At 37.6% G+C, this 71,222-nt stretch overlaps 5 protein-coding genes and 2 long non-coding RNA genes across 16 annotated transcripts in view; 4 read left to right on the top strand and 3 right to left on the bottom strand.

Moving 5' to 3' along the window:
* The window catches only part of LOC124179939 (odorant receptor Or2-like), a 10,120-nt gene extending 2,627 nt beyond the window's left edge, over window positions 1-7,493 (top strand). The window contains exons 2-8 of one of the 4 annotated variants that reach the window (XM_046564823.1): window positions 363-729; window positions 2,050-2,224; window positions 2,315-2,456; window positions 3,909-4,008; window positions 4,116-4,220; window positions 6,800-6,958; window positions 7,042-7,493. In XM_046564823.1, the coding sequence (XP_046420779.1) occupies window positions 439-729; window positions 2,050-2,224; window positions 2,315-2,456; window positions 3,909-4,008; window positions 4,116-4,220; window positions 6,800-6,958; window positions 7,042-7,098 (1,029 nt within the window). In that variant the 5' untranslated portion in view covers window positions 363-438 and the 3' untranslated portion in view covers window positions 7,099-7,493. Of the gene's footprint in view, window positions 1-341; window positions 730-2,049; window positions 2,457-3,908; window positions 4,009-4,115; window positions 4,221-6,799; window positions 6,959-7,041 lie in introns of all 4 variants that reach the window. The other 3 variants (XM_046564820.1, XM_046564822.1, XM_046564824.1) reach the window with 3 other exon arrangements.
* Window positions 7,494-11,970: 4,477 nt separating this feature from the next.
* On the bottom strand, window positions 11,971-16,946 carry LOC124179764. Its single transcript, XM_046564480.1, has 6 exons — window positions 16,699-16,946; window positions 15,535-15,735; window positions 14,948-15,141; window positions 14,150-14,424; window positions 12,902-13,173; window positions 11,971-12,501 (listed from the first exon to the last, which is right to left on the bottom strand). The coding sequence occupies exons 1-6, from the start codon at window positions 16,944-16,946 to the stop codon at window positions 12,321-12,323; spliced, it is 1,371 nt and encodes a 456-aa protein (XP_046420436.1). The 3' UTR covers window positions 11,971-12,320.
* Window positions 16,947-29,010: 12,064 nt separating this feature from the next.
* LOC124179940 (NK1 transcription factor-related protein 1) lies at window positions 29,011-39,877 on the top strand. Its single transcript, XM_046564825.1, has 4 exons — window positions 29,011-29,533; window positions 32,473-32,631; window positions 38,292-38,395; window positions 39,290-39,877. The coding sequence occupies exons 1-4, from the start codon at window positions 29,248-29,250 to the stop codon at window positions 39,599-39,601; spliced, it is 861 nt and encodes a 286-aa protein (XP_046420781.1). The 5' UTR covers window positions 29,011-29,247; the 3' UTR covers window positions 39,602-39,877.
* A 1,397-nt stretch (window positions 39,878-41,274) lies between these two features.
* LOC124179475 (synaptic vesicle glycoprotein 2B-like) lies at window positions 41,275-53,582 on the bottom strand. Of its 2 annotated transcripts, XM_046563876.1 has the most exons (12): window positions 53,177-53,312; window positions 50,153-50,308; window positions 49,118-49,826; window positions 47,984-48,040; window positions 46,225-46,386; window positions 44,240-44,402; window positions 43,979-44,100; window positions 43,395-43,860; window positions 42,213-42,430; window positions 41,937-42,096; window positions 41,703-41,830; window positions 41,275-41,607 (listed from the first exon to the last, which is right to left on the bottom strand). In XM_046563876.1, the coding sequence occupies exons 3-12, from the start codon at window positions 49,119-49,121 to the stop codon at window positions 41,552-41,554; spliced, it is 1,536 nt and encodes a 511-aa protein (XP_046419832.1). In that variant the 5' UTR covers window positions 49,122-49,826; window positions 50,153-50,308; window positions 53,177-53,312; the 3' UTR covers window positions 41,275-41,551. The 2 variants fall into 2 exon arrangements, with proteins under 2 accessions (XP_046419832.1, XP_046419833.1); XM_046563877.1 differs by lacking the exon at window positions 50,153-50,308 and having other exon boundaries at window positions 53,177-53,582.
* LOC124179478 lies at window positions 53,244-63,365 on the top strand. Of its 3 annotated transcripts, none has more exons than XR_006870058.1 (5): window positions 53,244-53,382; window positions 55,157-55,394; window positions 60,606-60,876; window positions 61,222-61,364; window positions 63,239-63,365. It is a non-coding gene; the product is annotated as an uncharacterized LOC124179478 (long non-coding RNA). The 3 variants fall into 3 exon arrangements; XR_006870059.1 differs by lacking the exon at window positions 53,244-53,382 and adding an exon at window positions 54,099-54,624; XR_006870060.1 differs by lacking the exon at window positions 53,244-53,382 and adding an exon at window positions 54,921-54,987.
* On the bottom strand, window positions 57,854-66,767 carry LOC124179474 (synaptic vesicle glycoprotein 2C-like). 4 transcript variants are annotated; one of them, XM_046563874.1, is made up of 12 exons: window positions 66,066-66,767; window positions 65,151-65,201; window positions 64,794-64,955; window positions 64,008-64,170; window positions 63,789-63,910; window positions 63,258-63,496; window positions 62,677-63,021; window positions 61,200-61,347; window positions 60,700-60,859; window positions 60,114-60,241; window positions 58,795-58,898; window positions 57,854-58,238 (listed from the first exon to the last, which is right to left on the bottom strand). In XM_046563874.1, the coding sequence occupies exons 3-11, from the start codon at window positions 64,912-64,914 to the stop codon at window positions 58,822-58,824; spliced, it is 1,503 nt and encodes a 500-aa protein (XP_046419830.1). In that variant the 5' UTR covers window positions 64,915-64,955; window positions 65,151-65,201; window positions 66,066-66,767; the 3' UTR covers window positions 57,854-58,238; window positions 58,795-58,821. The 4 variants fall into 4 exon arrangements, with proteins under 4 accessions (XP_046419830.1, XP_046419828.1, XP_046419829.1 ...); XM_046563872.1 differs by lacking the exon at window positions 66,066-66,767 and adding an exon at window positions 65,584-65,721; XM_046563873.1 differs by lacking the exon at window positions 66,066-66,767 and adding an exon at window positions 65,584-65,721 and having other exon boundaries at window positions 61,200-61,344.
* LOC124179477 lies at window positions 64,165-65,701 on the top strand. Its single transcript, XR_006870057.1, has 3 exons — window positions 64,165-64,862; window positions 64,992-65,507; window positions 65,582-65,701. It is a non-coding gene; the product is annotated as an uncharacterized LOC124179477 (long non-coding RNA).
* Window positions 66,768-71,222: the final 4,455 nt, after the last annotated feature.

Raw genomic sequence — 71,222 nt, 5'->3', positions numbered from 1 at the left:
ATAGGTTGTCACAGATTAAAGAACCACAGGGGCGTTGAAAATTTACTCGAGCATTGACATAACAGTTGCAATGTTTCTGTCAAATTTTGTCACATCTTGTGCTGTGTGGACCACACGTACCGAAATTGGCTGATGACCCGTATCCTCGCAGTATTTTCGCGAAGGTAATTTTAATAAGGGTCCTCAACGTACGTCGGTGCCACTTTATCTCGATAATGATTTACGGTGGACGGCTCGGGTTTTCATACGATATTACCGATTAAGTATTCCCTGAGTTCTTACTTGTACCGACGCTTGGCGCCCATTGGTTACGGCACCGGTATCCATTAGCTCACGTCAAGTCTATTTGAAAATTGGAACAGAATAATCCATCGGTGGCTCCTCACCACCCTTAGAAGAATTTTAAATCCAGAGAAAGTTAGACAGAAAGAAGTAGTGATGAAGACCCTGTCGGTAGATACGTCGCTTCGCCTGGCAAGAGTTCTATCGACCTTGATATTGCTATGGCCGCTAGCTCCTGATGCGAAGCGTAGCGAAGTCATAAGACGTCGGAGTTTGACGCTCTTGTCGCTAGCTCATATAGTTGTAACGTTTCCAACAATGATACTTGGAACGCTCGAAAACATGGAAAGCCGCCTTGACATGTTCATCGGTAGCACAGACATGATAGCAGTCGGTAGTCTGATACTGTATACCGGTATCTGCTACATCGAGGAAACTCGCCTTCATGTTGAGTATAATCAAATCTTATGTATCTCACTAATTTATGTTGAAAGAAAATGAGTTACGGGCCGATGTTTGATTTTCTGACAATAGACGTGCATCTTGCATTCCAAGCGGAGGGAAATTCCGTGGTCATAATTGTAGTCGTTTTAAATTGTGAGAACGTTTGAAACCTTTTCTCCATGTAGTACAAAACGACTGGCAAGTTTTACCGTTACCAATTATACTGACACGGTGACCCCGAACACTTCCTCACTTTTCTTTGTAACACACTTCTCTTATTAATCTACAAGTTGTCAATAGTAGCTTGAATTAGGGAAAGAATTGCTTAATTTGAATGAGGTTACTTTCGTCATGTTACTGACTCCTCATATTTTGGTAATCAATTTCGCAACTTTTCACCACCAGAGACCAGTAGTTATGTTTTACATCGAAGTTATGCATCGTCGCCTGTAGATTGACTTCAGAAAATAATTAAGATGCAGAACCCGTTTCAGCGTCGAATATCATCGCCAAGTACGTGTAAACGTGTCGGCTTTTGCAAAAAAGTCTCTTATCATAAAGTTGCCCATCTGGCTGTGAAAGAATATGGTTAATTTCTTATGTTCATACGTTAACGGTAACCGAATTAGAAGAGGACGGTCATTGTGTGTAACGGTGTAAACGTATTACAAAACGAAAGTATGTCCGATCAACATTTATTAGCGACTCCGTGAAATTATCGTGATTATCTCATCATTCAATCGGAATGTCAGCTGCTTATCTAAATTGCGTGCTGCTCATATTTACCTTACACCTACTCGCTCTCACACGCATTCCCGTCTCCAGATATTTAGTGAATTTCTATCTTGCCTGTCTTTTTCATACCCCGGCAGTTTACAAATTTGTCACACCTATGATACGTTGAAATATTGACGTTTTATAGACACGTCAAAGTTCCACAAACACCGTACTGTAATTCATCTTCCCAAAGTAGCTATTGTGTAAAAGCTAAACTCAGTGAGTTCGATAAAGATGCATGATGTTTCGGATCATTCAATAGAACTAAGTAACCTATTCGTTGACATATCAGTAAGGTGTCTTGCGTGACGAATATACGTGAATGGCTATCCATAATTCAATTATTTCTAGCTCATACACTGAGTGATTCACGGCAGAAATTACCTATTTTCATGCTATATCGAATGAATCAGGAAGACGTCCGGTTCTAAAAATTATTTGTTGAAAACTGCACGCATCTCCACCAAACTTACCCTCGAAAGACTTGTTTCACATTCTTTGTCATGCTTCCAAAGAAGTGTTTTGATTCGTAAAATTTTTTGCCAGGGATTGATAACCGAAATGACGTCGTTCATGAAAGAAGCTAACGACGAAGAATTGGCTGCGCTTCAGTTCTACATGAAAAAGTGTTCATTGCTACATATGGGAACTATCGTGGTGGCCTTTTCCATACCAGTATCATATATTTTATCACCTCTTATTCAAGATCAGCCCTTGCCCGGTAGAACCGCATACCCGTTTTCAATAGAGCCACTTTGGATTTATATTATGCTATTCATATCACACTCTGTTATTATTATTCAAATTCAAGGCGCAATATGCATGACCATAACGTTTGTGGTTCTAACCTGGTTCGGCGCTGTAAAATTTGATATGGTGTGCATGTACATCAATAAGGCAACCACAGAAACTGAAGTGAAGAAATGTGCTGAAAGGCACCAGGAATCGATACAGTAAGGTTGATTCTGTACTTTTTCTTCAATATGCCGTATCTATCAATGATAAATCGGGCACGCAGCGGAATTAAAATAGTACTTTGTGTTACCAGAGCAAGAAAGCGAATCTTTGACGGAAGTAACGTAGTTTGCCGACTTGATGACTTTCGCTTTTTCGTACGAATATCACCTATCACTTCTTGTAGAGAGTGCAGAAAAAGTCCCTCTTGGAGTGCCTCTGAAGCGTCCAAAATAAAGTAACTATGATCTTCAAATGGCGTCCGCAAAAGTAACTTATGGGTATCAAAGAGGCTATAATCATGTCTGCGCATGCGCAGCCCATACCCTTGTAAAAAGCGCCACTTGTCACACGCTTCACAGGCACCGAAATCGGGACCTCAGATGCCCTTGTTACAAAAATATAGCGAAACACACACCTATACGGCATATGCCGATCCTAGTAGTGTCGCGCATAACGTGCAAGATTGCGAAACGGGAGGACTTGAGTTCAAGTCCCCAGCGCGGCAAAGCTTTTCGTTGACGCTCCGTCCGTAACCTCACGATCGAGTGCCGTGGGGGTCACGAACTGATCAACCTCATCCATTTTATATGTTCAAAGTTTTGGAAGAAACATTCGTAACAACGTATACATCTGTTGTCCTCTTGTCCCAAGGTACACTTGGTGACAATGAATCTGAGACGGCTAAGTTCTTACACTGGACAGTCATGTTGGCAACACAGAGAAACCTACAGCGCCGTAGTCGGCCAAGTGCGAAACTAACTCAATCTCAATGAACACAACATAACCCCTGACCGTCGAATCTAACCTTAGTTATTGAGATTGAGTTGGCGCTATGGCGTTGTAAGTTTCTCTGTGTTGCCAACATAACTGTCTAGTGTGAAAAATTAGCCGTCTCAGATTCGTCGTCCCCAAGTGTACTTGCCGAGTTTGTACCTCGCGAAAATGCGACATTGAGAAATATCGTCGTTCGGAAGTATCCAATTTACATTGAAATTTCCCTCTGAAATATTTTTGGCAGGTTGAACGAAATCTCGAGAAAAATTCTTTAGTAAATTTCATAATTTTTTCGCGGAGTATTAAAAAGTTACAGTTCTCCAGGCAAAACATGTTCCAAGGTAGACGAGCTTTCCTCACATTTTACAGAAGAACGTTAATGTAAGTAGATTCGTCATTGGAAGCCTGCTTCCCAACATTTCCTACTTCGCAGTTGCATTTTCACCAAACAAATGTATACTTTGGTTTTTGTGAAACGATCATACAGATTGTGCATTCAGTTCAGCCGTGTATCAGGTGGAATTAAGCATTACAGGTAATTTGGATGATCAATGTCGTGGCGAATAAATTGTATGAATTCTCTTCTTACTACGCGGCCAGCTTGTAAACGCTTGTTTCTTCCAATAGATATTGAAACTTTTCAGGAAATCAAATGGGGTTTTTACAATTTTCAGCTTTGCGAACAGACTGTCGACGAGTGTGGGCCGTATGGCTTTTGGGGTGGCCACAAGCAATTTGCTGGGCGTTATTTTTGGAGGAGTCGTGATGACTTACGTAAGATTGAACTGTTACGGATGAAAATTTATATATTTCCATACGGTTGATGTCCGTCGTCTGTACAATTCGTCAAAATTTTTTTTTTGCATTTCACGGCGATACAGAGGAAATTTGATTCCATCGATTTCTTCAAGTTGATGATCTTCATGATGATAGTCACGATTCACCTGTTTCTGTACGCTTGGCCAGCGGACTACTTGGCTCAGTCGGTAATTGACTTAAATTTTTCTTGTTGAGTCCTTTATATCAGGTGCGGCAAAACTCAAGTTTTGTAATGCTTGTCAACTTCGATCTGATCGTAATCGTACGTCAGCGATCCTCACTGGGATGACTTATGTTGTGACTTTGATTTTTACTGCACCTCGGCCACCCGGAGAAGTGACCCAGAAGTTACAGCGCGCACAATAATTTAGCGGCCCGCGATGTAAGCTGGAAAAAATTTTATCTTACAAACCATATCGCGAAATTCTGTTGGGCGCCTGGCGTGGTCAACACACTTCGAAACCTTCATCTTCGCTGAACCTCGGGTAATATACTCGGTATCTCAGTATCGCGGAGAGGGGAGGGATGATTTTGAAGAGACAGAGAGAGAGAGAGAGAGAGAGAGAGAGAGGGAGACACTCGAAAACAACACGCTGTTTAACAAAAATTAAATAAAATCATATATTTTACAACAGCGGCGATACAAAATAAACAAGCGGATTTGGGCTGACTGTGAGTCAGCCTTTGAACTCCCCGTTATTTGTGCTCGAAACTAGTATATTTCGATACAAGAGGCCAAACGAGCGTTTTGCGCACTGCGAGTCTGACGGCAGCACGAAGCCGAGGTTGAGCCTCGGCTTCATGCGGCCTTCAGACAAGTAGTACGCAAGAAGCAAGTTTGGCCTGGCGTATCAAACACTGTTTTTCTTCACGCTTGTATGGAAGTCCGGTTTGTGTAGTGTTTGGGGGCAACGAAAGCCGGGCAGGTAATAATTCGTGATCAGCGACCCAAAGAATATGAATTTTTCAATTTTCATCAAACTCCGGATGTTGTAATTTTTTTCGAGCATATTTACTACGTGAAATCTTTATTTTGCAAATGTGACTTCAGATATGTGATCAGCGACCCCAAACACCTTCGGATACCAATTTTCATGCAAATCCGTTCATCCGTTGCGAAGATGACACAATTTTTATTTTATTTTTGTGTATTTGGTTTTTCAAATTATTCAATAACCGCTAAACCAATCACAGTCAAAATCTAATCGAGTCTAAGTCTGAAAGAGGTGCGTCGATTAAGACCAAGTTCATCAAAATCTAACTACTCGTTCTCGAGATATCGTCGGACAAAAAATTGATCACGCTCGTACATCCATACATACATACATGCATAAATACATACACACACACAGACGTCCATTTGAAAATGATCGGAGGTGATTATCCGGACCTCAAAACGTGGAGATCTAGTGAGAACTCAACTTTTCACTTTCGGAGTGATTACAATAACTTCCTACTTTCTCTGAAATCAGAGAAACGGGAAGTTAAAAAATAAAAAAATTGATTCAAAATTCGTTCTTTGCGATACAAAATTAAACAACAGAAAATTATTCGCAACCTACGCTATTTTTAAATCTACCGAGCTTGCAGCTCCTTAACTAAAATCTAACTCAATATTTACGAGTCGCAAGTGCGCAACTCTCAATTCGAAACCTAAAAACTTTTCGCTATTCCATCATTTCGCAATTTCCTCGAATTCATTGCCGACTTACTGCTCGATGCCGTTGGAACTCGAAAAATAATAAAAAGACAAGATGCCTGAAATATTTTATTCGCTACTAGCTAAAGTGTCCCCTCTCGGAATTTCGGATGTCCAAGGGTTCCAGGGTACTTCATCAACAATTTATCCTGAATGTGACATAATTAGCATTAGAAATAAAATAATTAACTATCAGGTCGTTTGGTTCATTCATTACGTCTTTATTGGACGCAAGATTTCACCTGATTGTGGGCTATTGTTAGGCGAACCGGAGATCCGAATTCACCAATTAGCCCGTTTGGCTAATTTTTCATTATTCTGTTCAGTTTCTCTTCTAACTTGTCGGTACCCTGTGGCTGATAGTTTTTTCGGACATATTTCAACCGAATGCCGCGTACATGTGAGTCGATACGCATCGAAGAACGTACTGGATTACCAGTTTTTGGTTATTAAATATTAGGTAGCGCGTATAGGATTCGGGTAATCATCATAAGCATACAGGAATCACACGGAACAACCTTGGATTCCTTGGATTCATTTAAAGTCTACACTAATGCTACTGCTCAGCTGATTTGTGAAGTCCGGTGATCCCCGGATTACGATCGAAGAATCCAATCGCAAAGTTCAGCGAATGAAACCAATTCGCAATATTGGAAGAAATACTTGTACACGTTTGAACTGAAAAATTCCAAGGATCAGCCAATTGCGTTCTGCGGCAACGCCCCGTAAGCCAATGGCCAGACACCGCAGTACGTTTGGCACATATGTAGCAACGATAATAATAATGCTAACAACAACGATAACGAAAATGATCGTGATAATGATAATGATAATAAACAGGATAGCTCACCTTCGGTCATTTTATTGGGGCATGGACACCTTCGATACTTAGGGAATATCTTGTTTGAATTTTTCTACCGTACTTCAAAAATCATGAAAAAATTTTGCGTACCGTTTTCTTAGCTCACTCAAATGATCGATGTGTCGTTATCACCTGCACTTTCGCAAGTCATTAGAGTCATTGATAGCATTAAATTTCTCCCGTAGAGCCAACGCGTAGCGGAATCCATTTTAAATGGCAAGTGGGTAGGAAAATCGCCTAGGATGCATAGCTCGTTATTGCTTATGATGGAAAGGGCCAATAACCCAGCCATAATCAAGGTCGACGGCGTGCTTCCTCCCTTGAACCTGGAAATGTTTGGAAGTGTACGTATATGACGAGCCTGTAGTATAATTTTAACTTTTTCACAACCTAGCTTAACCTTCGGATTTTCGGTTTTTTATTTCAGGGGTTATCAACCAGTTTCTCGTACATCGCAACGCTGTTCGCTATTTTCGACGAGTGAATACGGAAGCAGATAATCCGTAAGGTCACAATGCTTTTGTCGCATCAAGATACGTACACCATCTTCTGCGTATGAGCCAGTCTGTCTAGTGATTTACACCCAGCAGCCAGGCGACGAAAATTTGATTCGTCTGTTATTCCCGTTTTCACGTTACGTGATAAAATCATTATACCTAGTACGAGCTATAATGCGAAAAGCAGACAAATCAAGTTTTTAACGAGGTATTGCTTAGTGAGACTTTGGAAGCTGGCAGGTGTATTGTGACGATCTTTTTCAGTAGAACATAATAGGTATATGAAAGATCGAATGAAACTTTGGTTCATGTGATTGCAATAGTTGGAACGTAGAATACACTGGAACCCATAGAATAAACGAACAATCGAAACCACTATAAAGAGCGTCAAGTGTAGTAGAAATCTTGATATATTTTTCAGCAAATTTCATCTAGACTTCACCCGCATCACACACGTTTGTGCACAAAGTCTTCGAATGCTTTTATAAAAGTGGCTGATCGGCCGAATCGTTGCAGATCGTGTAACCCGGATGAAACGGTTGCATCGGTCATACTCCTGTTCCGCGACGAATAAATGATCCAGTACGTGTAAGAAATGTCGTTGTGTAACAATCAGAGATTATATAATGTTTTGAAAGAGTCGAGAATATGAGAAATATTCTACAGTTTGCGTAATCATGTAATATAAAATGATAAGAAAGGCGACTCCAATTTTTCAGAATCATTCGAAAATCTCAAAGGTTTACAAGCTCGTCTACATTCTAATCGATGAAAATCACCAAAGCGCTTCAGAAACTTGGAAGAAAAACAGTCTAATTTATCAGAAAGTGAATTGCAATCGGAAATTTCCTCCTCTTTTAGGATCTTTTTTCAAAATTCATTTATCTTTTATATTTTTGAATTTATAGCTATAAAACGGAGACTCCCTTTTGTCTTTTCGTTTTTTGTTTATAACTATTGAAATTTTTAATGGCGGATTAATTAAAAAATACCGGTTTCATCATTTTAAATTCCGAATCCAATGCACCAATCGCCATATTTTTAAGACCATTCTAACGATTTTTCTCAGTGAACTCACTTCTCGACCAGACTAAACGGGGAGGTACCAGTAAAGCAAGGAGTGAAGTACAGTCGGTCGCAAGTCCAAGACATCGGTGACGCAATATTATCGCACACCTCAATATCGCAACACACGAGCGGCACGACCTCCCCTCTCACCAACGATACCGCACAGCTGGGGGTAAACATCTCCGACCACCTTCCGACGTCCCGATACCTCGATACCTGTCGTCGAGGAAGAAGAAAAACAAGCGACGAGCGATTATCGCCGCCTATCCGTAGACCAGACCTACGCGACCCGCTGGTCCAATTAGAATAACGCAAATTTGAGGAAGAATCACGTGACAGCAGCGCGACGAAAATCCGGATCATCGCTCGTCTCGACACTCTACGTTCAGTTTTCACTCTAAGAAGACGTGCTATCGCTATATCGTACCGCTATTACTATCTCTTGTATCTCTCGTATCGTAAATTCAGTTTCTCGCTTTTGTGACCGCATCTTCGGTGCCTCCTCTATCTTCTTTTTAACGTAAGTGAGGTTACTTTTCTATTTCGTGAAGCCACGAGATTACTTGCAATATATCGTATCTTTATCTCTCTCTTTCTCTCTATCTTGCAGTTGGTCTGCGTGAGCCACCTGGGCTCGTATCTTATTCTCTACTATTTCTCATCTTGTCCCTTTCTATCTCTTATTGCAAGTAACTTCGCGACTGGTTGACTATTACTTACGCATTGTTAGTGACTGTCGCTTTATTTTGTTATCTCTCTCTTCTAGAATACCTAAATGTCTAATATCGCTGTATAGCAGCGTGTTCCGTTAAATGGTCAATTCTTATCTTAGTTATTGAGCATTACCGTTTCGCTATACTTTCTCTGATTAATTCCTAACTGTCTCTTTACCTATCATCTTTGGTTAGCTTACCTTAGTGAGTGTACCGCGTGAGCGATCTTAGCGATCGTCGTTCATTTGTCGTTGGAGTATTGCGCCGTATCGCCTAACATCTTTTCATTATTTTCTTCGCTAATATCGCTGATCGTAGTTGTCCGTAGTCTCTTTGGTTTGTCCTACGTTGCGTGTTGATTCTTTTGAGTATTAATTGTCTTAATCCCGAAATTATCTTTCACCGTATCGAATATTACCTTTCTTCTCGCACTTACCGCAAACTAGAGACTACGTATTATCCGTTATTTTCTATATCTTATAATAATTCTCTACTTGACCTGTTTCCTTGAATTTACCTCGTAATTCATAATTCCCTGCCTCTGTATATTTCTGATAATTCTGGTAATGTGATAACTGTTACAATTTTTGTATCTCGCATGTGTCTTATAATAGCTTCTCATATTTTATGGTTTACACGATCGATGCTTAATTTAAGTACCGTATATCTTTTTCTGTTCTGCATATTCATTATGAAGCCGTATTAATCATTACCTTGAATCATAGTATCGCGAGCCTACGCATATCTCGTGCTTATTCGGAAAACGTTCTGTTGTTTGTTAAATCTCTCGCTTAACTTTTCTCTGGCTGTAAATTAATTATCGCATCTATCTTAATTGTATCTCAATCTCTTCAGTTATTTGCTTGTTATTAAAATTTATCGCTTCTTAATCAATATATTCGATACTATTCCTGCTTCGCCTGTTTCTTATTTTATCCATTGGATTCAACCCCTCCCCTCTACCATTATCTTGTCTATACTGAGCAAGCTGTGCAAAACCGTCGTAGAACCTGACCTTACCTTTATCTGTATCTTTTTCTCTAATTATCTATTTTCTGACGCATGTGCGTCTGGCGCCCAACAATCATATCTTTCTCTTTTCTTATCTCTCTCTGTCTAATTATTCAGGTTAGTGACTGCGCCGTGGGGTAACCGATCGTATTATTTTACAACCCTTGAAAATCGCGTTACAGTGAATTCTGGACCTTTGTTTACTCGTTATCGTATTTAGGATTTCACAGTAACTATGCACGTTGAAAAAAAAATGGTCATTTTGCAAGTTTAGAACCGTAGGAAATTCATTGAACCGTAACAAAGCGAAGCATACGCGTACCGCAAAAACTTGACTTCTTCACCCCATGTTCCGGTACGATAATGTTACCAGCTTCAACATCTATTACATGTGTTCTATATTCTAACGTGACGTAAGTACAAACGTTCGTCCGTAATGCAGTATAATGGATGTACATAATTATATTTTTGCTGCATTATTTAGTGCTGCAATCTACTTGTAATTATGACAAGTCACACTCGCACGTATGTCAGCCGATATGTGCAAAAAAATTAATTACCAACCCGGCAACAGTCAGGGCGTCGATGCCGGTAGAACAAAGACATAGAATGCTAACAACTTTCCAGCATCAGACAGAATGCGCAAAACACAACGCAGATATTCCTTACCGAAGAACGAAACGGTAACATTCATTGTCTGCTCATCGTCGGAGTAGTAAAGAACGTAGCAACAGACGTTGATTTTTATCTCTTTGAAATATCTACTGGGAACTGAAGTTACTTGTACGATCGATGGATCTTGGAGTATTCCGACAGGGTTTTGTAATCTCTTGATAGCGAGTGAATAGTAGCTGGTGAATACTTGAACAAAACACATTCTCGTTGATTTTCATATGCAATATCGAATGGGCGTCAATTTTGGTACAAGAAATTATTATAACGTCGAATAATGTGCACTGAGAGAAATTTTTAGTTCCGGTTATCGCTCAGTCCTTGACTATTTTCATTTTTTACCAAAATCGAAAAATATAGTTCTAGGTAAAGAATGAAAATTAGTTTTCTAGCCATAACCGGAAACTCTAGTATCCGTTACTATTCTTTCTCATTGCGATCACTGTTGCTATATTTTCTTGTAATTGTTGCGAAAATTTAATGCTACTGCAACGATAAATTGATGTTCAAGTCTTGTTTGGCTAAAAAAGTAGAATAAACCGAACAAACTGATTTTGAGTTGCAATAACCATAAAAGGATCGACGATAGCGCAAAAAGGTTAGGCGTAGCTCGTTTTTCGTAATTCCAACAATATTCAAACAGTTTTTTGAACGATACCTGTTTTACTGAACTTTTCTAGTTACTGTAACAAATTAAATTTTTCCTAGTGTATTGATTAATATTACCTACTCATGATATATACATTGTTTCATTCTACGATTATGATAACGGAGTTAGGTGCGTTTCTTAAGGGACTGCCTTGATCGATTTTGACGTTGACGTATATATCTCCAAATATCGAAGTCCACGTATCGCAAACGCGAAAAATGGGTAAACAGTCCTATTTTACACAGAATTCTGATAAAAAACCTTTCTGTCCATTTTTGTTTGACGCAGAAATAAAAAATGGCACAGATCCCACGAAATCACAATTGTAAATTCGTAGAATTCATGCCATCTCTTTATTTCTGCGTCAAATAAAAATTCTACCGTAGTACATTGTTTCCTGCCAGTGACGAGTATAATTTTCTTAAATTATGAACGGAAAACTTTGCCCGCCAGTATATGTATATATCTGTAAACTGTTATGGATCGAATATCTGCCAGACCCACTCGACATTCCCTCGGAACATGGGACACGTCATTCTAATTTCCAAGCAACGTGTTAAACATGCGTCACACGCACAGTATCGGCCGCAAACAAGGAACATGTGTGTGCGGTCATTCGTCAAAGGTGTAAACTACCTTTGAAGCCTCAAAAATACGCTATTTTTTAAGAATGCAATTTTTTATTTGGTCCAATCTTGGTTCGCTAATAGTCATGACTAAACAAGTATATCTCTAAAAGTGTTGAAATCGTGTAAAAATAGTTAAAGAGTATGCCGAAGAATAAGTGCCGAACTCTCTTGTGAGAAACTTCCAGAGTTGGGACTAAGCCTTCAAAATTTTGTTGAAACAATAGACAGAATTTTCCACCATACGTATCGACTCAAAGTGTAATTTATTGTCTTCCGCGACATTTTAATTCGGCAAAATTCCGATTATCGAAGTTAAAACTAGATTTAGAACTAAGTGTCGATAAATTATCGACCGGTGGTTGATTACCGGCAGCTGATAATAGGAATGGTAGAAGGGTAAGAAGTTCCGTCGATAAGTAAGAAATCCCGCATTCGTTTCCAGCGGCCAGTGCAGAACACGGTCGATTCTACTTCCGTCGACGCCTTCGCCGCCTCATTTTAGCAACTTCCTGCTCGAGGTGACAGTCGGAAAATAGAATGGCACAATCGGCTCCACCCAAACCTAGCACCGCCGCCTTGACAGAGCTCAACATTGCCGACCAAGGAGTTTTCCGCGTCATTCTGCCTGAAACCCAGCTCATCCCCAAACTATCAATCAAAAGTTAGTACCACGTGAGATTCTTAGCCGGAAAGTTCGCGGACCTGACGCTGAGTAACTCTCCAATCTCCGAGCTTTCGACGAGCAGCGTGCTTGAGAATCGGAAAGTTAGAGAGCGTCGTCATATCTTTGTGAGTACGAATGTTGGATGTACAATTTTTCGACTGTCTAGTTGATCGTTTTTTCGATTACTTGACAATTCCGATATTTCAAATATTCGCTTCTTCGATCAATTGATCGATCGGCTATATCGATTGACCGATTCTTTTTTCGATCGATCGATCAACCGCACATCCTTAATACGAACGAACATTTAGCGGAAGTGATCCGAGCGGGCAGTAACGCAAATTTTGTAGTTTCAACTTGTTTGAAAACCGGAAAAAATCCTACCTCCAGACCGGTGACCAGATTCTTCGTCCTCCCGTCGTTTCCCTCGAGTATCTATTGTCCTCGCACAATGCTCTCCTAAGGCAGTTGCCCCCGTCTTCTTCAGCGATCAGAACGGCCTCGATTGACCTCAGAACCCGATGCGACAGCTCGTTTAATTCGACGTTTCCGGCGTACAAAAGTGGCGGGGAAACTGGAGGCGAAGACTCTCGCTTAAATCGCGTACCGTCGATGTCTGCTTGCAGAAAAGTCGCCGCCGTCACGGTTGCGGAGTTCTGGAATATGAATGAAAAAAAGAGCTCGTTGTTACTGAGTAGAAAAATCCTACTCGTCAAATACTAAAATTGGCAAGCTACGAAGATCTCTTTGGATTTGAAAAAAAAAAAAAAATTAAAACTACTGGAATTGAAATCAATAATTTGGATATCGATGCTCCGTGACGATTCATTTGAAAATTATCGAATAATCTGATAGCATCGTTTGATTTCGTTTTGCGATAGCTAATTTTCTTTTAAAGAATATTTTCTGAAAATTCACTTCGGTACGATTGTTTTTTTTTTCCATCGTGTGGGAATTGTTGAATATTCAATCTTCACGACGTCGCACCGAGACTGATTGGTACCTACAAACGGCAATCTTGAATCGACAACGGAAAAAAAATGTCATCCGTTTCAGTGAACTTTGTAGAAAATAATCGTCTTATTGTAATAAAAATTTAACCACATAATATAATTCGGTTTCAGAGCAATTGAGCATTAGTGGCGAAAATAGACGTCTAACGCTACGTTGCCGTAACACGTAAGATTTTGGTTAAAAAACAATACAATGAAATTTAGAATGAAATTACAAGAGTTGAATGTATCAACGCATCTCTATTCACTGATTATTATTGAACGATGCTAATGAAGCTAGAATTTTGAAAAAGGTTAGAAAATTTCGTTTCATTTGTAAAAAATATCACCTGCATCCGTGCATTTTGTTGCATAAAATTAGTGTTGATTGAAATTTTCGAGTTTCAAAGAACGATATTTCCGGTGAAAACTTTTACTTTAAACCGTATTAGTCGTGAAATTTTTTTCCTCGATCAATTATCTTGAATTAGAGTTACGGGTCTCTTCGACAGGTTTGAATCTCAGGTGATTCAAAATTTTGTACCGTAGAAACCGACGCGATTTCGCGTGCTGGAATCCATTCGGAATATTACAATTCTCGAAAATCCGAAATCGAATAAAACAGAACCGTCTATTTTACCGTCACGTTCACCATAAGTTGAATGATGAAGAGGCCGAAGGCGAGGAAAGCCAGCGCCGTTAAAGCGATCTCGAAAAAGTCCTTGAGCGAAAGATCGTGACCCTTTCCTTTCCCGTGGTGATGATAACTCGGTCTGTGATGATCGTGATGATGATAACTCTCGTGGTGATTCGGGACGTAAATATGCTCCTCGTGTACTTGGGGGTAAGGATCAAAGTGATGGTCGATGTAGTCGGAGTGATGGAAGTGGTGGGTGGCCGCCGACGAATATTCATCTGCGAAGGGACAATCAAAAACATTGATTTTTGATTCGCGCATTCACTTGGAAATCGAGCGGATGGTTTTAATTCGTCGACATTGATTCTCGCTAATTTTTAACGATTTTCACTGATTTCCGAGCACTTTACGCGATTTTTGGTCATGCCGAGATCAGACGGAATCACTGGAAATAACGACAAGTCACTGGAAATCACCTGGAACTCTGAAAAATCGATGGAAATTACTCAGTAAATTGTAAATCGGTAGTTACTAGATTCGACTTCCAATTGTTAAATTATCACGACTCTTCCCGAATGAATTGTTCCTTGGATTTTTTGGACATCAAAATCGCAGGGATTGCGGTAAGAAGTTAATTGTCGCCATACGTTCAGATTATACATTTACGAACGCATAATTGTCCAATGCTAAGTTTGCTGTGTAACTTTTTCAACTACAATTCATTTACTTTCAGTTCGCAGAACGTTTTTGCCAAATTTTTCACGGTTTGACGGATTTGAAAATTGGTGACTATTTAATTACCCGGACCGGATGGATCAAAGCTCCCGATTTTTCCCGTCGATATTGGCGCCGGCATCGCGAATCCCGTAACCGCGCCATCGTATTCATCCTCTTCTTCGTTGTCGTACTGTCGATCGGCGAATTGTTTCTTCTTTATTTTTGGGTCCCTTGGCCGAGGCGAGTAGTGGCGATAAATATCATCGAGGGTCGTCGTTCTGTCGACAAAAATCGGTCTGTCATAATTTCTCTTCGATATCTATTCTCTTCGGAATTCATCCCAACTTTTAAAAATCCCCGAGTTCCTCAAAAATCAGGTCGAATTTATGTGGATCATAATCGTGAAGATTATTAATCTGAAAAAGCTCAGGCAACGTTCAAAGAGCTTTTTGGAAATCGTAATTTTTTCTCTGGATTTTCCGGGATTTTTATAAGATATTTGATCGATCGAAAAAACGAAGGAAAATAAATTTTCCGAACAACGGTAATATCCGAGATTTTTAGAGATTTTTTTCAGAGAAACGTCGATGAATTCTGAAGATATTTCCGAAAGTCAATGAGAAAACAGAGAGATAAGCAAAGATTCATCGGAAATATTTTCACGCGCTTACTTGGTCAGCCAGTCCTTGTACTTGGAGCTTCCTTCGTCAGAAAGCATTTTCTCGTGTATAGAAACGTTATTGTCATCAACGTAATCGACATAGGAATTTTCCGACGAAATGTCGAGACGTCGCTTGACACGAGAGCCACCGAAAGCGGTGAGAATTTTCTCCGCCAAAAACCCGTGGCACAGATACTCGTTCATTTTCTTTCTGTAATGTAATGGAAACTGTTCAAATCAATCACATTCACGGATTCAGTTTGAAAAATAGTGATATTTTGTATTGATGTGTGGCATTCGAGATATGAAGAATCGTGAAAATGGCTTCGTTTTTTGTATGCAAAGCACAAAATACACAGCATTGGACAATTGGGTTTCAAACGTGGATCATGAAATTAAATTTGAACTGGTTATTATTCTAAAAATTGTCAGCTACTCAAATTTTAATAAAAACTCGAAAGACGCGTGGAATTATTTTATTTTTCAAACTGCATAAAAAAAAACTCGTAAAGATTTTTCAAACGTCATATATTATACAATTTTCACAGTATATATTGCAGATGAATTTAATCCAAACACTAAGCGACTTAAAATGACTATTATTAGTAACAACAATTTTCTCAAACTTTCTTACGATGCTTCACGAAAAATCTGAAACTCGAAAAATAAATGTCCACTCGAAGAAAAGTTTGTTGGAATTCAACAAAATTGCTTAAAATCAAAAAGAGTTTTTGCATTTCGATACAGTTGAATTGATTCTGCTCTAATTTGTAACAACATCTTGCTGATCCGCGTTTATTTAACACGAACAAATCGGTTTCTAATTTTAGCAATTTTACCCACCAACGATATGCATCCGAGAAAATATTTATTAACAAGGAAAATCGGCTTTGTTGCATCTGGAAGAAAAAAAAACAAAAAAAAAAAAAAACTTTCCACCAAAAAAAAGGTGTTTATTTATGTTATTTTGTATAATTCGAAGAATAGAACAGAACGGTTGACTTTTAACAAATATTTTCTTCAACCTTAAGGACGGTTCTTTAAAAAGAATGACTGAATCGTGTGATAAGAAATGTTTTTCTCTGCGTGTATACCGTAAAGAATGATAATATCTATTAAGAAAAGAGTCGTGGAAGTGGGAGCTGAAGGAAATGAAATAATGAAAAATTCTGACCTGTGAAATCCCATGGCGTTGAAGGCCTCGCTTATGGTGCCGTTGTTGTAGGCTCGACGCGAGCCGGTGTAATTTTGAACATGCTGAGGCTTTTGATCGGCGAATAGGAAAGAATCCGGGAGTAAATCGGTGGCGAGAATGTCCTCGGAGTTGACGCAGAATTCGACACCGTCGTCGAAGCATTCCTGGATTGTTTTAACTGCGAAAATAGCGAGCCAGGCGAGGAAGAAAAGTCGACGAAGAGCCATTTTGCATATAATTTGCCGGGATAGAAAACAAGCCCGGACTGTCAGAGACGAGGAAATTTCGCTAACTGTTTCGAACCCGACACCGTCACGACGCTCTGCATCCCGGCGTCGAGTAATTTGTGCAGCCAGCTAACACTTGTGTAATTTCACGGCGATTCTCCGGGCGCCGTCACCTGGAAACTTGCGAGTTCAAGAACACGGAACTACCTCTTCGTCTCTTTTTAATTGGACGATTTTCACGACGTGATTTTAAAGTGACAGCGGTACGATTTTTTTTTTTTTTTTTTTCTTGCAACATTATAAATTCGTAATTTTTTATTTTTTTTTTTTTTTTGTTTTTCCTACGCCCGTTAAATTGATGCGGAGAAGATGGATGTAAGTTTGCTTTTTGCGAAGCAATGACAACGTCTAGGCGTTTGTCGACTAGCTCAAAGAGTTGAAATTTTTTAGCTACATATGGAGGGTAAGGAATTATTGCATCCGAGAAAATAGATTTCATTGGAATCCGTTCAATAAAATTTTTTAATCATTTCAATCACACATTTTCTTGACACAAAATTCACGTTATTGCAAAGAACTCACGCCGTGTTAGTATCTTGAATAAGTTGATAATCAGCATGATCAAAGGCTTGATTCAATTTTATATCAAGTTGTCACAAGTAATTCGTCCGACAAAAGTATTGCGTTGAAATAAGTAAGCATTGTGTTAGCCGCATTTGACTATAGCATCTAGTTGAATTCAACGAACAATACTTGACTCAAATAATCCTTTCCCTCCACGCAATAACAAGCGTCGATTTTATTTCGCGGTTTGTATTTTATTTTACACACCGATTGGAAATTCCCATTACCGCATTACTCGAATTGACAAACAGTTTCAGCTTCTGTCACTTGGACAACAAAACTAGTTGCTTTTGCTTCGGAGCGTAAGAACAATTCTGAAAATGAAATCTAAAATTCGAGGCAATTTCGTAGGTGTATTTTTTTCGATGCCATTGTACGATTCAGAATCGAAGTCATATCATGCGCGTATTTAAGCTGACCCTCCGTAACGTAAAGTACAAAATTCTCAAAACCGCGACATTATCTGATGCATATTTAGTATTCTATCCGTGCAGCTAACAAAATAGCGATAGTTGGTCGTTGATACACGGTTATACAGGGGAAAAAACAACTCTGTAGTCATTGCGGCATCAATTTTCTGACTGTGTTTATCGTACATACACAATCTATGCATGTATTCACTCCGGCAGTTTGAAACTCAAATACTGTTGATTTAATAATTTAATTAATAGTTAATTTGCCGACTTATAATACGTCGAATTTTACGTCACGGTCCGTCCAGATAATTTAGATAATTGGACGTTTTTTCAATTCTACTCTCGAAGGTGTGAGAAAAAGTATTTCTTTGCGTCACCGAATTTTCGTACGAACTGTAACAAGTATAACCAACGATCTCATATCTTTTATCGGTCTTCCATCATTTCGAAATTTTTTTATCGAAACCAAGTGAAATTCTTAAACAGTAAATAATCATAATCGCAATCATTTTCATCCAATTACAGAGGTTATAGTGCCGCTGAATCAAAAAACGTGCAGGTTTTCGCTGTAAAAAAACTGTATTGTTAATAAATTCTTGAAAAACAAAACGCATGCAAAAAAAAAAGTATTAGTAGGTACGTATAAGTTATATTATATTTTCATTAAACACTGAGAGAAATTTTTGGTTCCGGTTGGCGCTCAATACTTAACTATTTTCATTTTTTACCACAATCGAAAAATATAACTCCAGGTAGAGAATGAAAATTAGTTTTCTAGCTGTTACCGGAAAGTCTGGTATCCGTTGCTATTCTTTCTCATTACGATCACTGTTGCTATATTTTCTTGCGACTGTTGCGAAAATTTAACGCTCGCGCAACAATAAATCGACGTTAAAGTCTTGTTTGGCTAAAAAAGTAGAGTAAACTTCACAAACTGATTTTGCGTTGGAATTACCAAAAAAGGATCGACAATAGCGCAAAATGGTAACGCGTACCTAGTTTTTCGAAATTCCAGCAATATTCAAACAGTTTTTTTTAACGATACCTGTTTTACTCAATTTTTCCAGTTACTGTAACAAATAAAATTCTTCTCAGTATACAAAATGTAAGCACGTCGACGCAAGTATACAAAACCGACCCAATTCTCTACCACAAATCCGTTAATTATCTTTGTATAATATAATCAGGCTTCTGAATCGGATAATTCGATGAAAATATTTTGGTTTCCGCAAAAACCGGAAAAAAAAGGAATTAAGGTTTATATTCGTCGGAGCCCACGCATACCCACAGCCACCCGTCATAAGGTATAACCTATATTATTCTCACGTAACATTTACACCTTCGAAACGCGTGCTGGGTGATGTAATTGGGACGATCAATCACACGCGGTCCGTTAGAAGCACTGTGCCGAGCAGAACCTTGCCTGGACGATTAGGGGTGAGTTCCAAGGGATTGCGGGAAGAGGGGGTGGTCGGGGGGAGGGTCAACACGCACCTTCGCACCCTCGCGTTAGGTACAAGGGAAAATACACGAAATGGTCATAGAAAGCGATGCGCTATTCTGTAAGAGAGAGCCGTGAAGCATCGTGTATATATATATATATATATGTATATATATCCGCTCTTTCTTTCCTTCTCACTCTTCGTCGAATTTTCATTTTAATCGTATTTTCGCGAAACGTATAAGCAATGAAAAAGAACAATCCGAGACGAGAAAAAAAAAAAAAAAAGAAAAAAAAAGAGACTTGGAAAAACCGAACAAACTATGACAGACGAGTGAAATACGTGAGAATATAAAAGGTCTGACGAGTGAAATATTTTTTCAGGTATAAAGGAAACGGAATTATTAATGCAGAGAAATTATATCGATGAGGAATAATGGTTGTAACATTAGCGTTTTTAGAAAAATAAGCAATTATGGAAATTATACAGGTTTGGATTCTTCACTGAGGTAAAATTCGATTGATGTGAAAATTGTGATATACAATGGGTGTCGTTAATAAACGACGGTTTGAATGTAGTTCGAAATAAAAAAAAAAAAAAATTAAAGATAAAAATTAGGTACAAGTAACTGTTTCGTTTTATCGGTACTTGATTTTTCGATTGTAGCCACGAAACTCATTTTTATCTTCTGTGTGCCTAGAACTATATTTTTCGAGTATGGTGAAAAAAGAAAATAGTTAAGGAGTGTACACTAGATGTGGTTAGAAATATATTTCAGTGATCGGATGATTTTTCTACAATTGTTGTATACAATTGTTTGAAGACAGTTTTGAATTTTACCACCATACATGGAGGCGGTGCTAATTGTTGTCCAGTTTTATAGGAACTGATATACATGTAAATAATCGAGACAATTGTTGAACGAAATCGTTGGTCAATAATTAAACAATGTCAATTTGTCAAAATACAATATTACTTCAAGTCGTTCGGCTAAAATAGTAAAATTCCTCATATTGTATGGCTGTACAAAAACATTAATGGTCTTAAAATTGACCAAAATTGACCGAATTCCTCGGCTGTTGCGGTCTTTTATTGTTGGTTAGTTTTCTTTTTAATCAATTCAGGAATTCAACATCAACATCAAAAGTATTTTGCGTTGTTGAAAATACATTTTCTCGTGTTTTTCACATATACAGAGTGATTTCCTAACGATTGCACAGTCCGTCGTTTGCTAAAAATCAAGGCACACGCGCCGCAATTTGAAATATCAGGCTGTTCGCCAGGGCGACCAACTGTCTCTAACCTAAAAAATTTTGACAGTTATGAATCGACCACAACTGCCACCGATAACTGTTAAATTTTTTGAGGTTACATACATCGCGACGAAACGTTATCTAAATTTATTACGTTTGGTCGCCATAGTTACTCTCGGATTGTTGCGCGTGCGCATTAAATTTCAGCAGACGACGGACCATGCAGTCGTTAGGAATTCACTCTGTGTAAATTCGTATATTCGTTTGTAGCTCCGGAACTACTTGACCGATTTCAATTATTTTTCATTCATTGAATAACTACAATGTTTGGCCAGGACTGAGGCAATATTTCGTGACAATCGGATAAACAGTTTATAATATATGATGACATTTGGAAACCAAGTCGGAACGAACTCACACACTTATGCGAACGCCGAGTAAACTCCTGCATATCAGACAGAGAAAAATCATTATATTCAAAATAGTTATCAGTGTCGCGAAGTGGTCTCAAAAAAAAAAAAAAAAAAAAAGTTCGCCAAAGCATACATATCTATGTTCAATAATTTCATCGCAAGAAATTCTCACGAAGTGTCCTTGAAAGATTGTGCAAAAAAATAAAACAAATAAAAAATTACAACAACAGTTACGAATTAGATTTCGGTTTTCGGTGCACAGTTAGTTTTTGTTTGTTTCTTATTTTTATCGAAAAAAAAAAAAAAATTTGTCAAAAAAATAAATCTCCGCCACAGGTGTTATTGCAAAATAACGCGGTACAAGTCGTCGGATGTGTGTGTGTGCAAAATGCTTGTATAAATTTACGTGTTAGCGCGGTGTTTGCCGGTGGAGAGATAAAAGGATGAAGCGTGATCCCTGACGCGACCCATCGAGGATAAATAGGGAGAGTATGGGGTTCTCCGGGGTTCTTTGCGGTACCGAAACGCCGAGCATTTGTTGTGCCGGTCCATAGTTATTAATTTTCATCTCACGGGCTGTTCCGTAACTGGCAGCCTATAGGTACATAAATATAGCCACTCTGGGGAGATATTAGACAGGTGAGAGTGTTCCCAGGGGAACAAAGCTCCCATTACCCCCACTTACGTACAACGGGTTCAGGCTGCTGCTGCCGCCGCGCTCCTCATCCGGGAAGATTCCCCCCCTCGCCCCTTCACCGCCGCCACCCCCTCCCTCATCCCCGCTTTCCCGCCTCCCAGCCTCTTACCGGGACCCTAAAACATTCATAAGAGGTCCCGCAAGTGGTTTTTAATAAACGTGTTTAATCATCGGTGTCACGTTCCTAGCGGCGAAAATCCTTTCGGTACGGTGTCATCAGATGATAGGGGATTTATTCCGTTAACCAAATATTCTTACAACCCTTATACCGCAGAAACACACCTCCCAGTGTCTATATGTACGGACACTTACTTAACGTCGCGTTTTTACTCCCACCCCTCGACGGAGATTCGGTTACATAAGGGTTGCCTCGTCGTATTTTTATGACCGTCCAAGCTCGGAGAATATATATACGGTTGTAGGTTAGACGTTACGGGTTTAAAAAAAAACTTTTGTGATGATAAAGAAGAATCGGAATTTTCATTTTTAGCGTGTAATTTATAGTGAAATTTGTTTAATATCGTTACGATAATTATTGAAATAATCACAAGTGTATTTGGTACGAATTTTGATCGTTTATTCGATATCAGAAATTTCCGACACTGATGACGATTAGGTGCACGGTGTGAATGAAACGAGCAGACTTTGCTCAAAACTGCACACTGAGAAAAATTTCATTTTTTTATAGTAACTAGAAATATTCGGTAAAACAGGTATCGTTGAGAAAACTGTTTGAATATTGTTGGAATTACGAAAAACGAGGTACGCGTAAACGTTTTGCGCTATCGTCGATCCTTTTTTTGATAATTGCAACGCAAAATCAGTTTGCGAGGTTTGCTCTACTTTTTTAATTAAATAAGGGTGTAACGTCAATTCATTGTTGCACAAGCATTAAATTTTCGCAACAGTTAGAAAAAAATCTAGCAACGGTGATCGTAATGAGAAAGAACAGTAACGGATATTAGACTTTCCGGTAACAGCTAGAAGAGTAATTTTCATTTTCTACCTAGAATTTTATTTTTCGATTGTGGTAAAAAATGAAAACAGTTAACGACTGAGCGCTAGCCGAAACAAAAAATTTCTCTCAGTGCAGGAAATAATGGACACATCAAGGTTTTCGATAAACAATACCTTCGTCGACTGTAACTTTTACTATAAATTCAATAGATTTTAATCTGCATTGTCAGTAGTTTTTACTGTTTTTAGAGTAAATCTTGCATTTTAAGCACAGTTTAGTATACGAACAATCGCTGATCAAATACGCTTCCAATTTCTAATTTTTAATGATACAAGATTTGACGTATTCAGGCTTCAAAGTTGTTGCCTTTTATCCACCCTGAATTATTTCAATCACTCTATATCGTTGTTACATAATTACATTTTCACTTTCAGTGATATAACAATATTCAGCTTAATAATTCATCGCATAGGTATACAATATTTTTCGAAAAAAGTATACATGTCATCAAGCGGTCTCGATTTTAGTAAAGGATACAACGATCAGTGGTAAATAAAATGCAAACAAAAAAAAACCCGTAGACTAGTAATATTACAATAATTGAAATAATATCTATAAAGAGAAAAAAAAAAAAAAAACATTTCCAATAAAATATTATCAACCTACCATTACCACGAAATCACGATCGATCGGTCAAATTTTATGAGGTAAGAAAAGCGAGTTATCGAATACGCGGATATACATATAATATATCCTTATTCCTAACCTTTTTCATCCCTGAATCGGAATGGTAAACGCATTCGATATTGCTCGATAAACGAAACCATCACGCACCGCGATATAAACCGTAAGATTTACCGGGCACTCGGAGCGCTTTCCTTTCCCCATCCGGAATTGCTTTTCCCCAACGTTTCTCCGGGCTTCTGGTGTTGCGTTACTTTCCATCTTCCGACTGGCCAGAAATCACTTTGTGAATTCCTGTAGCGTCGTATTTTACAACCACCTTTGAGAACTTTTCACGGCCGGGGGTTGAAAAGTAAGAAGATGATCAAAGATTCAAAAATCTTGCATGCACAGTTAGAAATTCCGAAATTGAAATGGTGGCGGTACGATAATTCCGATAAATGTTTCAATTCTCGAAGCGCTGCGGTTGAATGTATTCTCATTCTTTCGCAAGTTGCATTATGATTTTTGTCGAGAATAACTTTTTCTAATTTTAACCCAACTTTGAGTTTTCGAAGCTCTGGAATTCGGAAAACAGCTTTTTAAAAAAATTAAATAATTTGAAACCTGCAGAATTTTACAAGTAAACGATGCGCATGAAAAATTGCCACCTTCCGGTTTATTTGAACTTCCTGTCCCACGGAAAATAAATCGATTTTCAAAGTTTTACCGACAAACCTATACTTTGTCGTCTTTGGTACTTTTTATCAATTAAAGATTATGTTTTTCCAAGTTTATAGGTTGATTTAGAATTTTTTTATAAATATCATTTTCATTTGGCTGCCAACTCCTATCATTTTCAGATTTTTCACTCAGCCATTTCCGAGATTATCGCAGAAGTTTGTCGCACAGATTGAGAGACTCTTTTCTGTGTTTCCTGGCGATAAAAGGTATCGCGAAAAAACAGATTTTCCGGTTTGTCTTTCAATTTTATTTTTCTTTCGTATTTTTACTGACGTAATATTTTCTATACGTTATCACAACGTGTTCAGGAAAAAATTGAAACGAATCACACAAAAAAAGGGATACGCATCTCATTCCTTTCTACAGTTTCACTTCCGAGACTTGTAATTTCGACATTTTCGTCTCTCAAATTATTTGAAACATCGCTAAGGGCAACAACCGCATGAAAAAAAAAACAAAAAAGTAATGCTAATTTGTCACAAACTATGAACAATATATTTACAATTAGTGAAAACGTGCCAATCTTGCCAGTGAAATATTTCGTGAAACATTCTAAACTGATGTTTGTGTCTTTCTTTTTTTCAAAACAGGCCCAAAAATTCTAATAAAATGAATCAAGAATACAATAACAAATTGCAACAAAATTTTAGCGAAAATAAAAAGATTTCTCGAAGCAACCGAATATTATCGTTGCAAAAATTAAAGTGATGGTTATACATAGATGGAGAGTAAACAAGAAATTATGCTGACGGTTAATTTCAATGCGAAAATGAAAATTCTTTAAACGATTTTAAAAAACAACGATTGTACTCTACCTAAACTGTAAGGCATGCTTCTTTGAAAAAAAATAACATACTTTTTATATTTGACTACATAAATTTGTTATTGATAAATTATCCGATTACGTCAGTGAAGATTTCATATAACATAGTTAAAACGAAATCTCAGAATTGAATGGAAATTTTTTTCTTTCGTAAAAGCCGTTTGATCCGCGATCGAAGAATTAGTATATTATCAATATAACGCGTGTTATATCAAAGTTTAAACAAACGAAAATAAAATCGAGGGTGGAAAGGAATGAGAACCGCTGTTTTCGCGGTGGTTTAACACCTACTGAAGCAGTGTTTCGAGGCTGTTTCGTAGCGTGTAGAGGCGTTAATCCTATCTTGCGAAGATTCGAAAATATGAAATGGGGATGGTGCCGAGGGAGAGGTAAGTGAGGTCTTGAGAGAAAGAGGGTTGGAGAAAGCGTAAAGAGAGAGAGAGAGAGAGAGATAGAGAGAGAAAGAGGGTTGGATAACCATTAGTTCGCGGACAGAAAAATCCGAGGGTGCCAAGTTAGGGGTGGCAAAAGGCGGGGGGAGGGGGCGGCGTTTGTGAAAAGCATGCGCTCTTCTCACCAATCACAGAGCGCATTACTCTGCAAATCGAGAAGAACTTCTCCCGCGAACAAAAAATTCTCCCCAACCTTGCCTAAGACGTCGCGTCGGTTATTTCCCTCGATTATAAAGAAGAAGAAAAAAATACGATAATTGTAAATTTGATGGAAAATGTAGACGAAAATTAACGCTTGTTCAATATATCATTTACAGTAAATGTGATAGCATCCATTTGATAAATTACATACATTATAAATATTACAATTTTATCACACGCAATTATGTAAGGGATTATTCAACAGCCGATTGATTGGGACTAATTTTAATTCTTTTACAAGTAAATCGAGAACGTTTGGAAGATATTCTTTTCCAAGTTATCGTCGGTACTATTAAATAAGCGGATCAAAATATTATCGACAGAGTTTTTTGAATTGTAGATTTTTCACGAACAAATGAAAGGGGAATAAAATATGCATGAGATTTGATAAATAGGGATGAAATACCGCAAGAACGAACGAAAAAGGAGCGGAAAAAACTGTTCGGGGATACGGAAGACGTTTAAAACGATATATTATTGAGTTTATTCGCTTTACAAAAATACCTATACATACCTTGGAATAACTTGAAAGCGGACGGTTGAGGAAGAGGGGGTGAGACAGACAGAGCGATAGAGAGAGAGAGAGAAAGAGAGAATAAGGGGGAGAAATACGTTGTGAAAAGCGCCCATTTTAGACTTGCAAACATATAAATCACGCCGCGAGAAAAAAGGGGTTGGGGATGCTTGAAGGGGGTTGAAGATCTTAGCCGGCACTCAAGGATCCGGCATAACACGGCCATATTCCGCGCATTCAGGGAGCGCAGAACGGGGGTCGGTCGGTTGAGTTGGAAGGAGGAGCCTTTCAATGCTGCTTGATAAAGGGGATAGTAGGCAGGATGGGGGGAGAGAAGCATACAAGAAGAAGAAAAAGAAGAAGAAGAAGAAGAAGGTGAAGAAAAGGAATAAGAAGACGTGAAACAGGACCCAGAGGGGTGCGTTAGTATGTGTATTGTGTATAGTAAGCCACGACTCGATTTTCCGAAAGCGTGTTAACCCGCACTTACACCCACGCAACACACTCTCGCCGACATTTCTCTACTCTGTAAATCTATCAGAAGTGTATTTATTTTTTATACGATTTTTGTTCACGCTGTTCTGTTTAAGAAAAATTTTTTTTTTTTTTTTTTTTTATCATCCCAAGACTTCTTTTATCGCGTCGAATAATCTTTGGCAGCGACATTTCTGGGACGAGGCTGAAGTTCCGAATTTGAAAGGGTCAGAAAGTGCCTAATTCCGGATTATTTTGCGGCGAAATTTGACGTGAAGATATCGAACTTTGAAGAAACGACAATGTTTCGAGTGGTCGAAAACCCGACGGCTCACGGTTACGAAACGACAGATTCCGAAAATGAAAATTATGGTAGAGCAAAGTTCCGGAAAGTAGAGTTACGATAGAGCAGAATTCTGAAAAATAAAGGTTCGATGATGGGAAATTCAGTTAATTAAAACATACTCGCACAGCGTAATTTATTCGAAGAGTGGGTTTAAAAAAATGAGAAAAAACGAAAATCAGAATTAACGAGATTCCGAATGTAAAAACGTCGAAAATAGAAAGATCAGTGGTGAAATTTTACCCAGACAGAAATTCACAGAACTAAAAATCTTGGATGATTTGGAATTTTGGTGTTTTTGATTTTTTAATTTTCTCATTTTCGCACTTTTGGAAATTTGACTTGTCAGAGTTACGCCCTTTCGGCATTTTGACCTTTCGAAATTTTGCCCTTTTAGAACTTCGAGTGTCAGGTTTTGGACCATTCGAAACTTTCATATTCACAATCAGTTATAATTTGGAAAATTGAAATTTCTGCTCTAGCTTGAATATCTTTTCATCCTTCAATCGGAGGAACGTAAAAATTTCAACCGCTCTGATTATTGCCGATTATAGAAGGGCGTGCATTTATTGAACTTTGGTGAACGATTATTTCTGGTACTGTAATTCGCAATGATTCTCAAAGGTTGTTGAGGATCATTTTTTAACTACGGTAAAGAATATTGTGGTTTTGTCGTAGACAAGCTTATAGAAATTAGCATTCGATAAATGTGACAAGAAAAGCTGGAGAGAAAGGCAAAAAAATAAAATCGTAAATTAAAATTAGTCAAACTATTGAAACCTTGTCAAAGGATTGCTAAAAAAAATTTTCAAGAAATCAAATGCAGGTTATCGTTTAATTTCCACTCATAAGGATTCTCTTCATTCGAAGTGACGTAATTGGTGAAAATTATCAGACAGAATTTCTACTACTACTCAGATCCCGAAAGATCAATCAACACATTAGTATCGAGATTTTTCAAATTTCTTCATAACTCAAATAAATGTATAAACGACAAGTGAAAAACATCGTTGAAATACACGGGCCCAAAATTTATTTGTTAAAAATCGAACCCTTTCTTCGTTGTACGTTTATAAAGCCAGAAAATTTATTACACACGATTTTGGTTGAAAACATTTTTGCTCCCAATAACCAAAAAATCCAATAAATCGGGTGTCCGTTATTTTGCTATCACGATCGCTTGTATCACATGCGATAATAATATATAATCATCGCAGAATAAACTAATGCCAAGATCTTATTCAGATGAAAAAAATGTAGTACCAACACCGATACGTATAATCAATGCAATCACTCTGACAAGTGCGACTTGGATCTATCAAACTTTCTTACGTGTAACTCTAACAATATATTTCATGCACATTTGTACTATCGACACAACGATACCTGCGGTTTCAAAATAAAGGAGAGGGAAATAATAGCACATTATGTAACAAGGGAATAAAGTCGAATTTTATTCCTGTGTTACATATACACTGAGATAAAATTTCATTTTTTACGATAACTAGAAAAACTAGAAAAACACGAGCATTAAATTTTCGCAACAGTTACAAGAAAATGTATTAACAGCCATCGTAATAAGAAAGAATAGTAACGGATACCAGACTTTCCGGTAACAGGTAGAAAACAAATTTTCATTTCCTACCTAGAACTATATTTTTCGATTATGGTAAAAAATGAAAATAGTCTAGGACTGAGCGGTAACCGGAACCAAAAATTTCTCTCATTGTCGGTGTAGGACTTTATTTCCGTCTCGACTCTGGCCGCGATATTCATTTGAAAATTGGGGCCTTTAAGTTGGCCTGATATTTCCCGCAGACGCGTTTTAGGAAAAAATATGTCACCTTCGTCCCGCTTTCGAGGTAAAAAAAAGTCAACTTTACGGTCGAGTCGGGAATAAAATGAAAATTTCGGATCGAAACGAACGACAAAATACCGGAACCAATACGGCGACGTCCCACTTTCGGCTTCGATGCCGCGCATAAGACGCGTTGTTAAGGGGCGGCGGGGGCCGTCCTAGAATATCCATGGTGGGGGCAGGGATGCTGGGCGGCGGGGGCGACACGTGCCACCTGTCACACGCCGGTGAGAACGGCGCCGAAGAGGGACCTGGTTGATTCCCGTTGGGATATCGGCAGTTTTCCGCACGCGGTGATCGGCGGTGGTGCAGAAGCGGATCGGGATCCGGGACCAAAATCGTTCTTGGAATACAACGGTGGATTGAAATTTCTGGGGATTATTCGGGAGGCGCCGCTCCCTCTGATGGTGAGAACCGGGCCCAAAAATGGAGCAGCTTCGAGGCGAAGGGCCGGAGCCATCCGGCTACGGAAGCGACTCCAGCAGCGGCGGTTCCGCCGATCAGTTTCTACGCGTTCGGAACGATGTCCGCACCGTTTCCGCTTCCGCACCGAACGCCTTCTCCATCGACAGCATCCTCGGACGGTCCCAGAGGAACCAAGACGTCACGTCTGCCACAACCGACGGGGAACGCGATGATGACGAACAGGAGGAGAGGGACGAGGATCGAGGAAACTTCGTCAGGCCGACGGCCGTATCCGCATCCCATTCCGGTGACGATTTAACATTTTCAAGTGAAGCATGAATATTATAATAACGGACCCTTTGTGCTCTCGCCTGATTTTTTGTTGAAATCAGTGTCACGATTAGTTGCATTATACGGTTGATACTTGGTTCGAAAATTAGCAAAGAAATGATTCACAGTGCCTGGGCATCTGGCGATTCGGCTTAGTCGTCGAGAAATTAACAATTTGTGACGTCGGTTTGGAATTATCTTTAAAATAAAAGGTTCGATAATCGGGTCTAACCCTGTGAAATGACTTGCTTGTATATTTTTTAAATATAAAAAAACTCGCGGCTTTTTATACTGTCAGAACAAAAAATTTTGGGATGATTGGATCTTGAACTAGAAGCCTCGATGAACTTGTCCAAGTTTTTTTTACAATTTTTCCACCGCTTTAAACGGCCGATATAAAGGCAAGACGCGAAAGACCCGACGTTTCACTTTACGTGTACTGAAAACCATGTTTCACCATAAAGATTAAGATGATCTCTTCAACCATCTCTTTCAAATATCTCGACGTGTTTTTTTTTTTTTGTATCAAGTCTGGACGATTATCTCTGACCGTTTTTGGATGGAAATCCATCTATATGTAAGCGCATGTGAATTTTCTTTTCTGTTTTGGTCTCCTTTTAAACCTACTGCTTCTGTTTTGTTGGGGAAAAAATTTACTTCTTTATAACCAATCCGAAAATGTAAGGTTTGCATGTCACTTGCGGATATCTCGATGTTTTTTTTTCTTTTTTTTTCTCTAATGATTATATGTGTCCGTGTGTGTGTGTGTGTGTGCAATCAGTTTTTAGTCCAACGATATTTCGAGAAAGAGTAAACGAATTTTAGTCCAGATCAAGGAGACTTTTATTATTAATTTCGAACTGATTTGAGCTTGGATATAATCGCTGCAGCAGTTTTCGAGACGTGTGAATAAAAACGTCAAGAAAGAAATAAAAATGTTGATGTCTTAAGAACGAATCCGAATGATTTTGATCCCAATTAACGCGGCTCGTTTTATAATTTTGAACTGGTCAAAATTTGTGTCACATTGGCCACCAAGGCTTTAGAATTATTGACGTAACAACAAAGTCAACAAATGTTCAGAGATTTTATACCTTACTGTGTTTTTCACCGATTCACAATTACTAACGTTTTGCAAGTGAACACGTTTTACTCGTTTCGTTATTCGAGTATTCGAAGAGGTTTTTTTTTTTTTCATAATCCAATAAAATTATAAATTTATTATGCAAAGAACCAACCAATATTGATGTTGGGTTGTTCAATTTTATGCTGAAAACGCACCCGAGTGAAAATTTCTTATGAAGGCCTATTAGGTTCACCCTAATTGATCGCACTTTTTTTTTTTTTTTGTTTTTTTACAATGGAGTGGATCCCTTTAATCGAATTTAACACGATAATCTTTTACGATTATTCCATCAAGAGAGTCGGCGTTAAATTTTAGTTTTTGACCGTGCGTATTTTGTCACTGATGACGAATCCGACGCTCGAATGATTTGCAGTTCATCGTACGGTGGAAAATACGTGACTAAACAAACGGTTTGAAAAACGATGACGTTGAAAAGAATCGAGTTGTATGTAATATGATGGAATTTAAAGAAAGTTTGATGGATGTTTTTATTGAATTGTTTTTTTATTTCTATTACGTATTTCGCAAGTAGTTTGGCAAAACGTAATTCTGTGACGTATATTTTACTTTTTCACTTGACACAAACTTGAAAGCAGATATCTATGCAATGTACATAAAACTGAATTGAAAGTAATTTACTCGGAGACGTTACCGATGATAAAGCACATTCTCGGTTTATATAAAAACACGGTTTTATTCAATTGAATGTTACTTTTTCAATTATCGTTCTTGGGTGTAATTGAAAAATTATACAATCTAATTATACATGTTTCAAAATACTTTACTTTATGCACACGTAAGAAACAGGATTCTTTTATCAATCCACGACGAAACTTGTCCGTTGTATAAAGTTCTACCCCATTATCTAATGAAAAATTTAACACCATAAAGAACAACTGTTTGTATCTTATTGGAACTAATAACATCGTGATAAATCAGGTTATTTCATTCTTTTCTATTGCCGAAAACTTCGTAAAAATCCTCCGAATCTAGTGAAGAATACAGAATTTTATTCGTAAATGAATTTACTACAAATCATCAGACTTAAGGCAGATTTTCTTTTCTTCAGTTTGCTAATTGGTAAGGAAAGGAAATTGGGAAATGGAAGATCATGCACTGCAATAGCCGTTCTAATTCCAAGATGATAAACTTGTGATTCAGACAGAAATTCATGTATATTTATTGTTATAAAAATCTAACTCGCCTTTGTCTTGCTGAGAATTCATTTACGAAGATAACAAATTGTTGGTCTTTTAGAATAGAACAAGCGGTACGTAGATTTTTTTGTGAAAATCTCGTAGTTTGAAACAATTTCTCTGGCGTTTTTGATATAAAGACTTTGAAATCCAACGTTTTCAATTACTTCCTGTATCACAAGAGCTTTTTTTACTCAGCCGTAACTTCGATAACCTTCAACGAGACTTTTCAAGCCTTCGGTTTATCAAGCTTTTGTTTCGATACTTTTTAACGATCCACCTATTCGCTCTAAAATGATGGAATAATAATATATTTTCACTGAAGACAAAGAATGAAGTTCGGCGTATTTGAGAAATTTTTATTAGCTTCGGTGTAGAATTTGAAACATTCCGTCTCCTGCCAATAATTTTATAATTTAATTTTCTGTTTCAGCGTTTTCAATTTCAACTTTTTTATTTACATTCTCGTGTAACCTGTGAAATAATACATGTGAAACTTTTCACCTACGGGTTCAAAGTGAATTCAAACGTATCCTGCAAAGGCGATGATTGCCCGAGTATTTTCCTGACTTATCATAATTTTCAAAATTCCAGGCTTCGGCACGGCGCTTTACTCAACCGCAGGTCTGACCTACCCTGAAACGGCCCTAACAGACCCCGCCGGATATTCGGCAGCATCCCTGGCATCCGCTTCTCTCCTCTACAGTGGTTGGTTCGCGCAATCCAAACCTGGACAACTTTTCGGTCTACAAGGTAAGAAATTCATGATCAATCAGGCAAGAGTAACAGCTTCGAAAACTTTTGAAATATTTTCCCAACGAGATTAAAATTTTTTTTTATCAAACCGAGGTAAATTTTCGTCTTTCGATGCAGCTGAGATTTCTTTGAACGTCTTTTCACCCTTTCCTTTCTCAATTGTTATTTTGCATACATTTTTGGAATTTACTTGACTGATTTCTGCGCAATTGAACAAAAGAAAAAAAAACATTCTATATTTATATCATTTGCTGAAGTTTAAATTTGTAAAAGTGAATGGATTAATTTTGTTAATTTTTTTTTTTTTTTAATTGAAGTCTATAACCTGGAATACATGTGTAAAGGGTAAGCGATTCGTATTCGGTTGGACTGAATGAAACATTATCTGTGGCTGTTTTCACACTGCGTACGCGAACGAACGATATTAATACAAGGGATTCAGATGTTATACCACGCAAATTGAGAGAAATGATAAATTAACATAAAGAAGCAACGGAAAGGGTCAAGAGAAGTTTAAGGATTTCCCAAAATCACCAGTACAAAATTTCGACAAATGACAGTTTAATAGAATTCTAAAGAAAAAAGTAACAATACTTTTAAAATCCAGAGAAATGCAGAAAAATTTACTTCGCGAAATCATCGATGGAAAATGAATCCAAAAAAGAGACGAAACTTGCAAAAAAAAAAATAAATAAATAAAATAAAATAGAAAATCTCGAATCACCGAACAAATTTTTTTTCACGAGTTCGTTAAAACGCGATTAGTTCTTCCGAAATATGGACTCGGGAAGAAATCTTTTCCCTGTGTTGAGCGATCGTCTATCAAAATGACGTTCCCCGAAACGAATCGAGGGTGATTTTGGCACCTCCGTTACGCAGCGTGTACGAGGCGTTAGAACCGAGGTGAGATCCGCGGGTGTTGATGAGCAGCTCGCGTGCCGGAAGCTGTTAGGAAAATAGTTAGTTGCTAACCGAGAACTGCTCTCTTCATATCCAATATTTCCTATTGAAGACCGGAAAAGGTGGAAAACGCAAGACGATTTTGCAATCTAGGGCAGATGCGAGATTCATTGGCAATTTTTCAGAGTTAATAGAATGTTTTTATGTACCAGAAACAGTCATACTTGCGGTTTTTTTTGTTTTTTTTTCTGCTGGACGGTTTTGTCACGGGTGTATATCGAGATTTTGAGATTGTAGCAGATCTTCATTAAATATGATCATTCATTCGGAGAAATTTTTTAAACGCTTGATATTCTGATAAAACTTGTGAGAAGTGAAAGAAGACCAAACGTATTTTGCTTTATACATTACATTATATTTATATTATATATATATATGTATATGCATATATTACGGTGGTCCTTAATTGGGTTTGGGAAAAATTTTGATGCATTCGCCCCCAGATTGTCTCCAAATATATAGAAAAAAAAAATCCGTGGAAAAGACGAGCTTTCTATCTTAATGGGAAGGGTTGCCCCTGAGGACTAACTTTTTCCCAGATTTTTTAAATACATTTGGAGCCAATCTTGGGGGCGAAAGCATAAAGATTTTTCCCAACCCCAAATAATGACCATTCTAATATATATATACATACATACATAGTTCTCGTTGTTTTAAGGGTGTATGTTCAAATTTGGATCTTTCCATTATCTACATTTTAGTGAAATTTTAAGTTTCCAGTAATTCGTTCGGACACGCAACTCGATTTAATAACGATCTAGTATCAACTCGATCGAAGTTTGATCCTCCAAGATATTCAACGATCCAAATTCAGCAACCTAGACTAAAATTTTGTTTCCTGAATCTGAAATTTCTAATCATAAGAAATTTGATAACCGCACGGATACGTCGAGATAAATCTTCAGCCCCTTACATCCACTCGGCGTCAGCCGCGTTTCCGCTTTATAATTTTTCGTACCAAAAAAATGACACCCAATGTCATAGATCACACAGATTTCGGTGCGGCGGTGAAAATCGTCGATTTAAACTCGTGTAAAATCATTCATTCGTCACTCGAGTCGGTGTATCGGCGAGCGAAAGCCACGCCCGGCAGCGACCACCACCACCATCACCACGACCATCACCATCGACCATCGCGACAAAACTCCGGATGGCTCGAAGCGTCCGCCATGTTGTCAGAGGGCCATTTATTGGCGTTCTCGCGCTAACTACCTTCGCGAGAGGTGCTAAATAGTTGAACACACTCGTAAATCTTCCGCCCATCTCCCAGCTCGGTTCATCTCGTCCTCTTCCTGCGCCTCCCGCGCAGCTTACACCTACCTTATACCTACCCACCTTACACTTACTTACCTACCTACCTGTTTCCTCGATTCTTTACACAGTATTTTCCTCCGCAGCTCGACCACACCGCTTGGCTCTTATACCGCGTAGGCAAAGACCGAGATGATCACCGTTCCGGGAAAGCTTCAATGTACAAATTCTCTCGCGGCGAATTGCCTCTAATTGTGTATCGGCAAACATCTCTGTGTGAACAACGCGATCGGTATACGCGCTGTCCGTTGAAACAGCGGTAATTGGTTAATGAACTATACATATATGTGTATATATACTGTTTCGGAGTCACGAATGTCATTTTACAAAAGCTCGTTTCGCCTGCTGGATTTGACTTATTATTTTTCATTTGAAAAGAGGAGAATATTATACCGTGTAACACTTTGATGTGAGAGCGAACTTCTATTGTTTACGGTAGAATATTCACTGTTGAAGTAATACGGTTTCGACTTTTGTAGAATACTTTTTTCTGCGTCAATCTAACACAGACTGACGTTTTTGACGTCGAGTTTCTTTAATCGACGAAGAAAATTGTTGGGTCAATTTTAACACCGTCAATTTTTTACAGTGTTTATTTACCTCCGCGCGCACTGAGAAAAATTTCATTTGTTACAGTAGCTAGAAAAATTGAGTGAAACAGGCATCGTTAAAAAAACTGTTTGAATATCGTTGGAATGACGAAAAACGAGGTACGCCTAACCATTTTGCGTTATTGTCGATCTTTTTTTGGTAATTGCAACGCAAAATCAGTTTGTGAGGTTTACTCTACTTTTTTTGTTACATAAGGCTTTAACGTCAATTTATTGTTGCACAAGCGTTAAATTTTCGCAACAGTTTAACAAGAAAATCTAGCAACAGTGATCGTAATGAGAAAGAATAGTAACGGATACAAGACTTTCCGGTAACGGCTATAAAACTAGTTTTCATTTTATACCTAGAAATATATTTTTCGATTGTGGTAAAAAATGAAAATAGTCGATGACTGAGCGATAGCCGAAACTAAAAATTTCTCTAAATGCATTTGCACAGCGTCGATGAACGGTCAGTACCGTAAATCAATCGAGTAAACCGAACTCATCACAAGTTATACAATTTAATAAGACAATAAATTTCTTCACATTCTTGCCTTTGGGCAATTAATAAATTTGAGAATGAATTGCCGTTTTCAAAATGCACTCACTAGCGTGTAATAGTGAAAGAGCGGTCCTGTACGAATCGGTACGGAAACTGTGACACCTGCAGCAGCATCGGTCGTATAGTGACGGTTTCTCACAGGATGTGACATCGCTCTACAGAGCCGTTGGAAAAATGTAGAGATCCTTCGTATATGCGGGTATAATAATAAAGGGTCTGAGAGTTCTTCGTATAACATTGTGGCGAGCGATACATTAGGCGGGTTGAAAAACCCTTGTAAAAACTCTAAACTGTTGTTCAAACACGTGACACTATATTGGTCAACTACAGAGAACGGAGGGAAACCTCGGAGTCCTTTTCTCTCTCACTCCCTCTCTCTCTCTCCCTCTCTCTTTCTACTTTTCTCTCTCGGCACGACTAATCATTTGGTAAATACCAGACGGGTACATTATGGGTATGGTAAAAGGGCAAAATACCTGGGCTCTTCCCTAAAGGCGATGCAATTTTTAGAAAAAATCTATTAGATAAACAAACAAGACGAAAACTTCTTCACCGTTTGTTATACTGCAGAGATCGACGTTGGAAACTTTCGTTGTGCCTGCCGAGGAGACTTGTGAAATCGTGAAGTAGAATTTTTTTACGAGCTTTTAATGGCCCTCCGTTTCCATGCACGTATATGGGTATATATTTATACCCATATATATATTATATATTCACACACCGAGTCCTTAGCAATTTTTTTTTTTTTTTGTTGTTACACGACGATTCTCATAATCGATACTCATCGTCGCGTATCCGGTGGTTTTAAACTGTGAAACAAAATACCTTGGATTGTCAAATTTCATTATTATACCCGCTTAATCCTACATCAGTTATTGTGTCGATTTAACACAATGCACAAAATAATTTTCCAGCAGAACGACTCTTGTTTACCCAATATACTTGGAATAATTTTTTGTTATTCGTAGTCCCCAGGATTTTTAGACTGATTTTGCTTATGACTGATCGAGTTTTTACAAGCTTTCTTTGTCGTAAAGTCGATTGAGCAATAAGAAACATGATAGCTGAAACGTTAGTCCAAGTAATAATTCAATCTTCAAATCATCGCATATGCTAATGATTCGTTTTAACAAGACACAAATCTTTGCTTCTACTATTAGTGTAATGAATTTTCAATCCGTTAAACTATCGAATTCGTAAAGAAACCAAAAAAAAAATAATCATTAGCCGTAGATGAAAAACATCGTACGAAGTAACCAGAGAGCAGTGATTTATTCCAATCGCATATTTTTCGGTGATAATGATTGAGCAAACTCTTGGTAAATAGCAGTAAATCTTTGACGTGTGTGTAATCGTTGTGTCGAATTGTAACCAAAGTTTCTAATCACTGGAAATTGGTACGCGTAAGTTACTTCAGCGAAACACAAGTTTTACACGTGATATATTTTTTGCCACAACGTGCAACGGCATATCCATACGCCATTGTTTCAAAAGTGACAATAATCATTTGATAATGTATGTATAAAATTCACTTACTAACGGAAATGTGTAAAACTTTTTTACACCTCGACGATAATCGCACCCAAACGTTCGAGAGGATAAATTGTTTGCCCATCTTGTTGCCACCACGCGGGTCCATTATTGACTCTAAGATGTCACACGTTACTCAAACAATCCCACATATTTTAGATATTTGGTAATTTCATTTTTCCCGTGTTTGCCAAGCGACGATTTTTAATACGGCCGTTCTAAGCGCGTGTCTGCAATTCGTATCGCGCTGTGTCCTCGTTTTCAAAACCATTGGAGTGAAAAGAAAACAAAAAAAAAAAAAATCATGAAAGAAACGCATCAATAGTGTAAGAGAATCCTCGGTTCACTCGCAACACTGAAATTTCATTACCGCTTTCGCAAATTACACTTTTAGATCGAATAGCGGAATGAAATACGTGACGGGTGAAAGATGGTCGAGAAATCGTCGAAATTTAAAACACTGTCATTATATCTGTCAAGTTTGTTGAAATGGTCATTTGTACATGCAGAAAATCTGACCATCGGTAACTTGACTTGTACAGTCTTATCGATTTCTTGTATAAAGTCAGTCAATTAAATCTATTAGAGTAAGACAAAGGGTAAAAGCTTGGAGAATAATATTATTTATTCAAAATGTTCGCAACGAAATCACGTTCGTTTCTTTTTTTTTCTTTTTTTTTTTCCTTCATCTTTATGCTCAGCTCCAAAACCAAGCGGTAGACGATCTCGGAAGCCTGGAATAGATAGGAAACCACGACAGGCGTACAGTGCTAAGCAGCTGGAACGACTGGAGGCTGAATTCAAAGTAAGTCAACGACATGTGTCTACCTACTTACTAGCAATAAGATTCTATGGAAGTGCAACCATTGTTCTTTTTTTTTTTTTTTAACCTTGTCTTCTCTTCCAAGTCATCGAAACATTTATCAGCGAAGTCATTCGCGATTAGAACGGTCACGGAGATCGAGAATTTTTTAGTTTCGATGAAGATTTTTACCGCCTCTCATAATTCTTTGGAAACGAAAACCTCCGTCCTTTGACTGACGAAATTTCAGACCTAGTTTAACGATGGTTACAAAACGAAAAACACAAATATCGCGGTTGTTCGAGAATAAAGAAAATCTGTCGAGACTGCAGTTGCGGCAAAGTGTCGACTTATCGCAGGGTAGAATTTGCTTACATTCCGAAGGTTTCGAGACGTTGAAAATTGGATTTTGAGGAACTTTGCTGCAGTAAAGTCGTCAGCTATTTATTTTTGTACGACTGGATCGAAGAGTGCATGTATGGGATGCAGAGGCGTGTAAAAGAATTGTCGAAACAAAAATTTATCATACGAAGGATTGAAGTATCTCTTTACAATTCTTCCTAAATAACTGCTTTTAATCATCTTTAAATTATACCCATTGTAATTATCCAATTTTTTCTTCCAACTGACAAATTGGAAAGAAAACAAAATAGTCTGAGATAATTTGTATGGATTTCATTTGTGAATAGAACAAGCTACCGCTGACTACAGAACCGGAAGAACCGTATCAATTTTTCGGTGTACCGAAATCTTTTTTCGAAAGCTTTCTTTGTCGTTCGTCGTTTTTTTTTTTCTTTCTTTCTCTTGTCGTCTTAGACTCGAAACGTGTCTCGAGCCGACTGTAAACTCGAACTATCCTCGGAAAGAAATGAGAAAAAAGAAAAATCTTGTCGACAGGTTGACAAATATCTGAGCGTGAGCAAGCGAATGGAGCTGTCAAAATCGTTGAATCTGACGGAAGTCCAGATAAAAACGTGGTTCCAAAATCGACGAACAAAGTGGAAAAAGCAGCTCACGTCGCGTATGAAGATCGCCCAACGCCAGGGACTTTTACCCCCGACGTATTTCCCGCCTGCGCAATATCCTCTGCTTCCGTACTACGCGGCGCCGCTGATGTTCGGCGCCCTGACACCAGATGACGCCACCGGTGTCGGTGTCGCAACGCTCTCGCCGTGTCCCGTCGTCTCCTCGGCCGGTAACTCGGTTTGAATCCGGAATGATGCCCGGTCGGTACTGCAGACAACTGGAATATCGTTGAAACGGTTGTTCGGTTCACTGTTTTATTAAATCTGTGCTGTCGGTTGCAGCAGCGTCGAAGATTTACTGGGGGAGTGCAATATTGAAAGAAACCTCAAACGTGGACGTTTTATACGACGTTTCGCGATCAAATTCACAGAGGGCGATGGACTCTCGAAATCAATTCTGTTCGACAGCGAGTGTATTTTTATTTTTCCCAGCGCGTTATCTACATTTTTGCAAAATATCAATGTTGGGTATGCAGTCTCAGTTTTATTTATTTATTTTTTTTTTTTTGTCTCAACGACCTGTCAAGAATCATTTATTATATTTGTAAGGTATATATTTTATAACTATAATGAGTAGAATTATATCATTCTGTATATATTATTATGTATATTGTAAATGTATATTATTATGTAAACGATTTAGATCATATAATATGGGAATCAATCCACCGCATTATCTTAGCATTCCCTTTATGAGTACCATTTGATTTTTCTGTCAGGTTATCGTAGACGTAAAATGTTTAGTAAAAAAAGCAGAGAAAAAGAATAACTCCAAAAATCAAGATATATATGCATGTATATAAAATGGAAAAAAAAACGTTTTTCACACATACCTGCTTTTGTTTCAAACGGGTTTCACAACGTCAACCTATTTCCACGTTTTCCCGCATAGAATTCTTGTTAACAAAATTTAACAAATAATAAACCATACACTGTGAATGTAAATAATATTACAAGTTATAACGGGTGATTCTGCAAAAAATCATGACCATTTATGAAATAATTATACAGTAAGGATATCATCCGTTCGTATAATTTTATATTGATTTCAACATGTTTCCTTCAATAACTTATGCACAGAGTGAAACTCTTCGAACCATTACATTGCACATATGTTTGTGTGTATGTATATATATATATATATATGCAGCTTAGTCGTATTTAAATTGATAAATATCACAATTACATATTAACATTATCATCATAATAATAATTACGGTAGTTGAATTTAATATTTACAGATCGTCGAATGTAGCTGACTTGCGACAGAATTCATCTCGTATGTTTGTAAAATATGTACACTATGGATGTATATTGTATATACATGTATGTATATAAGTATAGCTTATCAAGAAAATCATGTAATATTATTTAAGGATTGAGCCGTAATACTGTTTAGATAATTATCTCAACTATGATAACGGTTGGAACTGCGATATATTTTTTTTTTTTTACAGCGCTGTTCCCGTTTATTGAATATCGTACGTATATATGTATATATATATATATATATATATATATATATATATATATATACATACATACATACATACATACATATATATATATATATATATATATATATATATATATATATATATATATATATATATATATATATATATATATATACACATACATACATACATACATATATATATATATATATATATATATATATATATATATATGTATACTATTATATACGTATATGAATGTGGCGAGGTAGCTTATGTACTTTGGCATCGCAAATGAACTCACATACACTAATAACCTGCGAGTATTTGGATATATATATATATATATATATATATATATATATATATATATATACACACACACATATATATACATATATATATATACATATTCAGAGGCAGCTGAATTTTTTTCGTGTGAAAATGACTACGATGCTAGAAAAAATGGTTGAGAAGAAACGACGATGGAAATGAATCATAATTTAAAACGCATCGCGTGCGTGTTGTATGTATGCGATTTTGAAAATGAAAAATGAAGAGGAATCGCAGCTTCCAATTACTGGATCATGCATGTTTGACGAATGAAAGAAGTTACGATCGATCCTTTGGTTTTTGACTGATGAACTCATACGTCTTGTTTATAACCATTGGTTTCGTCATTCCAGAGTCTCTTTTCCGGTTTTTGGGAGCATGAACGACAGGAATCCGGTAACTGTAACACAAAAATACACATAAAAGTGGCCGAAGCTTAGGAATCAGCTGGGATTGATCGACCGGTCGGTTTTTCGCTTCTATCACTGAACTTACTGAACAGGAAGGCTGCGAAGAGGACGATCGGCACGACGCAGGCAAGATCGATCAGGTATCCGAAGACAAGATTACCTATCAATGCACCCAGTCGACCCATGGTCAGCGAAAGAGCTGCTGCCATCACCCTGAAAAATTGTATGGCGATAATCATGACGTGAGAAAAAAACAAAAAAAAATAATACGTTTATCCAGTTACGAATCGTCATTTCGTAGGGGAAAATTTCTTCTCACCTGAGATTTGTTGGAAACAGATCAACGATTATGCAATAGAGTAAGGAGATGCCGAGGGAAGTGAGAGCTTCGAAAATGCAGGAAAGTATCAGGTTCTGATCAGCGTTTATGACGAAGTAGAAGCCGATCGTAACGGCACCCGATATCAGTAGTGAAGCAACTGGAATTGAGAGACAGAGAGATTAAGATGATATCATTGAGGGATCTCACACCTCGTATGGCCTCATCTTATCAGCGATGATCGCACCTCTTACAACCCAATCAATTAACACTCACTCAGGAAGAACTTTGCTCCGAGCTTGTGAACGAAAAGCGGAAGGATTATGGAACCAGGGATGCAGGCTAGGCCGATGTAGACAGTGTGCAGGTACACCGAGCTCGCTATCTCCTCTTGGCAACCGTAAGGATCACTCGATGTCGAGTTGTCCTCCAATGATGAAACTATGCAGACCGAAGTCGTCTCTCCCGGATAATTCAGCTCGAACTCTTCGAACCTGGAAAGAGGAGTGAATAAAAGATCTAGATAATGGGTAAGGTTTGTCCGAGAAGAAAATGGAGCCGAGCAGATGGTCATTCATTTGGAAATCAGATGAATGATTCCAATTAATGGACAATGTATTCCAGTGATTTCTGTTAGTTTCTACCTGTGCGATTCTCATTAATTTCTGGATTTGATAGAATCACAGGAAATTGCAGTAAGGCATTGAAAATTAATGGAAATCACCTAGAATGTGAGGTAATCCTTGGAAATCAATGGTAATCATTTGGTAAACTGGATTGATGAATCAAAGCACATGATAAGATGAAAGTTACCGTAATGTTGACGAATCGTAACAATTTGCTACTCATCGCAGAATTTACAAGGATTTTCAAGGTTCGCATCATCAACGATGTCATGTGATTTTGAGTGATTCTCTACGATTTCGAATTATTTTATCAATAATCTATTCAGTTACAGATAAAGTGACGAACGATTCGAACGGTTTCAAGCGGTTCGGTAACGATTCCAGGCTGTTTCAATTTAATTTCAGAGAGTTTCAAACGATTCCAAAGTGGTTTTAAGCAGTTCCCAAATGATTCCAAACGGTTCCAAACTAATTGCAAGAAGTTTCAAACTGGTATGAAGCGATTTCCGACTGATTCAAAACGAATTCAATTTTATGCAACCGCTGACCGATCGTAATCGAAAGTGGTTTTACGATTTCAGTAAGTAAATGTATGACATCCTTGATTAAACGGACCCTCGGATGAGGCGGTAAAGGTTTGAAAACCTCTCTCTTGAAAACGAAGTTCGATCTAGTCAAGCATACAAATAAAATCAATTCAAAACTCGCGAGCCTTGACTAAAGAATCGGCTTTTCATCCTTTCGACGATATTCAACTTGACCTAGTTCAGTTTCAGTTTTCAAAAAATTAAACCCTCCTCGAACAACAACAACAACAACAACAACAGCGCACCTGGTGAACAGCTCTGGGAACCAGACCATCAGTGTGTAGTAGCTGCTGGTAAGACCGAACTGGATAACGCATGTGATCCAGGTGTTGCGAAGGTACGGAGGCTTGCAAAGAGCCTTGGTCATGTCCCAGACCTCGGCCATCAGCTGGGAGAGTTCCTTCCGTTTGTGAAGCTTCAGTTTCCGGGGACTCCTCTCTGGGGCGTTGGGCTTCTCGCGGAGACTCTTCACCGGATAGTCGGCTGGATCGTTTCCGGTGTTCTGGGCGTATATGTACCTGAGAACGTCCAGAGCCTTGTCGTATTCTCCGCACTCCAGCAGGAACTTCGGGCTCTCCGGGAAGGCGAAAAGCCAGAGACCAATCATCAACGATGGAAGCGCGCAAATGCTGACGAATAGGTTCCATGACTTGAAGTAGAACGTGTCCGACTCGTACGTTACGTTTAACGGGATGATCAGCCATGCGATAACTGCGGATTTTGAGAGTAGGTAATTCGCAACTAGTCATTTCTTTTCACTGATCTTACGTTCTTATGTACCAAACGCTTATACCGATTAGGCAACCAATATGTAACAATAATTGCTTACGAGGCAGGACTATCACTCCAACCGTCCAGAACATCTCCATCCAGCAAAGGATCTTCTCTCGGTATTTCGTTGGTTGAAATTCTCCAAGGTAAGGGAAGCAGATTCCCATGGCACCGGTAATGCTGAAAAATTTGTTTTACGTTTTCATGATTTTGTCTTTTGAATTGATGATGGATTTTTGAAATGTTGACAAATCGTTGAGATGTCGACGAAGTCTTTAAACTTCTCAGATGGCAGGCCAAAGATGAAAGTAACACTCACGCGAATCCGTTGAAGAATCGGAAAACCAGAAACACCCAATAGTACTGGACGAAGGACGAAATCACACCGACGATACCGTCCATCAGCAACGTTGCTATCAACACCACTTTCCGACCCTTAGTGTCAGCCAAGCAGCCCCAAATGTAGGAACCGATCACCATACCTGTTGAAAGGTTCAAGATTATGGTTGATTATTTCGATCCGTGTTGAACCTGGTATAAAAAATATTTAATTCGCCCCTATTCGAAAAAACTGTTTGAAAAAATTCGTTGAAATATCGAAATCGTTTTTGAATTTGACCGAAATTATACGGCAATCAATACGAAATATAGTAGATATTTTATTTTACAAATTACGACCTGTTCGTTTATATTCTTTATCGTACAGCTGTTGTCTAGAGTCGTTGTTGGTCAATGACCTAGAATTGGTTTGATGTCCGTCAGTAAAAATGATTACGCATTGGCATGAGCGAGTCCGTATTTTCCCAACTCATCAATATCAATACCGAGCGGTTTCCTCCACAGATAGAATCAATACAGCGTTGAATTACAGAAATACAATCCGACTGAGCGATTTGATCTTATCACTTTAGAATGTCCCGTATTGTCGAAGCCAGGGAATCCCGTAATAAGCGTGATCTAAGGCTTCGCTGCTCTCGGACGTTGCAAATCAATATCATTCTCTTCGCACATACCGAGTGTCAATGTGAAAATGCACTCGGTAAAAACTTCCGGTCTTTTGACGGCCAAAATTATGTCTGAGCAATCAAACAATACACTCGAATTAGTTTTCTGCACGAAGAAAACATTCCTCGTTCCGTTATACGAAAATCTTTGGTTTCACAATAGAAACGATTTTCAAAAATTAGATTTACTGCGCGGTAAAATTATTCTATAAAAATTCATTCTATAAAACAATTATTGTTCGGTTCAACTGCTGTTGAAAAAATTATCGTCTCGGTGTGATTTGTACTATTTATTCCACATAAATGATAATAGAATCTAGATTGTTTTGTTTTACTAAAATAAGAAATGTGAACATGGGAATTAATAACTTAAATTTAGATGTCACCTAAGATCACTTCTAATCGGATTGACTTCGTTACTTATTTACCATCAATAACAAATAAATTTCTTCTGACTCAAGCATTTTTCTGCATAAAATAGATCCGGCAGCAACGCATCCAACGGAGGATTTGCGTAGACAAAAAATATAAAATGGAAAAAAGTTTTTACATTTGACGTTTGAGTCGGATATGTAATTTATTTTTAAGTATGGCTGACTGATGTTTTCGTGAATTTTTGATCGTTTAGAATGAAATATTTACAAAACTGCTCGTCAGAATACGTTTTCGTAAAATCATTTTTGCATTTTTGTCTTTCTATCTCTAAGAGTTGTGGTTGAATTGTATAAAAAATGTGCGTTTTACACGAGATCCACTATTAACTACAAGTTAATTATCAAATTTTTGATAATTAATCACACGACAATTACACGTCAGATCTTTCTCAAAAAATTATTTTACACGCATTTATTAGCAATTAATAACATCTCAACAATTCAGTATTTTATCTTCAATTGCTCTAATATCTGAACATCGTTAATTAAATGCAACATCAAGATTAATTAACTGCGAGAGCAATTAATATCACTGATGATTTGATAAAATCAAGCTTCTACCTTATTCAAGAATTATTTCATTGATTTAACCATATAAAAATCGAGTTTTTTTGTTTACAAGTATATCGAATTGAATGGAATTTTCTAGTAACCATAAAGGAATTGTTCGATCGATTTTTTCATTTGCAACGAAACGTTGTGTCGCGTTAAATAAAATTTTAACAAAACATGTCTACAGATTGATGTTGTTAGAAAAAAAAAACGAGCGAAAGTTCGCGTCGAGCACTTTTTTCACTGCGCTTTCAAAATCCGTTTTCACCCGTATATTTCGAAGCCCCGTTTTTTAAACAATGAAAAATACTAACCCAGCATAGGAGCCGCGGTCAAATATCCCTTCGCCGTCGAATCCATCTCCAAGTCGCAACTTGCCGCCGGCAAAACGAAGGACAATATCGTTATGCCGATCGCAGTGTTCATGTAGATCAGCCCGCTGACGGCGAGCAGCGAGAAATGAAATTTTCCGAAACCTGGAAAAGAAGAAACAATATTTTTCGTAATGCGACCTCGGGTTGCGAGGATCCGAGAGGGCGGGATTCAAGTTCCAAATTTGAGAAGTTCCGAAAGCGCCTAATTCCGAATTATTTCGCGCCGAAACTTGAAATGAAGAAATGAAACTTTGAAGAAACGACAAAGTTTCGAATGGTTGAAGTTCCGACGGATCAACGTTCCGAAATGCAAGATTTCGAAAATTCAAGTTATGGTAGAGCAAAGTTCCGAAAAGTAGAGTTGCGATAGAGCGGAATTTCGAAAAATATCGAGTAATTTATTCGAAAACTGGGGCTTAAAAAATGAGAAAAACCGAAAATCAAAATTACTAGAATTCGGAACGTGAAAATATCGAAAATTCAAAACAACGAAAGATCAAAGTGGTGAAATTTCACCAAGCCAGAAATTCACAAAACCACAAATCTTCAATCATTCGGAATTTTGACGTTTCCGATTTTTTAAGTTTCTCATTTTTGTCCTTTCTAAACTTTGATGTTTCGTCAAAGTTTGATTTCCTTACTGTAAGTTTCGCCAGCAAAGAATTCGAAATTTGATGCATTCGTTCTCTTCAAATTCGGAATTTCAACCCCGCCACGATCGGGAGCTTTTAAAGGCCGGTCGTCTAGTCCGCTCGTATCCGCCTATAGATCGCGATCCGTTTTTAAATCGGCAATGAATCACTAGATCGCCGGTAAATCGAGCGATATATCAGACCAGTGCGTACGTTTAACGCTGTCGTTTTATTTTTTTCGGGGGAAGAGCTTAAAGTGAAGAGGCTGTATTAGATTACAGAGATAATCCGTCAACAAGCTACGATTATTCTAATCCGCTAAGTCAATTGATTACACCCGCTGACCGTCACACGTCGTAAATCATAACGTTAATAATCTGATACGTTAATTGTGGCGCCTTTGTGAACAATGTATAGATGCATAGTCGGTATCCGTTTCATCGCAGATTCGTATAACATTCACGTGTTATTTTTTATTGAGAAGGATAAATTCGATTGACCACCACGTTCATGTTTCACACGTGAGGGAAAGAGAGGAATGCGGATTTATGGTCGTTTCGTTGTAGGTTGCTCAATTTCTCGCAGTTATATCATATCACCGCAATAAATTTCAGTTCTTGAAAGAATTACGTGTTACGCAACGCTCCATTCCAGGCAAACACCGTGCGGTAAACTAACGTCAATATAACAGGATACGAATATTCGATTGCACCTTCTGGTATTTTACAACACCCTCAGGATATCGCTTATCTTTACGTAATTACCGCAGTAAAATTCACCATTTTAACAACGTTGAGTATATACTCGGTAAGTGCTTGTAAAAATTAAATCTGATAAGTATATTCGATTGAATTATAGTAGCGAAAATAGTGCCGATTCACAATTTGTTTAACGATAAGCATAAAAAGCTTCAGGCAAAGCGTATCTCTTTAATCAAACAATGTCGGAGTCTCGTTGAAACCCGAATACGGCGAAAGAATCACCGAACGTTAATTAAACGTTTAAAAGGTGCAAAAAATGGTTTGAGTGAACGATAAGTAACGAAAAAATCATGATCTCTCTCGTACCTGTGACGGTGATGGCATGTTCGAAGTCGGCGCCTCCATCTGCCAAGAAATCGAAGCCTAGAAAAACATAGAAAATCGTATATAATGAACAATATAAAAAGTGCAGAATAAAAATGTAGGTACAGTAGGGTGTCCCTTATTTAGGGTGTTGACGAATTTTTTTCCGGATCACTCCCAAAATCAACTTCAAATAATGCAAAACTAATTGCCTAACTTTTACAGATTATTACCTAAAATACACTTGTTTCGCTCACATTCTTAGTATATATTTTATCGCAAGAGTAATAACGTTTAAAAAAATCTAAAACCGCGAGGTTTTACTGGGCATTAGTGATACTATGTGTGAAAAAATCTACATCGTCGTACCAGGCAATTAAGACGAATTGCACACCTTCGAAAACTCATGTTTTTTTTTCTTTTTCTATTCTAAGGGAGTGCAATTCGTTTAGATTGCTTAGTATGGTGATATAAATTTTTTATCAGATAGTAGCACTAATGCCCACTAAAACCTCGCAGTTACAGATTTTTTTTTTTTTTTTTAACATTATTGCTCTCGTAATAAAATATATATGTTCATATATATACCGAGAATGTATGCGAAACACGCTCATTTTAAATGGAGCAATCCATCCTATTAGTGACACGGGTTAGAGTTGAAGTAAAAATCTGAAAAAGTATTGCAATTGTTTTCGTATTATTTGAAGCTGATTTTGAGGGTGAACTGGATAAAATTCGCTTCACCGTAAATAAGTGACACCATAAGGCACGGTAATATTCAATAATAAGTTCACTCACGTCATGTGGATTCGACGCGTAAAAAATTTCTGTACACATAAAACTCGTTTCAGTTGTGATTAAAAACGAAAAAAAAAAAAAAAATATACTCAGTCACTGCGAAACTGTAAATGAACAATACTGTACGTCTTGAGTGACTGTTGAAGTTGAATGTTGGAAAAAGCAAAAACAAAAAAAAAAAAAAAACAAAAACAATAAAAATATATGAAAACAACCTGCCAATTTTTTTTTTAAACACGTTTAACGGTGCAGCTTTTATATCCTCGGCAACTTAATTTCAGAGAAAAAATATGGTGAGATGATATCGACGAACGCGTTGTTACGAAAGTAAAAACGTACCCATGTTCAGTCTTGGCGATCTTTAACGTTGACGATGAAAATCGGTACTCCTCCGTGGAGAATCGGCCCTGGTTAAATCGCCGGCGAAGAATCCCCGCGTGTGAAATGAAAGAATGTCGAACTTTTCGTCGGGTCCGCGGGTTTTGTCTTTCTGAACCCCGGCTCCCCTCGCTCATTGGTTCGCACCCCGATATCTGCCGATCGCGGTTATCGCTCCGCAAAATTATTGTTTTTATTTATGAATTACGAAGCCAAGGAGCGCCGGCTAATCGCCTGTCAACCTGGTATCTCGCTCAGCAGATACGTAACAGGAATGATTTTTTTTTTATTTTTATTTTTTTTATTTTTTAGTTTCTGTTCAGTTTCTTCCTCTCTTTATAGTTTTTTGATCGTTGCCGTTTTTTTTTTTATTTTTTTTCTTATCTTCTGTTTTGGTTTTTCTGATTTCACTCCTTACTTCAAGATACCAAACATGATCCAGCTTTGTTTTCCATTTCGGAACGGTTCACAACTTTCGACACTGTCATTTTTATGTGAAAAATTTTTGCGTATACGTCTCATGTGTCGGAAACCGAAATTTTATTGCGAACAGAATTTTCACCGATTATTATTTGTTCCAATCAATCTATGTTGATTACCTTCTTCCGATTCTTTTGATTTCAATCGATTCTTCAACATCCGATGACGCCGAAGGTTATAGCTGGATTTTCTGCAAAAGGATTTGTGTCTATTTTTGGTCAACGGTGTATTTTATGCTTGATTTGACGATTGAAAATAAGTAATCTTTTATTCAGATAGAACAGCGACGAAAGTACAGAAGGAGAAATTGATCGTATCGAATGATTTTTATTCTCAATTGCCAATGTGAAGATATCGAGAAATTATCAGACGGACGGTTGAAATTTCTCAAACTGATAAATCCAAAGTTGGATAAAATTTTAAATATACATTTATCAGTTCCTGTAATAATTACCGTACAAAATTTAAGTTTCAATGGTAATAATTTGAAAATTATCGCCAACTTTTTGAACACACCTGCTGTTGTAAAAGGTGAAATTTGCTGCGGAAAAATCGTATCCTCAATCTCATCTCCACTGGATATATATTTTTATGGATACGTATGATTTTCAGTAACGTTAAAATTTATTTTAGAACATGTCGTGGTCATGCGTGTCACTTAGTGAATCATACCTGTTTACGACAAAATAATAAGAGTACGAAACGAAAGGTGAAAAATAAGCGATATTCATTTACCAACTAACGAAAAATGAATCAATATCTTTTGAAAACATGTGTATTGTTTGCGAAATTGCATTTAAGGCGTTGTCTTATCCGAATGAAAAGATCTGTATAAGAATACAGCTGTTTCTTACAATTTATGACAGCTCTAGAAGATTAAAATCACCGAATTTAAACGCGATAGCCTAAAACCGTCCGAACTAATTTGAACCAAAAATTTGGGTGAACAGTTAATTACGGATCACCTTTTAAGATCACCGTGAAATAAACCAAAATAAAGACGCTACGTGAAATTTTTTTTACGCTACCACATTGAATTTTACATTTGATATAATTTATGCCAGTGACATTGAGAATTTTATTCACGATTTTAGATACGAGACCGAATTCGTAAAGTTCGACTTATAATTCAACAATCAATTGAAAATTTCTTCAGCTAGGAAATCGCTGAAACTCAAACTGAAACAAATTTCGATAAAATATCTGATTGCAATTATTTCTCTTCATTCGAAGCTAAATATTGTTTATTTAACGTCACATACTTCAAAGGATTTTCATTATTATCGTGACGCTGAGGGAGATTTTGGCGAATTGAAAATCCTGCTACGAAAGGCAAAGGCGATTAAAAGATGAATCTTCGGGTCGTATTTGCTATTAGTGATTTTTTTATTCTTTTTCTTTTTTTGTTTTTATATATATTTTCAGGATAAGCAGCGTCACCTAATGACTTGTAAGTTGGATAAAATCAAAACATAAGCGGATGCCGTTGTCTGAGACACAGCTGTACACCAAATCACATCTGTGATCAAAAGTTCAAGCTAAGATAAAATCGTCGATGAAATATTGCTACCGTGTAACGATGATGTAATTTCGTCGATCACGATATCGCGAAAATTGTACAATCCTGGCATTTTGCAGGTAATTTTTACTCGTACGTGAAAGATGACACGAAAATTTTGAGGATAGACATCCTATTACGCAACGAGAGAAATGTTTGGTCGGAAATTTTGTGAAGGCGTCGTGTTATAATAAATTTTTGTTATAAATATGAATTTCAAATTTCAAACAAAGTTCACGGAATGGAACAGTTTTATTCGTCTGAAATTTGCTATGATATTCCGTACAGTTGAATATTGCATCGGTATGTAATATCATTTATGTTCGTCCTTCAAAACTAATTTAGATTTGAATTGCAATAGGCAACAGCGAGATTGAACTTGATTGAGAAAATTGAAGAAATCTCACTGTCAAGTTGAACGAAAGAACGTGAAGAAAATCAGACAGCGAGTCAAGGTTTTTTTATCTGTAAAATTTGACACGAACGAAGGAAGACGAAAAAAAAAAAAACAGACTTCGCTTTCGAATTTGATTGAAAGCTGCGCGATGTTCAACGAATTATGGACAGGAAATTTTCAAACATAGAAACACATGGATGAGTAAATAAAATCAGTGACGCGTAGGACAGCCGAATTGAAATCGATTCAAATTTTTACGAATTATTTCGAATTTCAGAGGCGAAATTTTTCAACCCGACAAGTTGAATAAAAAAAAAGTGAAATTTCCTACAATTCTTAGACGTGTTGTACAGTTTAACGATTAACATTGTCAGATTTTTTATTTTGGCTACTTGTAGGTTGAAGTGTTTCTCAACGGTGACGAGTGACACTGCATAACATGACACGATCGTACTATTTGACAGATAGATTGAACGCGTCAGAACAATCAGGAAACGAGACAGAAAAATTTACCAGTCAAACGTACTCGTGTAAGTAGCAGTTCGAGTGCGTGTATCATTCAAGAATATAAACGCGTTGTTTGATCCATCGGTGATCTTTGTCGGCAGCGTGAGTTATTGAAAGATACGGACAATCAATTCAATCGCCGATATCAATCGACACTTTCGAGTAGTAGCCTGACAGTCTACAATTGACAGCTCTCTCAATAAATATTATAACGGAGTCGTGATTTCCGACACTCGTACGCATGCATACCTTCAAATACGCTAAACTTGTATAATTTATAATATGGATGGATCGAATTAGTTATCACCGACGATTCGAACCATTCGATACACGAATGAACTCGCTGGTGGAAAAGTTCATCTTATCGATCTTAAAATCGAGACGGGCCAGCCAAAGAAAAAAAAAATCGTACATTGACAAAAATTTCATTTGTTACAGTATCTAGAAAAATTCGGTAAAACAGGTATCGTTAAAAAAACCGTTTCAATATTGTTGGAATTACGAAAAACCGGAATTAAAAATTTCGCTCAGTGCAGGCATTTTGTTTGGAATTATTAGAGGATTACAAACACGCTTTTGGATTACTTTGTACATTTCTGTAGCGTTTAATCACCGGAACTCTGTTTCTTCTTTTTTTATCCTCTCTGTTTTCTTCAGTTTGATTTTCAAACGTTTCGATGCCAATCCCTACGAGACGAAATAATCGAACAGTTATAAATTTTTATTCACGATGATTGCAAGGTAGAAGAATAAAAAGAAAACAAAAGTCAAGTAGACAAAAAAAAAAAAAAAAATTCACCGTAAACTTCTGAAAGGTTAAATATATTTGTAAGATTATACGATGAAAAGTTAAAAAATTTATCTATGAAAACAGGAAATTAACAGGCAATTAAAGATATCGGTGGTTATTTTTAAACTCGAATCGCATGTTCTCATAGATTACGATTTGAAAAAAAGTTCATGAAACGAACTATATTTGGAAAGAAAAAAATTTGTTACACGCGTGTGTTAATTAAATTATGTACTGTCTAACAACGAATCGGATAGATTCGTTGATCTTGTTCGAAAAATATCTTACCAAATTGATTTTTGCTATCGTTGAAGGGTGCAGATCATAGATCGCGGCGTGATGAGAACTTCGACAAAAGTTTCACCGAAATGCGAAACAACTTATGGACGAGTAGGAACGCATCCAACTTCCGTCGAAATCTCGTCTACGATGAATGGCTTCGCTCAATGCTGCAGTTAGTTTAACGATTGCGAAATCGGCGTGGAGACTCGCAGGTACGTTTTACATTTAATTATATATTCTTGGTCCGTTTAAGTATCTATAGTTTCAAGCAATCGAGATTGTTTTTAGAGCAGACACTTGCAGGGTTGACGGAAACCGTTTCGCGTACCTAACAATTGTGACGATTGTTTAAAACACGTCGCTGCCTCAAATAGCGTTACGTTATTCAATTGTTCCGTGGAATATCGTAAAAAAAAAAACAAAAAAAATACAAACTACTTATCGGAGATCTTTATCGTCGTAGATTTATTTCTATAAATATAACGTAGAGTGAAAAATAATGCGCGAAAAACGATCGAATTAAACGGTATAAAAATTGCGTGCGTGTGTGTGTGTGTGTGTATTTAAATTTACGCACCCGACCGGACGGTGAAATTAATTTCCGTACAACTGAACGAGTAGAAGGCAACTTTTAATAAGAAAAAAATAAATAAATAAAATAACAAAAATTGCACAACAAATCAAAGCGCACTTGACTTTCGGCCCCGTTCCGTGTATGTTTGAAAATCTGTAGAGCTTTATTGCCGTCCGTCTATCGGGAAGGGAATTTGGCTTTGAGAAAAATGGCTCAATGTCAGAAAAGGCGGTCGTTGATCAGCGGCGCATGCAGCTCGTTCGGCTTGGTATCCCTAATTAGAACTTAGCGGTGCACGGCTTAGAAGACTCGGTTTTGTCAGAGGGCTATAATTGCGCGAGGCGTATCGCGTCGGATGCGTTACGTGGCGAAATCTCGAAGATCATCGGCGAGCGAGCTTTCGCCGAGCTTGCAGCGCGTTACGCGCGTCTGATATATCGGCCGAACAACTTTATCTCTTCCCCGTTATATTTCCGAGATCGTTTCCAACTACCGTTGCAGTGAAAGAGCCGATCGACGTTTCAAGTCTCCGCGATTCGATACCGTCAAGTTCCGACAAACACTGACGACGATCGTTCCGCAGACACCCGCGCTGCTTCGATCTCTCCTCGATCAGCTTTGTATTAATCGACGTCTTCGCGTACGTATCAAACACGCATCGTCTCCGTCCGTGAGTCTCTCTATCTCTCTATCTCCCGATACGTGTGGTCGCCCAGCTTTCGTTTTACACCAGAAGAACTATCCGCGATTCGGATCGTCGATATATCCTCCTCGGACAGATCATTTCCCAGAATTCACAACCGATTGCAACCGACGACTTCACAACGACTGACACGTCTTACTCCACTTCGATGTATATCTCAATTATTCCGATACTCAGGTATTACTTCGTCCCAAATACTTGCCGCGGCAATTCACCTTCATTGTCTATCACTTCCGCCGATTTATTTTTATTTTACTTCTAGCTTCACCTCTTACACACGCATTTTTCTTAACAATTCAACCGTCGCGAATACTCGTCGCCGACACGACTCTGTGAGTCAACGGTTCTTCTTGTTTAACTTATATATATATATATATGTATATATATATATATATGTGCACATATGTGCATACACGCATGTATATATACGTCGTTCCATTGACGCTTTGTCATCGATGAACAGTACATGTTTTCGCTCTGTAGACATCACTAATTGCCGTAAACAATGTCGCAAAAATAATACACATATCTACATATACGGTATATATATATATACACATGACATATATATCGTAGGAGTATACACGTTTTTCTTTTATTTTTGATAATTTTGTTTTTTTCTTCTTCTTCTTCTTATTGTTTTTTTTTTATTTATTTATTTTTTTATTTTTTATTTTTTTTTTTTTTTACTTTTTTATTTTTGCCGTAGAGAACAAAGTGGAATAATTACAGTGTTTTTCGCTAATCGCGGAAATGATCGCGACGAGAATGCGACACTGAGACTGCGGCAAGGCTTCGGTTTCTTAGAAACAGAGAGAGAAGGAGAATTAGTTGTCAAAATAAGACCGGGATTGTTATTGCCGACGATGATAAGAATCGTCGATGAGCTTTTCTTCTTTTCAACGAAGACGTTTATACATCTGTGCGTGTTCCTTGAATTATTACGGGTATGTATTGTATATTGTTGAAATTGTATGTATATCAATGGTTAAATATTGTTTCAATTGATGCGGATGAATGAGGAATAAAATTTTCTTACTAACAAACTTCGTACTGTCGTCTGTCAGGTGTGTGTGTGTGTGTGTTATATACATGTAATAAGATGTATGTCAAGTTTAAAGTTGAACTCGTTAATCGAGATTTTTAGTGCTAAACAGGAACCGTAAGAATTAACAAATATTCTGGAAACTCATGCTCCTGAAGTTGAGAAACTTTTCTCAAACGAAAGTTACGAATTAGGTGTCAGTTTGAAATCGATAATGGTGAAATTGATCGACAATTAATGACAGCGAATTTTGACGAAAACAATATCTTTCACAAGTAATCGTAAGAAAAATTTATGCTGCAAATCTTGACCAACGGTGGTCGTTTATTGTAAAAATTTCACATTAGTCGCAGTATTTTTAACCTCGTAATGTATAATCCATTCATACATAGTAAATTGATACGATTTTTATAAAATTTTGACGTTGAAAAAAAATTAAAACTAATATTGATTTCAGTAATGATAAGAATGAAATTTCAGATCATTTGAGCTTTCATTCGCACGGCAGTTGTTCGGCTTGAAGCTTTGTGCGATAATTATTCGTTTAAATTATAGCTAATGAATTATTCATTTTTTAGAAATAGTTCTGGGATAAGATTGATCGATTTTTCAAATTTTTCTATCACGCGTCGAGGCTTCTCGCTCATTCAAATTTGCATAGCTAAAAAACCCGATTCGAAGCGACCAATTATATTAACATCTCATGTTTCCAAGCCTGCCATGATAATTGGCCAGCATAGTTGTACGTAATTTCCTTTTCAGGCAAAATCCTTAGCAGGCTAATAATTGTAAACTTGTTTACGCCGAAATGTCCCCGCGTGCTATCTGCAATTTTCGATCTATAATGTCTAATAAAAGACGTGTTGATTATAATATTGCAGATCTTAGTGGCTCCAATTTTCCTTCGATTATACTCGCATCTTGTTATTAGAAATCGTTTATTTACACAGTTGAAGACGTTTATATATGTGACTGTCATAGTTGGGTAAAAAACACGCGAGTATAATGGATCTTTAATAAAACGCGATCATTCGAGGGACAATTTTTACACGCAGGAAATTCGCAATGTGAAAAATTCGTCTTCACGAAAATTCTATGAAATATTCAAAGCTCAATAATTAAATATTATTTTTTATTGTAACTCAGGCATAATCTTCAAAAGTGTATGCATTTTCATGGTACCATAATAATTGACGGTGTAGTTTTTTTTTTGTTATTATCACCAGCTCAAACACGATCTTAACCAAGATTCTAAAACGCGAGCTGTTCATTCATACACGTGACACTGTTTTCATTGATTCAAATAATAACGGTGTTCAATTCATAAAATTGATTACGACGATCGAGTGACCGACCTCTATATATATATATATATGTATATATATATGTTATTTTATCCCCTTTCGTTGTAGTAGCAGGTTTTTGATATCGCGATATCGAATCTTATTAAAGCGCTTCCTGAAGTACCGCGTTATATTATAGCTGTAGATAACGCCGCGTCGCGGTAAGATCTGATAACGTTTTTTATTTGTTAATTTTTATTTTATTTTTTTTTTTTATTTTTTTTTTTTTTTTCTAATCCATTTTCTACGAATGGTGATGAACGTCACGATCTTATCTCCCGCGTGGCTTCGATAGACTACTGAAACAGTGACGAGAAATCGGTGTGAAGTAAACAAAAATTTATACCTAGAGCAAAAGAATAAGAAGAAAAAAAAAAAAGATAGAAAATCAGAGAGAGAGAGAGAGAGAGAGAAGAGATCAACGTGAAAACAAGGTGACACATTTTTAACACTTGGGAATAGTTGACAACAAGTCTTTTAGACGCATACGCGATTATATCAGGTATTTTCCGATACAGGTGTGATTCAGTAGCTGATCGTTAATTTCCCGTTATTTTTTAATGACAAACCGTTTGAATTTCTACCAGCATCGTCGGAGAATTGTACGAGTTGTGACGTAGAAAAAATTTAAAAAAAAAGAAAAAAAAAACCACGTCATTATACCGTGGAACGTAATAATAACAGGGAGGCAGTAATTGTCGGAAGACTTCTATATCGATCCATTCGAAGATTAGATTAATGTATCCGTGTACGGAAATAGATTTGCTCGTTTATACCATATACTTGCCTCGAGGTTGGGTTCCGATCATCATCGGCCACTGATATCAATTTTGTTGAACTAGATACGCCGCTCATTATACCTGGCATCGTGTCTATTGCATTGGATATCTTTCCTCCGTAGGTGAAACGAATGAAAAAAAATAAATAAAATAAACAAAGCAAAAGTGAAACGATCGCACGAATGATTTTTCCCTGTATTTTCATTTGGAGAAATAATGTAATTAGGTACGCGGTGAAATTGAAGAGTGTAAATTTTTATTACAATATACACACGTCCGCACGATGTGCAAATTATTTTTACATATTTATCGATATTGTAATTTGACATAAAAATACACACGGACACGCGGCGTGAGCAGTCACGCACGCATTTGTTTTAACTATACGTTTATTTATTTATCTATAGAAGGTAATAATTATTGGTACGTCATGGCTCACTTGCGCAAAGTAGGTATAATGCGATATTACAGTTACTGCGAATGATTAATTATGTCGCGGTATGATTCTTGCGCGCTTTTCCATTTACCAAAATTCACCGTCCATCCGATCCCAGGAAATTTCGTCGCAACGTAGAGCAGAAATGCGATTCCTTGCAAGGCGAGAATCGCGAAGATGGTCAGCGTCTGCCGGAATAAATTAATAGGTAAATAACTGACAATGAATATCAAATTAAGGCATTAAGGCAACGAATTAAATTTTGAAATCAAAATATTTTATACTCGCTGCCAGGCGTTCGATAAATTTTGACACACTTTTTCCTCATTCGAAGTTAATGAGATCGTCCATTTTGCAATATATCAATTATTAAGCTGTGATAATTGCGGTATTTTTCCAGTCTCGTTAACTTTTAAGCGATGAAAACACAAGTTTGTCCAATTGTTGAAAAGAATGTTTGTACACCTGTGTAATTCCATCGCGAAACGTTGCGTCCTTATTTCGTTATTATTGTCAATATTGTCGTTTGCTTTCTGTACAAGCTGATAATTCGATGTGCGCGAAGAAGGGTGCAAACAATTTCGACGCATTATTTATTCACAACATGAGGATGGTTATTATTTTACAACGATTATTGATTCTAAAAAGTACGAAAATTTACGAAAGAGATGGAAAACGTGTGAGACATGTTTTGATTATTTATATATGTTTTTTTTTTTTTAATCTACTTTTTCTAATACCTACTTTAACGGAACATGTTGGCATCGTGTTCTAGTTCATCACAGGCGTAGAATCGGTTTTCTCAAGTTTAGCTTTCCTTGGCAAAAAGAAGGTCAGAGCTGCGCCAACTGTGCAGTGTAATTAATTACATTACGTGAGTGAATTGGTGTAAGGTCTGATGTTATGCGAATAGGCGACGGTTATTTTGAGAAGAATATAAAGCTTCGGTTGGTCATATTTTGAAACGGAAATTACGCTAATAATAGGGATAATAGTTATTCTAAGATCTTGACCTATCAACTTTATTAATTACCAAATGCTGGCTAATAAGTCTGTACGTGTATATAATTTATACACCAGAGTGTTTTTTTTAATCTTCAACGTATATACTTCTCACCCTGGAATCAATAATGACGAATGATAGATAATGACGAAATGATAGTGTGTGAATTCTTTCAGATTTCTAGCTCGATTGGAAGGAGTGCCGGTATCGGTTTGAAATTAAAGGATAGAAAAAAATAAACAAAACAAGAATCTCAGTATTCGAGTTGAAAAGAAAAAAAGAGGAAAAAAAAAACCATTGAACAGTTCGTTTTATTTGATTTGTAAATTTTTTCAAGTGGAAAAAGATCTCATTCTTCAAGCACAAAAAGTAGGAAACTATTTCTTACTTCATTTTTCTCTTCGTTGCTCGAAACTTGGGAGTAAAGAAAAAATTCTCGAGTCACGAAGTTGGAAAAGGTGTCGAAATGAATTTCACAAATGAAAAGCATTTCAAAGCCGACCGCAGCTGCATTTTTATATATTTATTTATTCATTTTACCATGACCATATATTGAAACCTATGAACGATGTATGACATGTTTTAACGTTTATACCGTAGATGGTTGTTTTATGTTAAATAAATATAGTCCGGACAACGTTGCAATGTGATAAAAACACCATCAAATACATTTTTCTGTCGAAATTGTTTGGTTTTCATTCTTTTTTTCTTTCTTGTAATTTTCGATTTTTTGCTCTTTTCCGATCATATAAAATGAATCAAAGAACAGGTTACTTTCATTTTACTCGAAAATGTGTGTTTGTTTTTTTTTTTTTCTCTTTTTTTTACAAATTTCAAATAAATTTCGCCACCATTCCCAATGAACCTAAAAATCTGAAATAATTCACTCACGGTTTGTTCGTCGTTATCTATCGATTCCAGGAACGAAAAGTATCCGTTGAAAATTAACGACCACCTCAGTATACAGAGATGTATGTACAGTGCGTGCTATTATTGGACCCCTAATTTACGTCGAGAATAGGAAAGCGGAAGGTTGGGATATATTTAGAATGAAACTCACAGAACAGTAGGCCAGCGACCACCGCGATTGGAACAATGCAATGAAGGTCCAACAGGTAGCCGAACATCAGGTTCCCAATTAGCGCCCCGGAACGACCGCACAGTGCAGAAAAGGACGCCGCGATTACCCTGAAAACAACACGCGAGTATAAACTCTGTTTTCGAATATATTTATCAGCCAAATATTCTTGATACTTTTCCATTTTTCTCCTAATTTATTTTAAATCTTCGAATTTCCGGGGATTTTCTTCAGTGCGAAGTGAAAACTTTTCGAAAAACAAATTCCAAGTTAAGGAAGGTGAAAATTTAAGGTAATTGGGACGAAATGATTCGGTAAAATTTGCAGAAGACATAACGACGAGATAACTAGTGTTTCCGATTAATTTTTTTTTTTTTTTCATACGATTTACAGAGAAAAATCAAATTCTGATAAATTGTGATATTGTTTCAATTGATCGTCAAAAAAAATTACTGGATAATTGTATTGTTACAGAGATACTTCCGAAGTTATTCGAAGCAATTACAAAGGTTCGAAAAGTGAACTGCTCCTTGGGGAAAATGAAACGTACAGATATCGATCGTATTACCTCAAATGTGTGGGATAAAAAGTGACCAGCACACAGTAAACCACACTAACTCCCATCGATGTCAAGGCTTCGAATATACAAGAAACTATCAGATTCTGTGTCGATGACGTTACGAAGAAGAGACCAACAGCAGCAGCGCCCGGAAACACAGTGCTGACGACTGAAAAGTGAAAGTTGGTAAGAATGTAATAGTTTAACAACTGAGTTTGTATTTTTAAGTCTCTGTCGCAAAAATTAGCAGTGATAGTAAAAATCGTATATTGCTTAGCAGCGTTGAGCGTTTTTTCACAAAGCCCGAAATTGAGGTTAGGGTCGCGTAATGTCAGATTTTTTGCTACGGCGCATGCGCGCAGTACGGAAAAAAGCACTTTTCTGTACTTCGCGCATGCGCATTCACAGACTCGCTACACTGTCATGAAAAAAACGCGTAAAAAATTCACGAGTTATATAAAAGCACATTTTCAACTTAGCTTTGATACTTGTGAAACTAAGAGCCTTACCCAAAAAAAATCTGTACCCCAGACGTCCGATGCATAAGGGAAGCCAGACGCTGGTGGGAATGCAGGCCAGACCCAGAAAAATTGTGTAAAGGAAGACGGAACCCTGGAGTTTGGTCTCACACCCAAATTCATCTACGACGTCTACCTGCTGAAGATTGTTTTAAGGTAAATTCTGTACATTGAAATTGGTCAGGCGCGATTTGACAGAGCCGTGGGTTGGGTGAAAATCGATGATTTTTTAGTCATTTTATTAACATGTAGCCGCGCTTGAGGTGTTTATCAAATTATTGTATTTCTAAATCGCCAAAATCTGTGCAAAAATACATAAATACTGGAGTTAAAAACGAAAAAAGCTTGGATGTTGATGCTTCGTTTAAAATCGCTTGAAAATTATTGTAAGTCTAGCAGATTCGTCCGATTTTGCTTTACGATGGCTCGCTTTATTCGGAAGAATGTTTTTTAGAAAGTTTGCAGCAAAGAAGATTACTTTTTTTAGCTGTCAATTCCATATCGACATTTGCTGATTGTAATCAATGTCGGTGCGATGCTGCAAGATTAAATTTTCAAACGTGTCAATAATAAGTAAATTTTTCAGTGAACTTCTAGAACTGAACAGATACGAGTATACTATATTTATGAACGTTTCAAAGGGTTTTGAAACGAAGTATCGATATTTCAACTTTCATTTGTTATTCCACCATTTTATATTATTTCAATATTAAAAAGATTTTCAGAGCTTCTGAGAATGACAATTTGATAAATGTTAAACTTAACATCGATTTTCGGCCAGCTAACCTCGCTTTAAGGTTACATTGCCAATAACAATACTTCGCATTGTCATTGATTCCAATAAAACAAAATGTGCAAGTGAAACTCGATCGGCATGACTGGCAAAGATTTATTCGTCATGAAAATTGGTACGATAAAACGGTACAAGTGCCATCATTATTATTTTTCAGAAGGTAAAAAAACTGTCACAAAATTTGATTTATTAATTTAAAACACAAAATCAAAAAGTACTTTTTAGATTTTTTCATGCTCTTTCAAATGGCCTAAATCCTTCCAAAGCAGTTCGTCCTAACATTTTTTTTTCTAGTTTGGATGCTGACTAAAAACATAGTTACAATATTAAACTTGCGAAACAGATTTTAATCGGTCTTTCTCAACGATCAGCCTTGATCTTCTGTGGGTCCTAGTCAGTTCAAAGTTCGAAAAATCGCTTAATGTCACGACTGAGAAGAAAAAAATGGGCCTCATCGAAATGCTTCGCTACATGCCTCGATTTATGTCAATAAAATTGAGTTACCAAACTATTCTACTGTTTGATCATAAAAATGGAAGTTGGGCTATTTTACAGGGCTTGAAAAACTCTGGAAAGTAATTCTTGGTTTTTTTTTTGTTTTTTTTTTCAATCGAACAACCAAATTTTGGGACTCTCGTACCGTTTTTCCCTAACTACCCTTGAAACGAAACTTACCGTGGTAGAGTTGGCGACTGGCATTACGACGGAAAGGGAACAAATGCCGGCAGAGCTATCCGGATTTTCCTTCTCGAACTCGGCGAACCTTCGAAAGAGTTCCGGAAACCAGCTCATCAGGGTGTAATAAGCGGCGGTCATTGCAAACTGTATCGTCGAGGTGAGAAGCGTTATCGTAAGGTACGGTGGCCGCAGTATCGTCATCGTGTGCTTGACGATGTCGCCCAACATTTTCCCTATCAGCTTCTTACGGCGCTTTATTTTCACCGGTGAAATCAGACCGTCGTTTGAAACTACCGCCAATTTAGCTGCCAAAGGATCGCCGCCGCTCCTGACGAACTTCACCTGCACACAAAGTGAGTGAATCTCGTTTGTAAAACTCTACACTGAGAGAAATTTTTAGTTACGGTTACACAATATTCAAACAGTTTTTTTAACGATACCTGTTTTACTCAATTTTTCTAGTTACTGTAACAAATGAAATTTTTCTCAGTGTACAACTATGAATCGGTGCCGATTATTCATCTGGCGAATAATTATTCTTGAATCGTACCGTCTCCAGCACATCAGCCACTACTTACGGGATAATTTTCGGCCGGCTTTCCCGAGTTCTCAGCGTACATCCGAGCCAGAATCTGCATCGCTCGGTGATCCTGACTGTCCTCAAACAGGTACTTTGGTGATTCTGGAAAGAAAAGGAGCACCGCGCTGAACGAGAGAGCCGGCAGCGAGCAGATCAGGACGAAGAGGTTCCACGAGGCGAAGGAGAAGTTCTCCGAGGTGTAGCGGAACGTCATTGGGATTATCAGCCAACCCAGCACTGCGATAGGAAGATTCATTGTGACGGTGAATTACAAAAGTGGCGTGTAGGTACGTGCGTTGACGTCTGTCACTGTCACTTTTCAGATGCATTAAACGAGAGAGGCTTAAGGAACAGTTTATCAGCCAGACGCTGCACACGTTCATCTTTACGAAGGACATTTTGTCCTTCCGGATATATTCTGACCATGATAAATCTCGAACCGATAGTACAAGGATCATTTACTATAAGATTATGAATCCTTTGAAAGAATTATGATGGCGAAGTGGGTTATATGTATTAGCGGACGTACAAGGGAGCATGATGATCCCAGCAGTCCAAGCCATCTCCAGCCAGCAGAGAATAGTCTCCCTCAATCTCTTGGGTTGAAATTCACCGAGGTATGGAAATATCATGGCACTCTGTCCGGTGATGCTGGAAAACGAATGCTTTTATACGTATATATATGTATATATTACATTTCGAGGCTGAAAATTGCACCCAATATCTAGTGCCCGTGGGTTTCACTCACGCGAATCCATTTAGGAACCTGAGGAAAGCGAAGACCCAATAATTCGGAACGAAAGCTGAAGTAAGACCGGCACATCCGTCGAGGAGAAGTGCTGCCAGCAGCGCTGTTCGCCGACCTTTGATGTCCGCCAAACATCCCCAGAAGTACGAGCCGCAGACCATGCCTGAAAAATGAAGATAACGATGAACCGCAAGATGTTGAGTGATTTGTTCAGACAATGGATAGATCGGATGTGTAGCTCGTAGCAAATGACGACGACGATAGCGATTCCAACCGAGATGTCAGTGAGTTGGGGTTATCGAAGAATGGTTCCACCGATGCTTATGGATTTTTAACATGTTTCCACAGCGCGCAAACGTCGATCATCGTATCCAATTTTCATCACCGACTTTTGATCAATTGAAAATTAATAACCGTCGTACCGGGAGACGCGTCGTACGACATCGTTTAGTTAAAAGTGATACCGTATCACGCGGTGCGTCTGTGAGTCGGTCTGTCACATGGTCTCACTAATGGAAATTAGACACTTGACCGTCCCGAGTGTCGGACATATCGATCAAAGCTTCGGGGCACTTTATGCATCACGTGAGTGGCCGTGCAGTTAATTCGTCGTTCGAAATGAGGTTGAGCTTTTTTCGTCAGTTGCACTTGCGGACAGAAAAGAAAGGGGAGGAACGGGGGAGGTGGGAATGTCGGGAAAAAACTGAGAGATATGACCATGAAGAACCTCTCTCAACGAGAAGGTGAATTCGGACGAAGAAGGAAACTGAGAGGGCGTTGGATTACCGAGCATCGGTGCGGCGGTCAACCGACCCTTGTCCTCGGTCCTCATTTTGAAGTCGCATGAAGCCGCAGGTACGATCAAACCCGAGCTGCTGGCTCCGAGTCCGGTGTTCATGAACACCATTGAACAGATGACGAAGAGTTTGTAGTGAAATTTTCCGAAACCTGTGATAAAGATAACGATCGTATTGGACTTTTTAGGGTTGAATGGTCGTCAGGTGCGGATGAGGGTCTTTGAATAACACAAAGAGGACTAAATTATTGGCGTCTACATTCCGCCAAATTTTGTTGTGCCGAAGAATAAGCCAACTGCCAATTGCTTACAGCTGCGTTTGACGTTCAAACCTGTCCTGGATTTACCTGTTTGATCAACTGCATCTTGGACTTCACTCTCTAACGGCGGCTTTACACCTGTACAAACAGAAAAAACTCATCAGTATTAAACAGTACTGTAACCTTCTGAACCAATGTCGCGACCTCTTTGAATTTTCGACATGCAATTAAAGAAAACCCCGATTCGTGGAGCCGAAAAATAAACTGAAACACAATGATTTTGACCGCTGTTTCAAGCAGATGGAAGTTAATGCGTAACAAAGGAGGATTTTTTTGCGAAAAAGGATTCGTCGGTAAAAATTTGGAGTGACCCGCCAGTTTTGTAAACCACAAAGCGGCTCCCGTCAGATTTTACGACAGTTTAAATTTTGCTACGTTAAAATGGTACGTTAAAATTGAAATCCGATATTTCTCGGAGGGTGTGTATAATTTTCTGAAATTACGTTATTGTTGTACAGACCTTTCGTTCGTTGTTGATTTTCGACTTCCATAACAGCTTTGTTAACGTTAATAATTGTACGTTGTAAAAACGTAGATGCAAAATCGACGCCGAAGAGAATTCACCTCCGTCCGACGCTCTCGTCAGTCGAAAAATAATATCCAAATAGAAGGAGGAAGCTATAACGCAGCGAGAGACGTTGATGCCCTTAAGTAGTTACACACGTGTGAAAAGAATAAGAAGATCAGGATGAAGGAGGAGAAGAAGAAGATGAATATTTTTAATGATTACCTACAATTGAATTTTATTTGGGTCAATTTCAAAAGGTCAAATGGACCGTATCATGTTAAACAGTTTGTTATCCGTACACAAATTATTACCAGAGAGCTAATTTCTTCACACTCTGCGTATCATTCGCCGCTGATTCACGCACACAAAACTAAGATAATTATAATTACGATAGTATCATTTGACCAAGTTTCAGACGAGCGTAAATCACTTACTTTAGATTTATTCTTGTCTAGTCTGTCGAACACTTTGTTCTCTGATAAAAACTGGAGAACATGAAGGATCCCAATTTACATTCGATCGGTTTCCTTACGCTTGACTATACCAGATAATTTCACACAATATTCACTGGAATAATGACGTGACACGTCGTAAATTGGTATTTGTTTAAATCACGTCACTCGTAGTTTATATTGAATTTTTTATTCTCTGTTACTTTTATTTATCCAGGTCGCCGTTGTTCTTGTAACGTCGATGATGAATTTTTTCAAGCATACTCGGTAAATATAAAAGTCGCGAATGCAATCTCTGCGTATGCACGGAGCTTACCGAATCAGAGTAAATGATCCGAGCCGCAGCTCGATCGATACTCGGATGGAAAGACTATTGCGCTCCGTTGCGACCGCTCTTTTCTTCCAATTCCTCTTCCTCCTCTTTTATTATTCTTTCCTTATTTATTTCGATCAACTCTAGGTCTAGAAGGGGATTTTTTACGGCAACTCATCAACGACTTATTAAGAAATCATTGATGACCCGAACGGTATCTTATTTCTGAAAACAGAGTGTGCCAGTGGGTGTGATGCGATCGGGATGACGCTTTCGCCGACGGGTTGTGCAATAACAAATGAAGGGATTTCTGTCTCCCCGATCCAATTTATAAACACACGGAACGAACGTACTGCGTATAATATTACGATTCCGGGTGATCGTTCGTGCAGCAGCTCAAAGTGAACCAGGGCTTGTAGCCTTTAAATTGCAAATAAATTGACTCAATATCGTCCAATAGGGATTTCTTCCCGCTGCGTAACAGCAGCTGCCCAGCCTTGGAATCACTGGAGAAAATTGATGGCTTCGGGCTGACGCTGATCGGCTGGTTTGCTAAAAACAGAATCGATGCATCTGTATCTCGCGTAAAAAGTACCAGCTGATAGGAAAAAAAAAATCGTTACCACGTTACTAATTTCAGCCTGGCAAAAATGTACAGTAACAAATTTTTCACCCATCCGCTCGGGATCTTTTAAGGGGTTATATGCGGTCTGAATTTTTTAAATCGAGTTTCTTTTTTCTAATTTCTGTTTCTTTACGTATATACATTCAAGTATATACACGAAAATTTTCATGTCGATCCAACAAATATTCTCGAAGTTACGCCAATATATTCAAAGACGCCTTGGAGGGTATAAAGAGCTTTTGAAATTTTCAACGCGTTTTTCTAAAAACTATGTTTTCAAAGCTGGTGAGCAGGATTTATCGGACACGGCCGAATCGATCAGTCTCAAATTTTGTACACAAGCTTTATGAATATATTTTTCAGTTCTTCATAGAAGGTATTTTCTCGAAGATAAATATTTTCCATTTTATATACAAATCAAGGCGAAAATTTTTATGGAAAATTGAAATTTTCTTTTTGAAAAGCCGCTGTTCCGTTAAAAATTAATATTTTACTCATTTCTTCGAACGAAGCCAGATAATACCTTCTATTAACTGAATCTTTCTGCATTTTCATTTCGGGTGAAATCCAGTCCAGATATATCTTGCTCGCCGCAAAACGCTATTTTTTATCAGGTGCTCCCGGAGATCGGTTATAGCAACTTTAAAAATCGTTATTTTTACAAATGAAAAACTATCAAAATGAAGCTCAATGCTACCCCAATGTGTGGATGAATTTTTATATTGATAAATTGAAATATGTCTTCGTGAAAAATTCTTGAAAAATCGCCTGTTTTCGGCCTCTTGAGTTGGTACAAACTCCTTAATCAGGACGCGGTCCGATTCTTCTTCGATCGTTGAGGGCAACCCAGATTGGCGAAAGCCGATAGTTTTGCACTGTGACATTCGTGCGGATTCACGTGTGCGCTGCTTGAAGGGAAGGAATAAGACTTGGGGTGCATGCCTTATGTTTCTAAATCACACGTTTACACTGAGAAAAATTTCATTTGTTACAGTAAAAAATATAGTAACAGTGATCGTGATGAGAAAGAATAGTAACGGATACTAGACTTTCCGGTAGCAGGTAGAAAATTAATTTTCATTTTCTACCTAGAACTATATTTTTCGATTGTTGTAAAAAATGAAAATAGTTAGTCAGAGATTCAGGATGCGCGAGGAAAACCGTCCAATTATCTGCGAGTAATCACTTGGGATTTATTGTCTGCGTGAATGTGTGAACCTTGACGCTTTGTTGAGAAACATATTATCAATATTAAACACTTGTTTCGAGCTGTTGGTACAGGCAATGAAACGAGTCGTAAGGTTGAGCGCGTAGATGGATTTCATTGGCGCAATAATATGAAAAAATAGGAATCATGCGAACTTTTTAAAGTTATTAAGACCATTATTTGTTCATTTGATTTGGCGGAGTCTCGATTTTTTCTCAAATCTTATAAGAAACGATCGTTATTTCAAACTCAGTTCACGTCCTCGTTTCTGGTATAAATTGTTTCACTCGACTGTACGTCCGATACTTTAATCGAAGGTACATCTATCCGATTGTTATATTTGTTCAAAACAATTATACTGATTTATTCAGAGAAATGTTTGTCAGACCCAGCGAACTATTGTTCGCTCAGTTTTCGGGAGAGAAGACAATTGAGGTCGTAATCTTATCCATGGTCATTTTCACTATCAAATTCGATTAGCTTAGCTGTAAACAATAAAGCGAACACCTCACACAATAGTAATTTGCTCTCGTTGTTTTTCTTAGTAAAACCATTCTTTAAATTGACCTTAAATACATTAACGATCTGCAGGTGTTCAACTATTGTCGAACTTGTTCTGTGACACATCGATCATCGGATCGAATAATTACAAAAATAGGCCGGGACTCCCTTCGTTGAGATAAAAACAAATTTTTCGTTTAACATTATCGTGAATAATTTTGACTATCGTGAAACGCTTTTCGATGTTCTCAAAACTCCGAGTTATTACATAGTCGTTAGTCTAATTTCAAACGCCTATATAGCGTTTTGTCACTTTGTTGATTAGACGAAATTCAATCTAACGAAATATTATATTATTTACGGCAGAGTTATTACTCCGCGTTTGAAATTCTTTTTTTTGTTTTTTCTTTTTTTTTTTTTACATGCGATCAATCCCCTTTGAAAATAATTGCTTCCCCTTTTTCCTGCTCATTTATTTCCGCGGAAAATCCAAGATGGAATTTGCCTCATGAGGGAATCTGGAGAGAAAAGTATCAGCGACGCTGCGTCTCAGTCTTTACAGAATACAACTTAATCCGATTGGTAGAACGGAGTCGTCCTCGTCGTTATTAGGCTTTGATGCTTCTGCGCCATGCTTCGAGAAATTTCTCTTTCAATTGTTTCTCCGGTTTGTCCTCGGAATGAAATCCGACCCAATTAATCGAGTCGAATGTTGGAGGATAAATAATCTGGATAAATTTTTGGGCCTCGGTTTATTACCAGGGAAAATTAATAAGTAACAAGCGTACAGATAGAATAAAATGGCACGATAGTTTTTTTTTTCGGTAAAAATCCATGCATAAATAACTATTTTAACGTGTAAACAATAATCAGTATAGGTGTACAGAATCGTGAAACAACGCATCGTCAATTTTTCCTATGCGTCAGGGAACGAAAAGAAAAAAAAAAAAACTGTCAGCCGTTACCTTACCTCCAACATGTAACACTGAGCCTTAGCCAAGGCTGCTCTAGGCAAGACCCAGATTGTAAGACTTCATTTGGGTGACGGCTATACTGTTAATAATTTAAGACTCTTCCAAGTGCTTTCCGTATACCGTTATAGGTATACGCTAATTTGCAGTAGCGTCGACGTCATCATCGAATCTTCATCGATTAAGGAACTTGGCTTCCGAAAAATTTGTACTATTTAACAATTTTTATCACGGAAAATTCGTGAATTGAGCATTTATCAAATCAGATGTATTCGCGAGAGATAAAAAATTAGAAGAAAAGATTATAGATATCAGTGTTTCTTTTCAAGACTCTTTAAAATGATTATTAATCTCCTAGATTTGTTGATCATAATCGATATTGTTAAATTAATTACTAAAAGTAAAGTGTTTCAGTGAAATCATTGAGAATAGTCTTCCGAATAAAATAATCTATCGTAGAATGAAATCTAACGAAGCTGCTAGATGTGTTGAATAATTTTGAAGGAATTTTAAACGAAACATCGATGTCTGAGCTATTCTGTATTATTCCACCAATATTTTTGATTTTTTAATTGTTAAAGAGATCTTCGCAACTTAGAAACACGATAATCTTACTATTTCACAATAAAGTTGATAAAAATAACGAATTTTGGATCGGTTAATCCCTTTAAAATTCAAAATCCAAATTTACGAACCCATTAGACCATTTCTTAGTATTCGTACAACAAAGATTTGTGTAAACCGAGCTTCCCTGTTACCTCTGATAAATTTTTTCTCTGCCATCCGACTCGAATGTTTATCACCTACATAAATTTCTCTCAGTGGTTTCATCGCGGATAAAAACGAAACAACGTCGAAAGAGTCCGAAGCGAAGGGCGAGAGTCCCAGGTGTTTGCTCCAAGTGTAAATGGCAATGAAGTCACCAGAGATTTAACAGCGATTGCTATCTGGAGGAAAGAGGAACAATTATTGAGGCGATGAAACACCGGCTGATTGTGAGAGGTACACATTTTATCCGACTTTAATCATCCCATTTAGCACCGCTGCAACTCGACAATCGAATAGGTATTGATTTACTTTCTACACGTTATAAAGCAGAAAAAATCTCCGTAATACGTACCACTGTAATGATCATTACCCGTGCGATAAGAAGTAAACTGCGAATGAGAAAAAAAAAAAAAAATTTCACTCATTGAATAATAATGCTGGAAGGAAAGCTGCGGCAATTTCCATGAAGGAAATTGTACGTATATGTATATGACTACTGCTGCTGGAAATCTAACTCTCGATGGCTCATTTATTAGTTGAAAATACTCGTTCGATCCATTCCGCGTTTGTGCTTCCTTCGTTCGTAACGAGAATTACGACGTAAGAAATCCAGCCGGCATTTTGTGACTAATTAATTTTTCAGCTTCGCTAAATCGCAGCTGAAGATTTAGCGCGATTCCTTATACACCGTAAAGATTACGCTATAAAGCTCAAATAAGAAAAAAAAAAAAAAAAATTCATCGTTCGACAAAAA

The sequence above is a fragment of the Neodiprion fabricii genome, chromosome 4 (genome assembly GCF_021155785.1).
Source record: "Neodiprion fabricii isolate iyNeoFabr1 chromosome 4, iyNeoFabr1.1, whole genome shotgun sequence".
Lineage (NCBI taxonomy): Eukaryota > Metazoa > Arthropoda > Insecta > Hymenoptera > Diprionidae > Neodiprion > Neodiprion fabricii.
Note: the sequence above shows the minus strand (reverse complement) of the source record. Positions and strands in the feature narration are given on the sequence as shown.

Bases quoted from the DNA above. Each gene is read 5' to 3' on its own strand.
- LOC124179474 (XM_046563872.1), bottom strand. From the start codon at position 65,614: ATGGAAGTCGAAAATCAACAACGAACGAAAG. The intron at 63,022-63,257 runs GTAAGTAGTGGC...CTTTGTGTGCAG, and splicing joins AGCCGGCCGAAAATTATCCC to GTGAAGTTCGTCAGGAGCGG. The intron at 58,899-60,113 runs GTGAGTTTCATT...TACACTGCACAG, and splicing joins GGTCGCTGGCCTACTGTTCT to TTGGCGCAGCTCTGACCTTC.
- LOC124179475 (XM_046563877.1), bottom strand. The intron at 44,403-46,224 runs GTTAGTATTTTT...ACCTTTCAACAG, and splicing joins GACCGCGGCTCCTATGCTGG to GTATGGTGATCGGTTCCTAC. The intron at 42,431-43,394 runs GTGCGCTGTTGT...TCCTCTTTCCAG, and splicing joins TTCCCAGAGCTGTTCACCAG to GTTCGAAGAGTTCGAGCTGA.
- LOC124179940 (XM_046564825.1), top strand. From the start codon at position 29,248: ATGGAGCAGCTTCGAGGCGAAGGGCCGGAGCCATCCGGCTACGGAAGC. The intron at 29,534-32,472 runs GTGACGATTTAA...TCAAAATTCCAG, and splicing joins CGTATCCGCATCCCATTCCG to GCTTCGGCACGGCGCTTTAC. The intron at 38,396-39,289 runs GTAAGTCAACGA...TCTTGTCGACAG, and splicing joins GACTGGAGGCTGAATTCAAA to GTTGACAAATATCTGAGCGT.
- LOC124179764 (XM_046564480.1), bottom strand. From the start codon at position 16,946: ATGGCTCTTCGTCGACTTTTCTTCCTCGCCTGGCTCGCTATTTTCGCA. The intron at 13,174-14,149 runs GTAAAATAGACG...TTCATATTCCAG, and splicing joins AACTTATGGTGAACGTGACG to AACTCCGCAACCGTGACGGC. The intron at 12,502-12,901 runs GTAGGATTTTTT...TTTGATTGATAG, and splicing joins ATCTGGTCACCGGTCTGGAG to TTTGGGGATGAGCTGGGTTT.